Genomic DNA, 72,089 nt, shown 5'->3' with positions numbered 1-72,089 from the left:
ACAACTGGCGAGGGGCTGTCTTATTCGTAAGACTTGCTCCGTCCCCATGTTGGGCTCGGTGGTGGGCGGTTGGCGCTGCTGCCGAACTCAAGACTTCTATATGGCTTCTAGCAAACCACTTTCCCTTGATCGCCCTCTAAAAAGAGGGCGCACCGATGCAACGTTTCAATTCTTTCTGAAGAGCAATCAAGAACACTTCCCTAAGTACCAAGTAATCCACAGTGAAGGCAACAAGAGCGTGCGTAAATTCTCCCCCTTCTTGGTGGCGAAATGCCTCGCAAACACTATAGGATCTGGCTACAAAGCTACAAAGATGTCGAGTGGAGACCTGCTCCTTGAATTGAAGGATAAAACACAACACGATAAAATTAATGACTTGAAATGCATTGGCGATGTAGCAGTCACTGTGTCGGCACATCGAACCATGAACACGAGCCGTGGAGTAATCTCTGAAGACGACTTCTTAGACCTTAGTAACGAAGAGCTGCTTGAAGGTTTCCAGGACCAAAATGTGATCAAAGTAGAAAGAATCCTAATCCGTAGGAACAATGAACAACTTCCAACAAAGCACATAGTGTTAACCTTTGGTACCAGTGTGTTGCCTAGTACATTGGATGCAGGCTATATCGAAGTACGTGTTAGGCCGTACATCCCAAATCCTCGACGGTGCTTTAAGTGCCAGAGGTATGGGCATGGATCCCAGACATGCCGAGGAAGGCAGACTTGCGCAAAATGCAGCTCGAACGATCACCCATCAGACACTTGCGACTCATCTCCACATTGCGTGAACTGTGATGGAAGCCATCCAGCCTACTCTAGAACACACCCTAAATGGAAGAAAGAAAAAGAAATCATTGCATTAAAGGTCAAAGAAAATATAACATTTCACGAAGCAAGGAAACGTCTGTCATATTTAGATCACACAAGCTTTTCCGAGGTGGCGCGACGGGGGGCAGCGTCACAAATCCCTCGGGAGTCTACCGCGGTCACTGATAGTGGCCCGGTAATCACTCCGCCTGCCCCCCTGGTGGCTGCAGCAAGTGCTGCTACATCAACATCGAAGGTGGACCTGCCGACTCCGTTCCCACAGGTCCCAAAGCTAATCCGAACTCCACGGCCTGGGACGCGAGTTTCAGCGCCTAGTTCACGATCCTCCAGTGCTTCAGAGAAGGTTATGGAGGTCGATCAGAAATCCCCGGCGTCATCGACGCCGAAAGATCAGCGCTCTTAAGAGCGCGCTAAAAGAGATAAAATACCTGTAACTGCTCAACGAAAGGGACCGGTAACCTAAGCGGTTATCACCCTTGTATACATATCCATCTATCTTAACCACGTGCTCTTGAACACAGGCAACAAAAATCTTCCCCAATATGGCTACACAAATAATTCAGTGGAATGCCAGGGGCCTATTCCGCAATCTAGACGACGTCAAAGATCTACTAGAGGAATATCGGCCACGACTGTTCTGCGTTCAAGAAACACATTTAAAGTCTACACATAAGAACTTCTTAAAACAGTACATAATTTTCCGTAAAGATAGAAATAATGGCAATTCTTCCTCAGGTGGTGTAGCAATCATAGCCCAAAAGTCAGTAGCATGCCAGCATGTATCAATCCAAAGTTCATTTGAAGCAGTGGCTGTTCGGGCTATATTGTTCAACCAACTTATAACTATTTGCTCAATATATTTACCGCCTGATGAAAGGTTTGATATTGCAGAATTTGAAAAGCTGATTGACCAGCTTCCCGAACCCTATATAATAATCGGAGACTTCAATGCTCACAGCACATTCTGGGGTGACTCAAGATGTGATGCGAGAGGACGGGCAATAGAGAACTTTCTTCTGGAGCCTGCCTATTTAACAAGGCAGAGTCAACCTTTTACAGTTCCACACACAGCACGTATTCATGTATAGATTTAGCAATAGGGTCAGCGTCACTTCTTCCATACCTGGAATGGAGAGTTATCAGCAACCCATATGGGAGCGATCATTTCCCTACACTCCTAGAAATAACAAAGTGGCACGATGGACCAGCTTACCCCAAAAAGTGGAAAACTCATAGTGCAGACTGGTCAAAGTTCAGAAACATATGTAAACTGTGCGTGGAAGATGTGGACCACCTAGGTGTAGAGGAACTAGCCAGCGACATCACTGAACATATCCTCTGTTCTGCTAAAAACTGCATACCTCAGTCCTGCACAGATAAACTCAATCCAAAGCCGTGGTGGAACAAAGACTGCGAAACTGCGAAGAAACGCCAGAACAAAGCATGGAGTAGATTTTCACGCTATCCAACCACAGAAAACCTAATAGAATTTAAGCGCTGCAAAGCAAATGGACGCCGTATCCGCCGAATATCCAAAAGAGAAAGCTGAACACGCTACATATCCTCAATAAACTCATACACGGATGTTAGCAAAGTATATAACAGGGTACGTAAACTAAAAGGACAACGTCCAAATCCTTTTCCACTCGTCAATGGCTCTGGTGAGTCAATAGAAGATCAAGCAGACACTCTTGGTGAGCACTTTGAGAGAGTATCAAGTTGGGAAAACTATTCCGAAACTTTCTTAAAGCATAAAAGGATAGCTGAAAATATTCCTCTGCGTCCAAACAAGTCATCAGAAGTGTACAATAGACCGTTAACATTCCATGAACTCAAGCTTGCCCTAGGCTCTTGTAGTAGCTCGGCTCCAGGTTCTGACGCAATAACTTATGAAATAATCAACAATCTGCCTTATGAGACCCTAAACTGCCTGTTAGGCCTTTACAATAAGATATTTGCTACTGGTCATATACCTTCATCTTGGAAAGAAGCAATAGTCCTACCAATACTCAAACACGGCAAAGACCCTTCCTTAGTTAACAGTTACAGACCAATCGCACTCACTAGCTGCTTACTTAAAGTATTTGAAAAGATGATTAACCGACGCCTTGTCTTCTTTTTGGAATATAATGGTATATTGGACCCTCGCCAATCTGGCTTCAGAAGAGCGAGGTCTACTACCGATAATCTAGTTCTCCTTGAATCATATATACGTGATGCATTTGTACATAGCCAATACTGTCTATCTATATTCTTTGATCTTGAGAAGGCATATGATACTGCCTGGCGATACGGTATTCTGCGAGACCTGTCTTCCTATGGAATTTGTGGTAGTATGCTGAATATTTTGCAAAATTACTTATCTGAAAGAAAGTTCCGCGTTAGAATTGGCAATGTACTATCGCGAACTTTCATTCAAGAAAACGGTGTACCACAGGGAGGAGTGCTAAGTTGCACACTTTTTATAATCAAAATGAACTCTCTCCGCTCTGTTATACCATCAATGGTATCTTATTCTGTATATGTGGACGACATCCAAATCAGCTTTAAATCTTGCAACCTGTCCATATGTGAACGCCAGATACAGTTGAGTGTTAATCGGCTCGCGAAATGGGCAGACGAAAACGGGTTTCGATTCAATGCAGAAAAGACTTCCTGTGTGCTGTTTTCCAGACGTAGAGGTGTATGTCCTCACCCTTGCATTACGATGCATGGGAGAAGCCTGGTAAATAGAAAAGAAAAAAAAATTCTGGGTATAACATTCGATAGTAAGCGAACCTTCACGCAGCATATAAAACAGTTGAAGCTGAAATGTCTTAAAACCATGAACCTTTTAAAGATTTTATCTCATCAGTCGTGGGGAACAGATAGGTATTGCCTCCTATCTCTCTTTAAAAGCCTTGTGTTGTCACGCATAGACTACGGATCTATTGTTTACCAGTCTGCTTCAAAGACAACACTTAAGCAACGCGATCCTGTCTATCACTTAGGTATCCGCCTAGCACTTGGTGCCTTTCTGACGAGCCCTGTCCAAAGTCTATACGCAGAATCGGATCAGTGGCCGCTGGATTACCAACATACACATATGTGGGAGTCACCTATGCAATAAGAATCATGTCACTAAAACAACATCCATGCAAGGCACTCATAAGTGATCAGTCCACACATCAGTTGTACTTAAACAGGCCTTCACACGCCCCGCCGTTCCTGTTGGCAGTAAAATCTGTTGAGGAAAAACTCGGAGTACTTTTCACAGATCTACAGGAAAGCGACAATGCTGAACCTATCCCACCTTGGGAGCAATGTACAGTCACCTGTGACTTGTCCTTTAGAGAACTGAACAAAAAGAGTTGTCCAAGTGCCCTCATCCAGCAACATTTCTTGGCCCTTGAAGACAAGTATAGATCGATGGCATTTTTCACTGATGCCTCGAAGTCGGCAACTTCGGTATCATGTGCAGCCCATGGCCCAAACTTCTTCAACACTAAAACATTACATAACAATAGCAGCATTTTTACAGCCGAAGCGTGCGGTATCCTGATCACTGTTGAATACATCATCATCATCATCATCATCAGCCTGATTACGCCCACTGCAGGGCAAAGGCCTCTCCCATACTTCTCCAACTACCCCGGTCATGTACTAATTGTGGCCATGTTGACCCTCCAAACTTCCTAATCTCATCTGCCCACCTAACTTTCTGTCGCCCCCTGCTACGCTTCCCTTCCCTCGGAATCCAGTCCGTAACCCTTAATGACCATCGGTTATCTTCCCTCCTCATTACATGTCCTGCCCATGCCCATTTCTTTTTCTTGATTTCAATTAAGATGTCATTAACGCGCGTTTGTTCCCTCACCCAATCTGCTCTTTTCTTATCCCTTAACGTTACACCTATCATTTTTCTTTCCATAGCTCGTTGCGTCGTCCTCAATTTAAGTAGAACCCTTTTCGTAAGCCTCCAGGTTTCTGCCCCGTACGTGAGTACTGGTAAGACACAGCTGTTATACACTTTTCTCTTGAGGGATAATGGCAACCTGCTGTTCATGATCTGCGAATGCCTGCCAAACGCACCCCAGCCCATTCTTATTCTTCTGATTATTTCACTCTCATGATCTGGATCAGCAGTCACTACCTGTCCTAAGTAGATGTATTCTCTTACCACTTCCAGTGCCTCGCTACCTATCGTAAACTGCTGAATACATAGTGCAGCACAAAATACAAAAGTCCATAATATACACAGATTCCTTAAGTGTTGTCACAGCCCTGTCCTGTGGCAAAACAAGCCGAAACCCTGTATTAAACATGCTCCTTAAACACATTCACGTAGCATATAAACAAAACCTTGCTCTTGTTTGCTGGGTGCCGGGACACTCTGGGATCGCAGGCAATGAAATGGCAGACAAGAATGCTGGACAAGCGGCTTATCGGGATATTATTGATGTAAGCTGGGTACCTGGTGTAGATATGAAACCCGCGGTACGAAAGGCGCTTCATAACCATTGGCAAGCTGAGTGGGACAAGCAAGTGGAAAATAAGCTGCACCTGCTTAAACCGCGATTAACCAAACCTTTCCCACTGTAGCTTGATAGGCACACCGAAGTCACCCTAGCACGACTCAGAATAGGACACACTTATGGCACACACAAACACCTGTTGACTGCAACTGACCCACCGACGTGCACACGCTGCGGTGAGAACTTAACCGTCCTACATGTCCTCATTCAATGTCCCGAACTTCACCGAGAGTGAGTAGCTCATTTTAAGGAACTCTACACACACCATAAACCACCCCATCCCTCGATGTTCTTATCAGAAGATGCACTTTTTAACTTTAAAAGAGTGCTTAATTATCTTGCTCAAGCTAACTTTCTAGATATCTCATTCCATGCTAACCATCAGATTGTGCCTCACAGGTGAAGTACAATCTGATGCACAAAAGTGTGTCTGAGCTCTCTTGCACTTCTTGCGTGAGCAAGAATTGTACAGCAAGGGACTCAGTCAATCCGCAACAGTTTACAATGTGTGCCTATAACCAATGCATTTAAGACTTTATATTTCTCCTCATAATTTTAGAATTCAGTCACTAGTATTTATAGATTTGTCTTACGTGTAGGCCTCTATACAGCCTCTATTTTAAGTCACAGCACCAAACCCACAATTTTACTAAACAAAAACACATGTCCTGGCGCTCTTTGGCCTTAGATGCCCTTGCGCCAATAAACTCCAATCATCATCATCATGTAGACCTATCCGGTGATTCCATATTGCGTAAACGGCAGTACGTTTACGGTCAAGGTAAAACTCCAGAGAGGTATGTGCGCCATCGTGGGTAGGCTTCTTATTGACGTTCCTGTAATTAAATGACGAGCCGTCAGCTGCTCGGCAAGCACAGCAGCGATTCTCATAAATTACAAAAGCGAGAAGCAAGAACCGCTGACCACAGCGTATAAAGAGCTCCCATGTTAAGCAGGTAATGCCACTCCAATAGATTCTTTCGGAATGAAAATATTGTGCTTTGTGTAAAAAAGAAATTTTGACATAAGACGTTTCATTCAAATGAAACAAGGTTGGTCGGAGTCAGGTAATTTCCAAGCAAACATGTTTATGCATATGCGTATTGCTGCTACCTTATATAGTTCTATAGCGAGACATTTGCGAAATTATTGAAGTATCTTAAAATAAATATGGAAAATATCGTATCGGATAAAATAATTACGGTAGTATCTTCTATAGTATGATGATGCAATTGCAAAGTACCTTTGGGCAGCTCTGCGTATGGGAATATTACGAAATAAAGCGTCCAAAAAGGAGTGAGGAGCAGGCTTTCGTTGAAAAGAGACGTTCTCTTGTTTGGTAGAAAGGTGACTTCGCGCTCCGCTTGCGAGCTCCACACGCCGCGCACGACTGGAACATTTGGCTGAGATGTTCACAGCAGCTTATGCTACCCGCGGACTGTGTTCACCAAGCCGAAGGGGTAGTTCAGGACCGCTTTAATAAGAGTCCCAGAGCAAGGTGAGACAGAAACCTACCTGCCCACTACAAAGTGCTTGAAATGAAAGAAGTGATTCGCTATAAAACAGGTGCATGTGATTTTTTCTTTCTAGATAGGAACTGACTCGTCGCTTGAAGAATGGTCTTTTGATTCTTAATGCAACCTCGCTCGCCATTTCGCAGAGTCGTGGCACAACAAATCGTGAAAGCAAGTCTGTGCTGCCTCATCGTAGTGCTCCTCGTAACGTTCGTGGCTGCCCTGATATTCAGTAAGTCAGCCGATACTTCCTCTGCGAGCTGACGAGATGGTGCACTGCGTTGTAAAGAACGGTGCAAGCAACATGGCGAGAAATGCGGGACTAAGGCGTGCGAGACGCCCAGCGTAATCTGTCAGTGGTTTTCTGCTTGGCGCTGCATACCCGAATTGGCATCGCGGCTCAAAAAACTGTATCTCTCCGAGCAAAATAAATCAATTATGATTTGCTTGATAAGCAAAGCTAGGTACTTTGAAACATATTTCAGAAATATCAGCTATGTGGTCATAAAACACCAGGTTCTTAGGTAGATTGCTCACCTTGATAGCTCACCCTTTCTGCAAACTTAGGAATTGCACAGAAACCTTGATTTTTACGTATTACAAGATTGAGAAAATTTGCGGAATATCTTCTCAAGTAGGTCATTTTCAGATATCAATCAAATCCTAATTGATCTCTATGTTTTGTTGGAGAGAGAGTGGAATGATATTCTAACCTTAGTTTAAAGGGAAGTTAAAGCATAACCCCAATTGCTCAGGTAAGATAAACGACATTTAATATGAAGAAGGATCGACATTTGGGCAAGTTGGTACTGGTTGAACATCTTGAAGGGGCAGTGCAAGACGATGGTACACTATAATGGTACACTATGAGGCGGTTTTTAAGCCCCCTCATAGTGTACCATTACATTACAGGATTTTGCGTGTTTGCCTGCACGCCATCGATGGGAGAGCACGTGGCTATGGGTTGTAGTACAAAAGTGCGTGCCTTCGAATAAAGCTAGTTGCGAGTCAGCGCCGTCCTGTGCGTTCCTGCCTTCTGTCTTCGTCGTCTTGCGATGCCTCTTGATGAGATTTAATATTAAGTTAGAATGTCAAGCTGAAGAATGCTAAATTTTATTGTGTGACTCAGCATAACTACCATTGGCGGTACCTATACGCTGAAGTTTATCATTGGTTAGCATTCTTATGTAACTAGGTTAATTTACAAACGATTGTTTGATGCGGCGGAAGAAGAGCACTAGCAGCATGTGCAACGTTTATAGATGGTGTGTAGAAATGAAAACAGTAACAGGAAATGAAATCGTCAATACAACACAGCGTATACAGATAATGGATTTCTGAAAGATCATGAAACAGTGTGTACCATACCGCTTATGAATTCAGGAGGCCAGCCATATTACAAAACCAGTGGCAACATTATCCGGCAAGTTACGCACAGCAGCACATTTTTACGCTGGACACGAGCTTGAATGAAGAGATTTACTGCAATGAATTTTTAAAAACTCCATGTTAGCGCCTCTTGTAGCTTTAGTTGGAGAAAGATGCACTGTAACGTCTCATATGCAAAATACGTGTTTATTATACAACCTTCTCTGCGAGCAACGTTGCCGTAGCGTTAGAACAAAACTTAGATTTTTTTATCTCTTGTAGGTTTCACGAGGTCTGGAGTCCCAGGTGAGTGGCTGGACGAGCTTTTGTACTTGTCTGCGAATTACATCGAACGCGGTGCCACCTAAAAGCATAATTAAATGGATAAGCTACATTTCAACCACGCTGTCGTTGTAAAGGAGTTAGCATTTCATGTCCCCCATTTGTAGGAGGCTGTCTGTTTGCGAAATCGCGTGAGAAAGAAATTTGGCAGAACGCATCTCACGATGACTGTCGAAGATAATTAGCATTGATTAAATGCACAACGTATGGCCACCGTCGAAGCGAGTTATGCACAAGACCTGTACTGCAGCGGGGCTCATCTTTCGCGCTTCCCTGCGAACTATCGGCGCCATTTAGCACCACCGCCGCGAAGCCTGGGGCGGCTTCCGAAATGCATAGCGCACCGGTGAGCGCGCGAATGCCGAGAAACGCGTCGTGCAGCGAGCTGGACCCTCTCGCGCACTTCTGCCTGGACACGCCCTGCCTTTGAGAGGAAAAGCGCGGGGCCTAAGTGCCTACCAACGCCCAGAATTGCTCACTTATTTGTCGCAAAACCAGTGGCAGACACTCAGTGACAAATGGTTCATTGAAGAGCGGCGCATACCCAGTGCACTTGTGGCGCAGACTGCAAATTCGTCTACTTGCTGTCCTTGAGGAACCCTTGTGAGGTGGGTTCGATTCCGCTCAGCATCGGTTAAATTGAGGCATGTTGTTCTCCTTTGTATGCCAGCACATTCGCTGTGGCACGCACCTATTTACCCAAGTAGGCGTCAAACACCCTCATGGAAGAGCGGCACGCAACTATATTGGCACATACCCAGTCACCCAAGTTGGCATCAAAGAGGTTCATTGAAGACCAGCACAGACTGAATGACCCATACCCATTGCCCCAAGTCGGCATCAAAGATTTTCCTCGAACAGCAGTGCCTGCCCAGTCCCGCATCTACAGTGACCCGTGTCGGCGTGAAAGAGCTTCGTTGAAGACAGGCGCACATTCACACATAATGAGTGGCGCAAGTTGATGCGATGACTGGTTTTGAACCCTGTTACCTCAGCGCAGCAGCCCAATGCGCTAACAATTCGACCACGTACTTCCCAGTGACACAGGTAGGCGAGAAAACGCTTAGAAAGAAACAGAGAGATAGCCCCCGTAAAGTGCATGAAGTACCCTAAGAATACTAAGGGATTAAAAGGAAAGAGACTGCGATCATAGTTAAAGACAACCCGGCAAGGACGTCGCCATAGATAGCTCGTCTTATCGTACTGAATGCTAAATAATTGCGCAGCACACCTGTTGTGTTAGCTGTATAATGAAGACTTCTGCAGCTCCACGCGAGCGACATATCGACACGGACCGGCTGACCGAATGAACGAACAATGAAGAATGGGTGGACGTAGAAGGGCCGTAATACAAAGAACTGAACGAAAGAAAATAAATCGGCGAATTTATTGCAAGAGAAATAACTTGTTGTCCATGGGGAAAGAAAGGTTTGAGGACTGTCACATTACTACGTCACATTATAGAGACAGCACATACGATGCTCCAGAGTGCGAGATTGGCGAGGCCTTTCGTCCACTTTTGAAAAATATTCAGTATTTTTAAGGCGTGGGGTCAACTTATCGTCCTAGAAATTTGTGAACAATGAGCTAACACCGATCATATTTTCCCCATCTAATCTGTTGAATTATAGTACCACCAGACTTGCGCTAAATATCCATTTTCTTTTAGGAAGAGTCCGCACTAACTATAGCAAACAAGCCGTTAGATTCACTTCCATATCAATATGGAACAATCGTCCACTCATAATGAAGAACGCAAGATCTTTACGCCAATATAAAAGAAAGTTAAAAATACATTTATTATTCACAGACTAACGAGAATGCTTATTGTGTCCGTTTTACTGTTCGTTTTATTTTCGTTCTTGTAACAATGCCAATAATCTGCTTTTTACAAATTTATTAATTTATTACATTTCTTATTGTTGTTATTATTATTCTCTTTTTAAATTTTTATTGCTACCATAAGATATGCTAAACCTTGTTACTCTTGGCAATCAACTCTGTATTTCGTTCTGTTAAGGTTCTCCCTTATTTCTGGTGTGCTACATCATTGGGTGCTACTGTTGCTTTGAGTTAACTATCATAATTGTTCTTGTAAAGGAGGTTCCGATACAGTCTTTGATTATGAGGCCTCGTTCTGTATACTAAATACCTGTAATAACACCGAACTTTTAATAATAGATTCTAGCACTGAAAAAATATTCTGGTGTTCTTTTGCTCTGTCACACATTGCAGTAAGATGGCGAGAACTTGCGCACAACGATAAGTAAAACGTGTCTTTTATGAAAGCTCCCCCTCCAAGGCGGGCTCCATACATTCACGTGCGCCGGCCCTTTGTCCTGTGCGCAGGAGAAGCCGCTTAGGCCTGTCGAGGTACGCATTTCGGTAAACTCTACAGGGGCGGGCACGTGGTCATGGCTCAACATTTCTTTTTCTTTCTGTCAGCTTCGGTCAGTAAAAAACTGCTCGCTGGCCTTCCAAGTGTCTCCGGACAGCTGCGACACTCCAAGCTGTTCTGACTAGCACTACTATAGCCGCATCACTACTGCATAAAAAAAAAAAGTAAGCTCGAAAATTATTAACTGCTCTAAAAACCTTGTTTCACAGTATTTCAGCAGCTCACAGAAAAAAAAATCTAATCACATAAGAAAGTCGAGTTTCGCGCGAAAGTAGAAGCACCGATTCGAATAGCAAATTAGTGGACAGCTATAGCAAGTGATATTTGTTTTATCGGCCATATAAGCTAGTAAGAATAGGCATTCTAAATAAATTAGCAAGCATGGTGTCACGCGCGCACAGGCAAATATCAACACATCTCACTTGGTGACCGCGGAAACTCGCTGTCAGAACGCTGGAGTGAGGAAGCCAGGCAGCAGCAGCAAGCGAATTGGCATTCGTGCGGCGTCTCGCATCAGCGCAAACGAAAACAGCGCACGGGCGCGCTCTGTTCCCGTCGCAGACAGCTTTCAAGATACAGGGGCCTGGGAGGGCGCGCGCGCACGCGCGCGAAGGCTCCTTTGAACTCTCTCCCCTCCCCTCCCCTCCCCCCGGAGCCTTGCGCTCGAAGAAAGACGGCGCGCTTGCTCCCCGCTTTCCTCACTTGCGTGCGTGACATTGAGCCGCGGGCGCCGGCTCATTCGCGCACGCCCTCACATGCACATGCAGCATACGGCGACCGACGATTTTATCGCCCTTGGACTTTATACAGAACCTCACGACGACGGTGACGGCACAAATGCGCTTGGAGTGTCCATATAATTGGCTAAAAGCATTTTAAAGTCCAAATGCCGTGTCCCCGTATCTGCAGAAAAGCCGTGAACGGATCTAGTCAGCTGCTTCCAGCCACTTCCTGTTCTTTAACGAATTCCACAACCGACATATGGCACCTTCGTTTGTAAGCACGTTAAACCATGGTGCAGGGTGTCAATCTCACGTGATTTCAATCACACGGAACTTTTCGCTGAGGTGTACTTGGCTTCATGAATAGCGTCCACATATGTGAACAATGGTTGCGGACGGAAAGGTTTGCGCGAGAGCTAGGAGCTATCTTTCTTTGTTTAACGGCCGCCTTAGCCAAGACATGGCTTCCCACTTTTTAAGTTTAGTAAAACATAGTTCAAGCACAGAAAGATGCGCAATTTTACGATGTCGCAATTTATTGCTCAGGAGTACTCGACTTCAGAAAAGGTGTCCGCAAATGTGGACTGTGGTAGCCAGAAGCATATGGAAACGATGCCGAACAGTGTCGTGCCAGAGTGACGAAGCTAAAACGTTCCACACGTATCGGTAACAAGCAAAGCGCATTCAGCGGAAGGGAGATGTTCTGCAGGTGGCATTGGTGCGCGTTGAATGTCATGGGTGCCATTGGTCGCCCCGCGTGAAGTTGGACAACGTGAAAATAAAGAGAAGAGATAGTCATTTATTAATGCAGAAAAGCTGAGAGGTTGGCCTGGATCAAAATTCTGACTCGCTACTCAGCATTGGGGATGGGAGGCGGGAGTAAGAAAGAGAAGGTGCGAAGTGCTGATGAGAGTGAAGATGGCGGTGAGTGAACTTGAACAGCAAAATCTCTTCAAAGGTTCAAATCTGGGCAACTGTCGTAGAGAACTTTGATTAGAGCTTTTAGAATATTTCGCCGACAAGAATCTGGCCGACGTCCCAATAGAACCTTTTCAGAGAAAGGTTGATTGGTAAGCAAATGTAGCAATGATTGTCTTTGCATGACATAACATGGGCAAACGCAGAATATGTGTTATGTTCTCTCGAGTACCTCGTGCTCCTCGCAGTTCGGACTGTGCATGGTCAATAATGTGTAGGTATTGCCAAGTGAGCGCCACACCTAGTCGTAACCTCTGAAGCATGCTTGCATAACTTCTTTTGATTTTGGCGCCTCGGGTGGTAATTTCACTCGTATGCTTGGTTCGAGTTCGTGGAGGTGTCGATGACCATGAGAGATCTGTTACAAAGGCCAGAGTGTGCAAGTTGCCAAGTTGGCAAGTGTCAATATGGGCAAGTCCCAAAGGGGTAAATTTGCAAGGTGGGCGAGATGTAGACCGATATAGATGTCGATGACACTCGGCAGCATAGCTTCGGGCATATCACAGCTAGCTTGACCGCCGTAGAAAAACTCTGACAATTTCAGCTATGTGGTTTTGTGTAGCGTGCGGTTATCAGCGAACCTCGCATATGGGGCACGACGCCGTTATGTTTGTTACGCTCGACGTCGACGTACATAGCAATAATAGAGCTACATGAATTGGAATATAGTCATAATGCACAACACAAACAAGTACACCGACAAGCTAAAGTAGGGACCGCACGAGTGAAACGAGCAGCGTGCGTCGGTATGAGCGACGTGATGAACATGTTGGCAAGCGTTTAGTTCAAGCGCTCCATGAGACAATTTGTGTGGAGGTAGTCAGGCAGTCGAATTGTGATGACTAGTTTGGGTTAATAAGGTTGGAAGGAACCTGAGAGAGAAAGCCAGCGTTATTCAACACGGCCCCTGGTGCAGACCTCTGCGGAAGTACCATGTCTCACTGTGCACTTGTTGGACGAGCTTCACAATCGTCCATAGGAGCTCTTCTGGCGCCTCGTGTGTATAGAATGAGTGAGTCCTCGACATATATGGATGAACGTACTGCTAAAACACTTCGTGGAAGGACGCTTTGGCCGTGTAGGCAGAGCAAAAAGAGTGTATATGCGTGAAAGAGGGACATTTTAGGCGGAGAGGGCAATGGGATGACTCCGGGGATTTTGTGAGTTATTAACGGAGGTATCAGGTGTTGGAATCGCACCGCTGGCACGAGTTGTTGGAACCTCAGTGCTGACGCCTGTTATTGCAAATGGGTCGCAAGCCCCAAGGGTAGCGTTGGCCTGGCGGCCTGGGGCACTGGAAGCATCCGAAGGTCCCGGCAAAGCATGAGTCGACTGGTAACAGAACAACTGGTTTATTCTAACATCGCAAAAGAGCGCGCGGTCAGGTCGACCGAAGTGGGGAGACGGGAGAGCACGTAACTCAACGGATGAAATCGGAGCCTCTCTCTTGGCGTCCGGGGGCAGCTGCTCTTATACTTTCGCAGTTGAGGGCAAGAAGGAAGACCTCGTGACGAGACCACGTGACGGCGGGTACGGACAGACTGAGAGACACGTTGAGACGAGCGTAGTGACGCATCGCCAAGCTGGCGCCTGTCAGACCTCCTCGCTTCACACTTGGGGAGCTCCTCTCCCCGGCTGCCGCGCTTTGACAAGCGTGGGCACACACACACACACGCACACACGAAGACACGTGGCACTGAAACACGCCTGGACGCGCTTGGCGGGGAGACTGCGGGAGCTCCGAACGGGCCAAAATGTCCGCCGCTTTGAACGAAGCTCCGGCGTCCGTTGCATCCGCGCCGGCTATACCGCGCGTTGTAGGCGAAACGTAACAGACCGCCCCGCCGGGGGAAGGAGATCCCGATGGTCAGGGGACTGCATCCGCTGTCCGGAGGGATGTCGCTTGATGATGCTCATAACCGAAGTCGGTCGTCCTTCGGCGTTTCTTGAGCGCAGCGCACAGAGAAGGCCTCGTTCTCTCGTTCAGGTTCACACAGGACACTGCAAAGTGACTTCGGGAGAGTTGACATTTTTGTTCTCGTTCCCGGCAAGCGTTAGAACTACGCCGAAAGTCAACCGCTCAGTCAGCAAGCACGGCACAACCCTCACTAAGCCCTGCCAGGCTCTTTCCCCTTTTATACTACTGCCTAGTTCCTTACAGTAGTTTAGCAGCACTCAGAACGCGTCCACAAATCGGAAAATTGCACTAGAAAGCACATCATCACTTTGAAACACTACACAAAAGCAATATGTTAAAAATCCTGCCTCAGGAAGAAAAACATCAGTAACAAACAATTTTGAGGCTGATTCCCACGTTAGGGGCTTCGACTTAAGCCATCGGCGTTACCGTTGAGACTCCCCTTTTTGTAACGCACCTCAAAGGAATATTGTTGCAAAGCGAGGCTCCAGCGCAGGAGGCGGCCATTTTTGGGAGAGATGGTCTGCAGCCATTGAAGAGGGCAGTGATCCGTCTCAATGATAAACCTCGAGCCGGCTAGGTAGCATGACAATTTCTGAACGGCCCACACGATACACGCACACTCTTTCTCGGTGGCGCTGTACGCCTGCTCACGACTGGTCAGCTTACGACTAGCATACAGGACGGGGTGTTCTACTTCTCCATTTTCCCGTTGGCACAGTACAACGCCCATGCCTCGCTCACTAGCATCACACTGAACAACGAACCCTTTTGTGTAGTCGGGCGATCGTAGCACAGGCTGGCTTGTTAGGGCGCTCTTTAGGGCGCTAAAAGCTCTTTCCTTCGTCTCGTCCCCGACGACTGTTTGCGGCTCTGTCTTTCTTAGAGCATCCGTCAGGGGAGCCGCGATATCAGAGTACCTGGGGATGTACCTCTGATAGTAGCGGGCGACACCCAAGAACGACCGAATATCGGTCTTCGTGCGCGGTTGCGGGAAGTCTCGCACAGCGGCCACCTTTATTTCAGAGGGGCGGCGACGACCCCGACCAATCACGTGACCGAGGTAGACAACCTCGGCCTGTGCTAACTGGCACTTGGGAGCCTTGACTGTCAAGCCCGCATCGCGCAGGCGGGTTAGCACTGCCCGCAAGTGGGCCATATGCTCAGGCCAGGATGCGGAGAATATCGCTACGTCGTCTAGATACGGTAAAGCGAATTCTTGCTGTCCCCGCAACACTTTATCCATGAGGCTTGAAAAGCAGTATGGCGCGTTCTTCAAACCAAAGCTCAACACTTTAGGACGGAATCTTCCCATTGGTGAAATGAACGCCGCATACCTACTAGCCTCTTCTGTAAGTGGAACCTGCCAATAACCCCTGACAAGATCTAGGGTGGAAATAAACTGAGCGCTACTCACTCTCTCAAGGCGCTCCTCGATGTTAGGGATCGGATAAATTTGATCCTTAGTGATGGAATTAAGCCTGCGGTAGTCGACGCAAGGACGAGGTTCCTTGCCCGGTACCTCAACTAAAATCAAAGGGGAGGTATAATCACTCTCACCCGCCTCAATAACACCGAGCTGTAGCATTTTCTTTACCTCAGCCTCCATGATATCGCTCTGGCGGGGTGACACCCGGTACGCTTTGGATCGTACTGGCTCTGGGGAGGTAAGTTCTATGTCGTGAGTAAGGACAGAAGTCCTACCAGGCCTCTCAGAGAACAGACCTTGAAACTCTTGTAAGAGCTGGTGTAGTTCGGTTTTCTGCTCAGGCGACAGCGATGCTTTACTGATTAAGTCACTAATGACTTGATCGGTGTCTTTCCTGTTCGTCACTGAGCCTAGTCCCGGAAGCTCGACCGGAAGCTCTTCGGGAGCGTTTACCATCATACACACTACTGCTTCCCGTTGCTTATAGGGTTTGAGCAGATTACAGTGGTAAACTTGCTGTGCTTTCCGTTTTCCTGGCAGACTCACCACGTAGTTAACGTCCGACAGTTTTTGAACAATCCGTGCTGGGCCCTCCCACTGCACGTCGAGTTTGTTCTTTAGCGATGTGCGCAATATCATGACCTCATCGCCCACCTCAAAACGACGGGCCCTGGCTGTCCGATCATAATAAACCTTGGCCCTCTGCTGGGCCTTTGCCATTGCTTCACCTGACAACTCCTGTGCCCTTCTTAAGCGTTCGAGGAGCTTAAGCACGTACTCCACCACGACTGGGTCGTCGCCCCTGCCTTCCCACGATTCTCGAAGCATGCGAAGCGGAGATCGCAGCGAGCGACCGTACACCAGCTCCGCTGGCGAAAACCCCGTAGCCGCATGCGGCGCGGTCCTTAATGCAAACATCACCCCAGGCAGACACAGCTCCCAGTCAGTTTGATGTTCAAAACACAATGCTCTCAACACGCGCTTCATGACGGAGTGGAGCTTCTCAACGGAATTCGACTGGGGGTGGTGCACTGAGCTGTGTAACAGCTTTACCCCGCACCTTTCGAGAAAGGCTGTCGTCAAAGCGCTCGTAAACACCGTGCCCTGATCTGACTGGATTTCCGCAGGAAAACGAACTCGCGCAAATATGGACAGTAGTGCATTGACTATCTCAACTGAGCTTAGTTCTTTAAGCGGCACTGCTTCAGGGAACTTTGTCGCTGGGCAGATCACAGTCAAAATGTGTCTGTACCCCGTGGCTGTTACCGGCAGAGGTCCCACTGTATCAATAACGAGCCGTCTGAAAGGCTCCGTAATGATAGGTACCAACTTCAACGGCGCCCTCGATTTGTCCCCTGGTTTGCCCACCCGCTGACAGGTGTCACATGTCTTCACAAAGTGGTCTGCGTCCCGAAAACACCCTGGCCAATAGTACTCTTGCAAGAGACGGTCCTTAGTTTTCTTAACTCCTAGGTGTCCGGACCACGAACCCCCATGCGACAAGCGCAACAGATCCTGACGATAGCATTGAGGCACGATCAGCTGATCGAACTCCACTCCTCTGCGGTCTAGATACTTTCGGTACAGGACCCCACCTCTTTCCACAAAGCGAGCATTTTTCTTGGCGATACCTTCCTTGACAATGCAGCGTATGTTTTCTAGGCTGCCATCCTTCTTTTGCTCGGCTATCAAAGCCGCCCGGCTGACTTTTAGGAACCTATTAAGTCCGTCTGACGTAGGCGCGATGAGCAAATCTGCAGATAGCTCTTCTAACTTTCCCGCATCGGGAATTTCCTCTCCAGTATCTGGTGCCTTTAACGCTACAGGCTCAATTTTATTCAGTTCGGACGTGCTCTGAATATCAGCTTGCTGCACCTCTGACCCTTTCTCATTGTTCGACAACGTCGGCCCAGCAACTACCGCCTTTGCAGCGAGCTCCCGAACCTTCGATCTGGTTAAGGCCTGAACGCTAGCCTCACCAAACAAAAGCCCCTTCTCGCGCAGGAGGTGATCGGACCTGTTCGAAAATAGGTACGGGTACTGGGGGGGGGGCAGCATAGATGACACTGCCGCCTCCATCTCAAGTGCTCCGAAAGGTCCTTCAATAAGCACTTTTGCTACGGGCAGACACACGCTATGAGCTTCCACGGCTTGCTTGATCCATGCACACTCGCCCGTGAACATATCGGGTTCTACGTAAGAGGGGTGAACTACATCTATCGTAGCTGCGGAATCGCGAAGCACTCGGCACTCTTTCCCGTTCACGAGGAGGTCTCGCATGTAAGGCTCGAGAAGCTTCATGTTCTCGTCAGTGCTGCATAATGACAAAAACACGACTTTTGTTTTTGTTTCTGGACACTGCGCCGAAAAGTGACCCGGCTTCTGGCACGTATAACAAACGCGCGCTTGCCTCGTCTCGAACCGCTTTCTGCGTTCGCCTTCGGTTGCCGCCGTCTCCTTACGTTCGGTCGGACTGCTTTCACTCGCATCCGCACTACGTGTGTCCCCCTTTGCTCTCATGGGCGTGAACTTTGGCCTCTCAAACTTGGAGCCAAATTCACCCTTTTGACCGTCCTTAGCTCCGCGAGCCCGACGCGTCACAAACTCCTCGGCTAGCTCAGCGGCTCGAGCCACCGTACTAACGTCTGGCCTATCCAAGACCCAGTACCGCACGTTCTCAGGTAACCGACTATAAAACTGTTCTAGCCCGAAACACTGCAGAACTTTCTCGTGGTCACCAAACGCTTTCTCTTCTTTGAGCCACTCCTCCATATTTGACATAAGCCTGTACGCAAACTCTGTATATGACTCACTTCTGCCTTTCTCGTTTTCCCGAAACTTCCGACGGAAAGCCTCCGCTGACAGCCTGTACTTTTTTAGCAGACTCGATTTCACTTTGTCGAAATCCTCTGCCTCCTCTCTATTCAAGCGAGCGACTACGTCGGCCGCCTTGCCGGGTAAGAAAGTGAGCAAGCGCTGTGGCCACGTTTCCCGAGAGAACCCCTGCTTCTCGCACGTTCGCTCAAAGTTAACCAGGAACAAACCAATGTCCTCTCCAAGCTTAAACGGCCGCATCAGGTCAGTCATTTTGAACAATACTCGTTCTCCTGCACCGTGTGCCTGACTTCCATTACGAGCGCGTTCCATCTCAATCTCGAGACGCTTCATTTCCAAAGCGTGTTGACGGTCGCGCTCTTCTTTTTTCTCTTGTTGCTCCCGTTCTATCTGTTCTTTACGTTCACGCTCTTCTTTTTCTTTCTGTTCTTTAAGTTCACGCTCCTGTCTCTCTTTCTGTTCTTTAAGTTCGCGCTCCTGTCTTTTTGCCGTCTCCCTCTCCTCAATGGTCTCAAGGCATTCCGACAGCTCGTCATCCTCAGCTTCTAACTCAAGAATAGCCCTTAGCAGTTCTGGTTTTCTGAGTTTGCCTGAGACATCCAGACCCAACTCTCTTGCAAGCTCCAGCAATTTCGGTTTGCGCAACGACTTCAAATCCATGCCTGCTCTGAATGCTGCTTTCTCTACTGCCTACTATTGTCTTGCCGCAAACTAACCCGGCAGCAACGACAACCACAATTACCAGCTCTGTTTCTGACACTAACAAAAGCCTGGCAAAACTCAGAAGAAGAAAGTCCCGCACTCACCAAACCTCGCAGCCAAGAATTCAGCGCAGTCGTTCCGCTGCAGGCAACCAGTCATCACACAGGGCTCGTTGCACTGCTCCCGGATGGTCGTTGTGCTGCTCAGCATACAGTCAACCGCATCTCTTCGCTGCTGGCCTCCGTTGTCGCGATCTCACCGCTGGCAACCAGCTGTAAGAATCGCACCGCTGGCACGAGTTGTTGGAACCTCAGTGCTGACGCCCGTTATTGCAAATGGGTCGCAAGCCCCAAGGGTAGCGTTGGCCTGGCGGCCTGGGGCACTGGAAGCATCCGAAGGTCCCGGCAAAGCATGAGTCGACTGGTAACAGAACAACTGGTTTATTCTAACATCGCAAAAGAGCGCGCGGTCAGGTCGACCGAAGTGGGGAGACGGGAAAGCACGTAACTCAACGGATGAAATCGGAGCCTCTCGGCGTCCGGGGGCAGCTGCTCTTATACTTTCGCAGTTGAGGGCAAGAAGGAAGACCTCGTGACGAGACCACGTGACGGCGGGTACGGACAGACTGAGAGACACGTTGAGACGAGTGTAGTGACGCATCGCCAAGCTGGCGCCTGTCAGACCTCCTCGCTTCACACTTGGGGAGCTCCTCTCCCCGGCTGCCGCGCTTTGACAAGCGTGGGCACACACACACACACGCACACACGAAGACACGTGGCACTGAAACACGCCTGGACGCGCTTGGCGGGGAGACTGCGGGAGCTCCGAACGGGCCAAAATGTCCGCCGCTTTGAACGAAGCTCCGGCGTCCGTTGCATCCGCGCCGGCTATACCGCGCGTTGTAGGCGAAACGTAACACAGGGAGCGAGTGCCCGTGCGGTGGATGGTACAGGCGCCCTTTCCATTCATTTTTTTAAGTGCAGGGACTCGTATATGGTGAGGGGCATTTGTGCAGCATGTGACTTGCTTTGCGCATGCGCTTACTGTGCACCTGGCTGCAGCAGGTGGATCCCGGTTGAGTAGGAGCACGGGAGTTGTCACGTGTGACACCATCACACGAGATGTCTGTGCCCTAGTGTCCGTAGGGTGTCGAAGGTGATGGTTCGCGTCGGTGTAGCGCCGGACGGACTCGTGTATGTACCAGGGAACTTTCATCGGTTGGAACTCGTTTTAAGCATCCCGATTATTGGCGCGAATCCCTATTTTAGTGCAGTGGAAGCGTGGTGGCCTCTGTGTGGACCAGTGTCATATCTGATTCAATAATGTTTGCAACGTGGACATGGTGGTTGGTCATTTGCCACTATGTGCATGGCCCCTGCACTGCGACTGACAGTGTGGCTAGCACTGTGCGGCACTCCAATAACATGCTTCCTTAGGCTTTTGGTTATTGTAGACTCGCCGCCATTCATTGCGATGACGTGCGTGCATCGAGTTTCCTATTAGGAGGACTGTAATGTCAGTCTTTCTACGGGGGCGTTGGGTGTTGTGGTACGAGCCATGCGCGTACGCCCGGAGCCTAAGTATCGGCGGTGACGGCGAGCGGCGTTAAAATAAAGTTTCTTTTCCGGTCTTGTATCACATGATGTACGCACTGGGCTTCAAAAGGCTTGAGATTCACGAAAAATTTCTCACTGCGCGTTTGTAACGAAGTATTATGATGTTAATTTACTAACCAACTGTTATATGCCTAGATATTACTGAAATCACGGAGCAAAATCCTGAAGTCAAAGGGCTTAGCAATTAGCATAAACAGCCGAATAATCTGCAGATGGAAGAAATCTTTGAATGCGCATTGACGTACGGAGCATTGATACAAATGAACATAACAAGGCCGAGAACCCTAATTGCGGGCACACCGAATGTAAAATGGTACAGAGAAAAACTTTGTAGACTATGACAAACTTCCGAAAGCATTCAGGTAAGAAGTTCAATTAACGCACGACACATATTGTTCTAAAAGACATGTTTTTTGCCGCAATAGAACACACACAAAAGGAAGACACATAAAGACAACACGGCCGTGTGTGTTCAATTGCGGCAAAAAAACGTCTTTTAGCAAGCACCAACTAGGCCAATAACCAGTTCTGTTGCAACATGTTCTAATTGACACCCTCTACCGACCCTCCAGATGACGACGAAACCCTCGGCCCTCCAAACGAGATCCACACGCGAAGGCACACTGTTGCTCTCCCGCCTACGACCAAGTTCACACTGTCTTCATCGCCAGTGAAGACGAGTACGTAGCGTTTTGCAACACGGATCACATGCGTCGACCGCGGTTGGGTGACGATGTGGACGCTGGCATGCCCAATTTCGCGTTGTTCAGAGCTTTAGCAGATCCAAAAAGTATGGAGCGAAAATCTTTTTCTGAACCTAACCATCGCCTTGAGTGCAAAGGCGGTTTATTACAGTCTAGCATTTCAATAGCAGGGGCTTCTTATATTTTAGGTCTAGCTTGGCGGCATACAATCAATAACCGCTTGTGGCTGCAGCCTATACGATAACTATTTGCGGTGCATATCATAGTGACCGCAAATAAAGACGGTGACAGTGGAAGAGAACACAAAAACAACACGGGCGGTGCTTTGCTAGAAGCTGGTAGTGCGATTGGAAAGGAATCACGTAAGAAAAGCGAAAAAAAAAAATAGAAACGCCGAAATTTAAGCGTTCTTTATGGTCTAAATGGAAACCATTTCTAGGCGAACATTTGCAACTGTCACTGTATCTCTCTCTCTCTCTCTCTGTGTGTGTGTGTGTGTGTGTGTGTGTGTCTAGCCGTCTACGTCTTGGTGCTCTCATGGTCGTTTCCTTTAGTTGGTATGTACCAAAATAGACATAGTACGACAAGAATGTATGAGGGACACAAATGATAAGCCATGACATGAATTCCATGACACGCGTGTCATGTAGGTCATGAAACAGCCGCCTAGGTCTTGGTGCTTTCATGATCGTTTCGTTAACTTCGTAGGCTCCCCGCACACTGCTTCGCATAACATCGATTGTCACAGGGCATGGGATCTGCCGCCTTTTTTTTCCTGTTGAAAATGGAAATCATTCGCTCTTTAGCTGTCCATTACCAGGTAACAGAACTGATAGCCGGGCTAGCTAGTCTTGATTCGTCTTTGAATTGACTTGGCCAGCGCAAGAAACAAGGACAACGGATGAGCATACACGGGCAGCGCTGATTCTTAACTGACTATTTATTGCACACGACATAAAGGCGAACGGCAATACGCATGCGCAACAGAAACCAGATAACAAAAATACGAAACTCAAGGTGACGCAGACCATTTGCCAATTGTGCGTGTATTTTATAAAATTCGATCTTATCGCTTCAGGAGATAGATGGCTGGCTAATGCACTTCGTGCTGTTTTTTCTAATGTGATAGGTCTCCAGGATTATTCTTTTGTTCAAGTCGCTGTGTCTGTCTAAGATCGCAATGTGAATAAACAATGACTCGCACTGATGCTTCGTGCAATGTGCTGCTCGGTTTGAATATATCGGTCTTTATTTTCACATTTTCTCTGGTGTTTTCGCATTCTCACATTATCATACCTTCCAGTCTGTCCAGAGCTTCTTGCTTACTAAGGGAAGTGATTACTGAATTTATTTATTTCTGATTACACTGTATGGTCATGTCTGTGGCTTATGTTTACTGTTTTCAGTAAATTTATTGTATTCGTTTTAAATTAAATTCTTGGGTCTAAACATGCCAAAACCACGATCTGATTAAAGGCACGCCGTAGTGCAGGACTCCGGATGAATTTTGACCACTAGGGGGTCTTCAACCTGCTCTCAACGCATGAGACACGGGCGTTTTTGCATATCGTTCCCCATCGAAATGTAGCCGTCGCGACCTTGGGCTTACCTGCGCAGTGTCATAACCGCTAAAGCACCAGGACGGGTTTTAAGTGTCATGTCAGTTTGCTTACTAGCGATACTGTTGTAATCACTGATGCGACATATTGTACCTACAATAGTGTTATATTGTTACATTGTAACCAAAGTACCAGTATAATCAACGCAATGAGTTACTATTAATTTGCTTTCTCTTTTTAATAAGGACTACATGTGTCGTTGCTTTAGTGGCAGATAGTCGCCTCGTGCCTACATGCTCCCCGCAGGGGCGTCTGCGTCAGCAGGCGTTTGGTGTGTGGCGACACCACGGACCCGAGCACACGAGGGTTGGACCCTCCCGCGTGTAACCGTGCGCGGCTTAGCCGTGTCTGGGGAAAGGGGGATCCTGGGGGTTGAGCCGATGCCGGGTGTTCGGACCTTTAAGGCCCCCTGGCGGAGGCAACACACCTCTTTGGCCTCTGCTTCACATAGACGGCACCCCCGGACTGACCCACCCGGGGGAAATCGGTAGTTGCCTTTTCCTTTCTCTCTCTTCCTCTAGTCTTCGTCTTTCTCTCACTTTTCATCTTTCCTGTCTTCTACTAGCTTCCGCTTACTTCCAATTTTTCCAGGCAGCAAGGGTTAACCTTGTGTGAATAGCCAGCCTAGGTTATATCATATTTGGTTATAGTGGTAATGTACAGCTGGCGTTTGCAGGCCGTGTTTCACAGGTCCTGCAACGTCCCCTTGTAGGACTCCACGGTGGGTGGCTGGCGTTACTGCCGAAATTACAATCTCTTATGGCTTCTTCTTTCCCCCCCTTACCTGATCGCTCCCTCAAGAGGGGGCGCACCGATGATGTCTTCGAATTTTTTGCCCGTCAAAAAGAAACTTTTCCCCGTTTCCATGTAGTGCACTCCGAAACACCAGACAAACCCGTGCGAACGATCTCACCATTCCTCGTGTCCAAGTCTCTTACCCAAGTTTTTGGTACAGGTTATAAAGCATCCAGGATGGCAAGCGGCGATCTCCTCTTGGAACTCCGCAACCAGAAACAGTATGAAAAGCTACCCAATCTAGTTTCATTTGGTGACGCCAAAGTAACCGTAACTCCTCATCGTACAATGAATACCACCCGTGGCGTAGTGTCTGATGATGATCTCTTGGAGCTGACTGAGGCTGAGCTCTTGGAGGGCTTCAGCGAGCAGAACGTCATCAACGTTAGGCGAATTAAGATGAGGCGTGATAATAAGGAAATTCAGACCAAACACCTGATACTTACTTTTGGCACAAGTGTTCTGCCCGAGTCCATCGAGGCCGGCTATATCAAGCTCCGTGTTCGCCCATATGTTCCAAATCCCCTGCGTTGCTTCAAATGCCAGCGTTTCGGTCACAGTTCACAGAGCTGTCGAGGCCGCCAAACCTGCGCGAAATGCAGTGCTCATGAGCACACCTCTGAAACTTGTGAAAACTCTCTCCATTGTGTAAACTGTGAAGGGGAGCACGCTGCATACTCGCGGTCGTGCCCATCGTGGAAGAAAGAAAAGGAAATAGTTACAATTAAAGTAAAAGAAAACATAAGTTTCAAAGAGGCACGCAGGCGGGTATCGTACCTGCCCAACAAAACCTTTGCCGATGTGGCGCGTCAGGGGGCAGCGTCACAACAGCCTCCGGCGGCTGTCCGACCCACATGCAGTGAGTCGGCAGTTACGCCATCTGCCCCCGCGGCGGTTGCAGCTAGCGCTGCTCCGTCGACCCAGAATGAGAGACCACCGACGCCGAAGGCGGCCGCCGCCGAGGCTGTCCCAACCTCCCCGGCCCCTTCCAGCGCTGGCAACAGCCGGCGCAGCCAGATCCCTCAGGGAGCCCCATCGACCTCCGGGCTGGTGGGCGCAGGGGTCTTGCCCTCCAAGGCGGGACTCTCTCGGGAAACATCTCGCTCGCAAGAGCACGTGTCCGGCGCCTCACAAGAGGCAATGGACACTACACCCATCCTCAAGGCGCACCAAGCGCCTAAGGAGCGGCGAGGCTCCCTCGAACGCTTCAAAAAGGGCAGAACTCCCGTTACAGGGCCTCGAAAGAGCTCTGTAACCTAAGACATCACCACCGTTTCCGTAAACACAGCACCAAATTTTTCTTTAATATGGATACACAAATCATTCAATGGAATGTCAGAGGTCTTCTTAGGAATCTCGATGATCTACAAGAACTCATCTACCAACACAATCCAAAAGTGCTGTGTTTACAGGAAACACACTTAAAATCCAAACACACAAACTTTCTCCGACAGTGCATAACTTTTCGTAAAGATCGCGATGATGCTGTCGCATCATCGGGCGGTGTCGCCATTGTTATCCATAAGAGCATTGCGTGTCAACTTTTCCCGCTACAAACGCCTCTCGAAGCAGTGGCGGTTCGAGCTGTCCTCCTAAACAAACTCATCACCATTAGCTCTCTTTACATACCCCCACATCACAAATTAACGAAACAAGAATTTCAATCCTATATAGATCAATTGCCAGAACCTTATGTTGTTCTCGGCGATTTCAATGCGCACAGCTCCCTGTGGGGCGACTCTCGTACAGACGCGCGAGGTCGTCTCGTTGAACAGTTCCTTTTCTCTTCTGGTGCTTGTCTTCTGAATAAGAAGGAAGCGACATACTATTCTCTCGCAAACAAAACATTTTCTTCAATAGATCTTAGCCTAGTCTCCCCGTCACTACTGTCTGAACTTGAATGGGAAGTAAACGACAATCCTTACGGAAGCGACCACTTCCCTATACTACTAAGAACATATAAAGAACACGAATGTCTACCACAGGCTCCCAGGTGGAAAATCGATACAGCCGACTGGGAGAAATTCCGAACTCTCACCAGGATCTCATGGGATGACATGTCCTCTTTAGAAATTGATGCTGCCGTTCAGTATTTTACAGCCTTCATTATAGATGCCGCGTCTAAATGCATATCTGAAGTAAGTGGTTTCGCATGCAAACGGCGCGTCCCGTGGTGGAACGACGAGTGTAGGACCGCCCGTAAGAAACAAAACAAAGCGTGGGGGTTGCTACGCGCCTCTCCCACTGCGGAGAATCTTATTAACTTTAAAAAAGCAAAATCTGAAGGAAGGAGAACGCGCCGACAGGCCAGAAGAGAGAGCTGGCAGAAGCTTTTATCGGGTATCAACTCTTATACTGAGGAGGGGAAAGTCTGGAGCAGGGTTAACAGGATAAAAGGACGACAAACTTATTCACTTCCTCTAGTAAATACACAGGGCGGTACACTGAAAGATCAGGCCGACTCACTTGGGGAGCACTTTGAGAGTGTATCAAGCTCAAAACATTATTCGCAATCCTTCCTAAAATATAAACAAATAGAAGAATGCAAGCCACTCGTCAATAAATGCCGACAGAATGAACCGTACAATTGCCCTTTTAGTGCTGCTGAGTTGAAAGCTGCCTTGAGCGCATGCAAGAGCTCTGCACCGGGATCCGATAGAATCATGTATGAAATGCTCAAAAACTTACACAATGACACGCAAGTAACACTACTTACACTTTTCAACACTGTCTGGGACGCAGGGTACCTTCCAACGGCATGGAAAGAAGCCATTGTGGTCCCTGTTTTGAAAGAAGGGAAAGACCCTTCTTCAGTGGCAAGTTACCGCCCGATAGCCCTCACAAGCTGCATGTGTAAGGTATTTGAAAAAATGATAAATCGGCGACTCATCCATTTTCTTGAACAAAACAAAATGCTTGATCCCTTTCAGTGTGGCTTCCGAGAAGGGCGCTGCACAACCGACCATCTTGTTCGTATTGAAGGACATATTCGTGACGCGCTTGTACACAAACAGTTCTTCGTATCGATATTCCTCGATATGGAGAAGGCGTACGATACGACCTGGCGCTACGGAATCTTGAGAGATTTGTCAGAAATGGGCATTCATGGTAATATGCTAAACGTAATAAAAAGCTACTTGTCCAGTCGTACCTTCCGGGTGAAAGTCGGCAATGTGCTGTCACGTCCTTTTACACAAGAAACTGGTGTACCCCAGGGAGGCGTGCTCAGTTGCACACTTTTTATTGTTAAAATGACAACGCTTCGTGCGTCCTTACCACCAGCCATCTTGTATTCCGTCTATGTGGACGACATTCAAATAGGCTTCAAATCCTGTAACCTCGCAGTATGCGAGAGACAGGTACAGCATGGCTTGAACAAGGTGTCAGGGTGGGCAGAGAAAAATGGTTTTAAAATCAATCCTCAAAAAAGTTCTTGTGTGCTGTTTACAAGGAAGAGAGGCCTAGTTCCGGATCCTTGCTTACAAATGTGTGGACAACAGATTCCTGTAAACAAAGAGCACAAATTTCTAGGTATTATACTCGACAATAGACTCACTTTCGTCCCACACATTAAACAACTCAAAGAAAAGTGTCTGAAAACAATGAACCTAATGAAACTTCTATCCCAGACTACGTGGGGTAGTGACAGGAAGTGCCTAATGAATCTGTATAAGAGCCTCATCCGGTCACGATTAGATTATGGTGCCGTGGTATATAACTCTGCCGCCCCAAGCGCGCTAAAGATGCTAGACCCGGTTCACCATCTAGGCATCCGTTTAGCCACGGGCGCTTTCAGAACAAGCCCAATTGAAAGCTTATATGCCGAATCGAATGAATGGTCTCTCCACCTACAGAGATCATACAACAGCTTTACATATTTCCTTAAAGTACGCTCTAATCCTGAACATCCATGTTTTGATACCGTTACCGATATGACGTGCGCTACACTTTTCAGCAACCGTCCCTCCATAAGACAGCCTTTTTCGCTGCGTGTGAAGGAGCTTAGCAATGAAATGCATGTCCCACTCCTCGAGCATCGCCTAATGCACACAATCAAGCTCTTACCTCCCTGGGAGTGGCAGGTGATACAATGTGACATATCCTTTATAAAAGTTACAAAGCACGCTCCTGAGGCTGAAATCAGAATGCATTTCCTAGAACTACAGCACAAGCACTCCTGTGCAGATTTCTACACAGACGCTTCGAAGTCAAATGCCGGGGTATCCTATGCAGCAGTCGGCCCATCCTTCTCGCAATCCGACGTACTGCATCCCGAAACAAGCATCTTTACGGCCGAGGCCTACGCATTACTCTCTGCCGTGAAACATATAAGAAGATCAAAACTTTCAAAAGCAGCGATCTATACAGACTCCCTAAGCGTCGTGAAGGCCTTGATGTCAGTCTATACACACAAAAATCCTGTACTTAGTGAACTCTACACCGTCTTGTGTAAAGCGTACATATCTAACCAGCGTATCATTATATGCTGGGTGCCTGGCCACAGGAGCATTGAGGGTAACGTTCTGGCGGACGAGATGGCCACGTCAATCGCATCGCAAACTGTTAACCCTACCGCTGCGGTGCCTGTCACAGATCTGAGGCCTTTCTTGCGAAGGAGATTGCGGGACCACTGGCAACGCATGTGGGACGCGGAAACGAATAATAAGCTCCACCTGATAAAACCACAGTTAGGATTCTGGCCCTCTACTACAAAATCGCGCCGAACAGATGTCCTATTCTGTCGGCTCAGAATAGGACACACGTTTGGCACCCATAATTTTCTACTAACCGGAAGTGAGCCTCCAACCTGTGGTAGATGCGGGGAGAGGCTGACCGTGCTCCACGTCCTTCTGGAGTGTCGCGAAGCCGAATTTGAAAGAACGAAACATTTTTCCTTAGCTTACAGACAGCACATCCCTCTCCATCCAGTAATGTTCCTCGGCCCAGAACCGCTTTTTAACACAGACACAGTCCTAGGTTTTCTGAGAGATGTGGTCCTACATGTTATTAGCCCCATGCATTCCTAGCGCTTCCTCTATTTAGAGGATGCCGCTGGGACAGTTGTACGGTATAGCACATGCCTCCAGACCCTTGTGTTTCAAGGGCTCTAAGGAGGCAGTAGTGCTCTAGCATTTATTATAATCTGATATATTTTACCTATTGTATCATTCTTTTTAAATGCATCGAAATGCTCATAGTACAGGTCATATGTCATCGCCATAATTTTGTTACACAGATTTTACGCAATGTAGAGCGTATATTTTAAGGCCCCTTTACAGCCACGTCACACCAATTTCATAGTAATCATAGTTACACTGCACACCCACTACCACAGACATGGCGCTCTTTGGCCATTCCTGGCCCTTGCGCCATAAAACCCCATACATCATCATCGTGCCTACATGTTATACTCGTTCGGTCACTGTGGTCGCGATAAAAATTTGTGTAATCGGACTGAGGATGAAACCAATACGACCATAGCCTTTCTGGGCTTGTTGGTACATGACGACACGGTAATAGCGCGAAAACTAGAAGAGACATTTATGTTCCTTGCGTCAATCTTCGTCTCACGTTTGCGTTTTATTCCGACATAGTGTGGCCTAGCTATCTACGTATGTAATACCATCTTCGGAGGCTCGTTTGGCCGGCAGACTATGCAACGTGCGAACCCGTTAGGGCACCTCGCCAGTCGCAGATATTTGTGATGGTCGATCGTGTCCCTTTTGACTGCATCGAACGGTCGCTTTACGCTGAAAACCCGCCAACGGACACGCTGTGAGCTTCTGGCGCACGGAGCGTATGTCAGCCGCATGATGGCTTTAAGACGCGTGCACGCAAGTTACATGCGTGTCAGTATGTGCAGGCATTTCCGCCCTAGTGATCTTTTCTACGTGCTTACGTGCCGCGCGTCTTAGCTGAGTCACGCGCCGTGGAAGAAAGCCGTGCCGAATGTACACGCTGCCCAGACCTTCGAAAGAATGCGTGCCTGCAAAAACTATTGCCTTTCATCTCTTGCCACGAGCAGCAACCAGGCCGGGGCTGGTGTTCTGCACAGTGAGCGAGACGTTACTCGTCGAGCAGCCCATCACCGAGGGTATCTGCGACTACGCGGTATTCGCTGACCTGCAGGTGACCGAAGAAGGCTTCGAGCCAACCAACGGTCGCCATGCCTGGGAGGTCTTCAAACGAGTGAGCACCATCGCTGGGTGGCTTCACAGGTTTCCTTACACGAGCTGTTTCCGCAAATTATAAATTTAGGTAGTCTTATATTAAATTACAGTTATTCCTCCCGTTAACTTGTGGCAGCGCCCTGCACCAGAAATAGCGCAATAATTACCCAATACGTTTTCTAAAGTTTAGGTAATCCTCTAACCAAGCTTTATTATTGACAGCTCAGACACTGCAATTGCTGAATTGAAACTGATCAGTGCTCCGGACTTGTACACGCAGTACGAATCCCGACAATACGACCAGTTTTGTTGTCATGGCCCTAATAATCTTCCGCCTGTTTTACCACCACTGCAGGCTCCAAGCGATCTCTAATAGCGATATAGTCGAAAGGCTTTATGATAAAGTGGTTCGGCCCTCCGAAATCATTCGTTATACAAGTAAGTTCGTTACAAAGGCGTTCGTTGTAGACGAGCTCGACTGTGTTCAAACTGAATAGACATTTGGAAACACTGGGCATGGTTGCAAAGTACCTGTAGGTCCTGCAAAGCACCGCTGTTTCTTTTTATTTCACACTCTTGGATATCCGTCCGGACGGCATTCTCAAGAAGCGTGCCGCCTTGAAAGCGAAACCTTTGCTGAGCCTCCTTTCGCGGCGACGTGCGCTTAGCACCTGAGCTAAAAGTACCCTAAGCAGTTGCTCATACTCCCTAGAATTTTCGGCTGATACCTCTAAAATTACCTTGCATTACATTAGAACCACCAAGATTCGTTGCGTACGTAAGAAAACGCGTCTCATATTAGAAATAGAAGCTCCGGTACTAGTTCGGTTAGTTGAAGCTGTTAAAGCTTCATGTACATAGAGTATTGTGGTGGTTCCGCTCCCGTTGGAATTTCGGTTTCAGTATAAGAACTGAAACTTTGTGACTCAGGTCACACGTGAATACCCCTTGAAAACGGAGGACAAAAGTGATGGGCAAGTTGAGGGTAAGAACTCAATTTATTTCGTGCGCTGTTTTCTGCTATACGCTGCAGCGACTGTCACGTTTTCGCTCTATAGGGCGTTGCGCCTGTTATCTCTTACTTGCGTTCGCTGCACTACATAATTCTTGCGCTACTTTTAAGCTTTAGACGTTGTTCGGTTTGGGCTCTCTGGTCGCAGAGACGGGCGTCACACACAGGGCCGTGCCTTAGCCGCCGGTGCGTCTTGTAAAGAGGTAGGTGGACTACGATACCGGAACGTCACATTGAAGCAATGTGGCCCACGTCGTCGTCCGTACATTTGGCAAGAGTTTCTTCCTTGTCGACGATTACGAGGTCGGGAGGTACTAGGAACGAAACAGGCTGTTTCTTGACACAGAAAAAATTTGGCGAATTTATTGACAGGGAAGGCAAAAAGACACTTGGAGTACCATATGATCTACGCTTTACATGGTAGCACGCGTGTACATTGTTATCAGAGCACACCACATTGCTTCTGAGCACGCTAAACCATTCCGGAGGCTCACGGAGAACACTAAATTCTGGAAGAGCACATCACTCGCCCAGAGGATCTCTCTTAAAGATCCTCCCCTTTCGCTAGGTCGCTTGCTAGGGAAACAGGTAATGTGATCAGCGCCGAATTCCATGGCCTGTCACCGACGCAAGACACCGTCTTCGCGGAGGTGAAAAACCACACAGCGCACTCGTGCCGAATTCTAAGCTTATTCTAAGCTTCTAAGCTTCTAATTCTAAGCTTCTAAGCTTATCCTGGAAAGTAGGAAGTAAGCACACCGGACACATCGTTTCATTGGCGACCGGGGTTTGTTTCATTGGGGACACAAGCTCCCCAGAAGGTAAACCACTCCTTGTGCTGGCATCTTTCATTGAAATCCTGGGAAGCCTCCCGTAGTCTTGTTCTCATTACGAACTCCGCCAATTTGCCTTCACTGAATGACGCACAAGTCTAGAAACACGATTGTCACAATGATTAGGCACTTTCCCGTAAGAATTCTGACGTCGTTAACAATTCCATGACCCCTGCGTTTGGTTTTCGCCAATTCCGCCAAACATAACAACGTCCATAAATTGATGATTTCCTTGTCTACAGACGCTTCTGCTTCAAAACTTGGTAGCTCTGCTGAAATTGGGAGTGGATGTAGGCATTAAATGGCAACCAGCAGATTGCTTGGAGATGATACTAGCCACAATCTTAAAATGGATGTAGTGCACGTTCGCAACAGCACACTCCATCACAACACACCGCATCACGCCATACTGTGCAATGGTCCAACCAGCAAGGCAGATTGGTTGGAGATGATACTAGCCACAATCTTAAAATGGGTGTAGTGCAGGTTCACAGCGGCACACCCCATTACAGCACACCGCACCACGCCATACTGTCCACTGGTCGAATCAGCAAAGCAGATTTATTGGAGATGATACTAGCCACAATCGTAAAAGGGGTGTAGTGCACGTTCGCAACCGCACACCCCATCACACCACAGTGCGCCACTGCATACTGTGCATTAGTCCAACCAGAAAAGAATTATTGGTTGGAGATGGTACTAGCCACACTCTTAAAATGGTGTAGTGCACGTTCGCAACGGCAGACCCCCTCGCACCCCACCGCACCTCCACATACTATGCACTTGTCCAACCAGCAAAGCAGATTGGTTGGAGATGATACCAGCGACAATCTTAAAATGGATGTGGTGCACGTTCACAGCGGCACACCCCATTACAACATACCGCACCACGCCATACTGTCCACTGGTCGAACCAGTAAAGCAGACAGGTTGGAGATGATACCAGCCACAATCGTAAAATGGGTGTAGTGCACGTTCGCAATGGCACACCCAATCACACCACACCGCACCACGCCATGCTGTCCACTGGTCGAACCAGCAAAACAGATTGATTGGAGATGATACTAGCCACAATCTTAAGATGTGTGTAGTGCAGGTTCGCAACGGCACACCCCACCATACCACAGCGCGCCACGCCATACTGTGCATTAGCCCAACCAGAAAAGAATTATTGGTTGGAAATGGTACTAGCCACACTTTTAAAATGGTGTAGTGCACGTTCGCAACGGCAGACCCCCTCACACCACACCGCACCTCGCCATACTGTGCACTTGTCCAACCAGCAAAGCAGATTGGTTGGAGATGATACCAGCGACAATCTTAAAATGGGTGTAGTGCATGTCCGCAACGGCACACCCCACACACCACTCAGCACCATGCCATACTGTGCACTGGTCCAACCAGGAAAGCAGATAGGTTGGAGATAATACTAGCCACAACTTTAAAATGAGTGTTGTAGGTTTGCAACGGCACACCCTACCACACCAGACCGCGCCACGCAATAATGTGCATGGTCCAACAAGCAAAGCAGATTGGTTGGAAATGATAGTCACAATCTTGAAATGGGCGTAGTGCACGTTCACCACGGCACACCGTACCACACCGCACCACGCCATACTGTGCACTGGTCCAACCAGCAAAGCAGATTGATCGGAGATGATACTAGCCACAATCTTAAAATGGGTGATGTGCACGTTCGCATCGGCACACCCCCTCACACCACACCGCACCACGCCATACTGTGCATTAGTCCAAACAGCAAAGAATTATAGGTCGGAGATTGTACTAGGTTGGGATGGAATAATGGCCGTAACGACTGAAAATAGCTTACCCACAGAGAAAGAAATTCAACAAGAGCGGGCACTCGGCGAAAATGGGCAACAGGAAACACGTAACGCCTAGTGCTAATCCCATCCCTTAGCTGACGCGAGGAATGGAAACAAAGAATGGGAAATGAACTTACAGACAACGCCTTATTGATTTGTATTATCTCCCGCTGAAACGAAAAAGTATTGCGTATAAATGAACTTATACTTTGCGACTTGTTGCTAGATAACGCAAGAACAATAAGCTAACGACACGCCAGATGCATGCCTCATGTACCGACACGCCACCGAAGCCAGCGAGGCCGGTTACGCATGTGAAGTTCGCCTGTTCGGCGACCCGTCTGTTTTGGATATAGCGTGTTTGTTGGGCTCCCGGCGTATTCCTGCGTTACTTCTACACTGAGACACTGCACCACTGTACTATTGGACTAGGCCAGGTGATAAATTTTGTTTGCGAGTCTGCGACGCATTTCAAGCAATTTTTGCTTTTACGGCATGGAACCGAAACTTGTTACGCAGTTAGCGAAAAACAGCTCGGCCATCCTGGCGTAATTAATTTGTTGTAATGACTCGTACTGCGAGATGTTTGCAACGCTTTCTCTGAGCCCAAACATTATTAAAACTTCTTTCGGTAGTTTTTGGGCACGCTCGCCGCACCCGGTTTTGTGACGCAGTTACCGAAAAGCATCTCGGCCGTGTGACGCATTTTCGCGTGTACTGAATCTTACCGGGACAAGTTCTGGCGCTTTTTCTGACCCCGAACATTATTGTAACTATAATTTCGTTATTTTTTGGGGTGCTTTGCATGCGCAGTGGCCGCGCCCGGCGTTGTGATGCAGTTAGTTCCGCGTGTACTGAATCTTACTGGGACAAGTTTCGGCGCTTTTTCTGACCCCGCAAGATATGCCTTATTTCGGTACTCACGCTTGTCGAAGACGCGACGAGCGATTTCCAAGAGGGATAACACTGGAGTGTCTTGCTTGCTCCAGCAGTACCCGCGAAAGAGAAAGTGTAAACTCGAAAATTTTGTCTTCTGAACGACTGAAAATAGGCTTTGCACCCGCGCATATCCCTCGAGTGCGAGTAGAAGGCATTCTGCGAGCGTCTAGCATGGTCTGGCTGAGATCCTGCGTTGTGGCCAGCTCTGTGTGTGTACCGTGTTGTCGCGTGGCTGAGGCGAAGTTGTTCTTGAAACGCGCAGTCGCTCGTGCATTTGTGCTCATAAAGTGCAGGAAATGGTGCCCGGCAATGGGCGAATGCTTGGAAATCAGATGTTTTATTTATAACTTATACTACGGCTTGGAATGAGTCGGGTATTTTCCACGCATTGTATGTAAAAACCGAATTGCTTTTGTTTGTAATGTTGCCTATTCAAAACTTTCGGATGTTTCTCCTCTACACGCAGTATTCCTATAAAGTCTAAATGCCAAAATGACACGTGCTCGTAATTTGCTTTTTTCAGCTGATGGCATCCTGCGGAGCTTCGTACGGCAACTACTGCCGCTCACGTGGTCCCACAACGTTGGATAAATGCACAAAAAGCCGGGAACGAGCATTTATATAGAGCGAAATAAATATTCCTAATTTACGAGGCGTTTTGCGTCCACTTTATGAAATCGTACGTGTCACATTGTCGATGGAGGCTTGTAAAGATTGTTCGCAATCATTGTAATTTAATAAACGATTCCGCGCTAAGAACGCGCGCTATTCAGCGGGAGAAGCAAGGTAAAAAAAGGCGCCGAGTAGCTCAGCCAGCTTTGCGCGTGCCAGTCAGCGTTCCAAACGCGCGCGCCGGAAGAAGTTAGTCCCATCCGCTTGGTGCGCTTTTGTTATTTCGGCCGCTCAGTTCTATTGGAGCGTCCGCTCTTGTTGAATGTCTTTCTCTATGGCTTACCTTTAGGAAGTCTTTCCTATGTTAGGTGATACACTAGGTCGTGTGGTTCACACGAAAAGATTTCACACGGAGGCGGTGTGGTGTACGTCTTGCTTCTCGAATGCGAGGCGCGTTCCTCCTGTTACACATGCAAAGAATAGACGCCGCGAACACGCACAGCGAGCGACACGGCGTCGAAGCACAAACGGAAACGACGCGACCGCGGCGATTCACTTCTTCACGTAGTTTCTCACTATAACAACTTAGAGGCAAATCTGGCGCCATTGTCTATGGGAGTTTCCTTAGGGGCGGTGTGCCGTCATGGGAATGAGGGTACATGTGTCTGCGAGGCTTGAGTTGGCTGGTGTTGTAAGAGGCTTCGTCTAAAACGTGGATATGGCTACACAAATAACGCGTTCTTAAAGTAATATCTTCATAAAATGTTTCCATTCACGCATATTACATCTTCCAGTGAAGTTTATTCACCTACAATGCATAACGAAGCGAAGAAAAGCAAGAACATACGACGAACTGTTCCAAAGTGAGCACGAATCTTGTCGTCAGTCGTCCAACTTTAGCGGCCCGCTGATACTTTTTACGTTTCATATAATTGTGCATGCGATAACAAGTTCTCGTATTTAAATAAATCATATTTTTGTGTACTAATACAGCAGAAACAGCTTTTTACGTGCTGTTTTAGTAGAAAATGAATCATTGTGACAGACGGGACGGTGCTTGCCAGGCATGTATGCATGGTGTCCTGGCACTCCAAGAACGATGTCAATCCGAAGTCACAATATACCGGCATTCCCGTGCATACCACAGCGCAGCAGCGCCAGATTTCCCTCTAGGTAATATGGTGAGAAACTCTATGCTTATTCACATCCAGACGGCCTCCTCCTCCGGCACTCGCTTTCCTCGCGGCGACAAACATAATTTCGCAGATTTCACATGCGGTGCACCTATGCTTGCACTGAAAAAAAAAAAAAAAAGATTATGGAGGTGTACACAAATATGCTAGATTCAAAAAACATTTACGTATACATGATTTAATCAAGCAGGCTTGGCGACTATTTGTCACCGCGCCATTACAAAAAAGATGCCAATAAATTGTTATCATCATTAATATCATCGATGGGTTCTATGGGAGTGTCCCTCTCGTCAGATTTGTTTCTCTAAGCGACAGCCTTCTTCCGCTCGCACGCAGGGCGTATCCAAGGCGACCTATACGGTGGGTGGTGTCAGCTTCTCCTCAGTGAGCGCAGACAGCGCCTCTGGCGGTGAAAACACATTACGGCGTCTGGTGGCAATGAACGCGGAGCTGAGCGCACTCGCCGACCTGCGCATGTGGGCCATGGGCACGCTCAACTTCCGCGACAAGCAGTGGGCCAAGGAGCCTCTTCGCGCGCCCTTCCAGGTTGGTGGCGAAAGGGCTTCTGACGTATTTGGCACCGCGTGCATTCTAGCTTATATCGTCTGTTCGCTCTGTAGAATGCCATGTAGATTGCAACATGATCGCAGGAACTCGTGCACACAATTTAACGTTATTTTTTTACTCGCGCAATAAATCAAATCAGTGCCAGAACAGCTTTTCCTTTCTTTTTCATTTTCCCCCTTGCAGCATTTCAATTTTGATGAGTTAGCTCGATATGTATGAGCAATAGCGTGATGAAATATAACCCTCAGTTCCACGGTGGCAGAATCACTGAGTGGGCAAACTCTGCGATTCTGGGCATTTTAAGGCGCATGGGCGCGGTAGCACGCGCCCATGCACCTTACGCATGCACACATGGTCTAGGACAGATCGTACGCGTTGAAACGTGGCCCGAGCACAGGTATCTAATATTGTTTACGCACGCTAGGAAATAGCGTTGTCCAACGTGGCGGCACCCATGGCTCCCGCTTCAGCGTGAATTTTCGTGATGGCTACGTTCTCACTCGCGTTGATCACCAGTAACTATTGAAATAAGGTTTCGCTTTCTCTTCTAAGCTCACCGGAAACGTGAGTTATGAGTGAATACCGCAACCGATTTGGAGATCGTTCTGCGATTCCTGCGCCCGTATGTCTAATGCCCCAACAACTGGCACTCGTCGGCAAGCTTCGGCGCGCGCCGACACGCGAACGCTTCGCTTCGCGTTGGTCGGAGGAAGAGCGCACGCAACCACTGGAGCGAAGCTCCGACGCGTTCCGAAGCTCGCTCCTCGGCTCCGGCGCACTGTTGTTGGACTACTTTGACTTCATCCGTCAAAGCCCGGCCTAAAACAGCCTGCTGTAAACTAAGCTTGAAACAATAAGTTAGTGATCTGTATGCGCTTTTAGGTATAAAAAACACGTTTGAATAATGAATATACGCCTACCGAACAGTTTGTTTTTATTTTTGAAGTAAAAATAGTGCACAATATATTGACATCAGCGCTCGCGAGTCGTCTGCCTGCAAGATCGCTTTGCAAACACCTGCACGACGATGCCATATCATCAAAAACTGTTGTACCATAACATTTTTTGGTAGCTCATTGCACAGCCAACTATGTAAGAATCAGGCGTGCAAAGTATCACTGAAAAATATGTGTCGGAAATATTGTCACGTAGTAGTGACGGTAAATAAATAGTGCAGACTCAATCGCAACGATAGCGGCGAGCAATGTCGGCAATCATCGAAAATCTCGCCTGCGGGTCAAGCGCGTCGGTTTGCATACATCAGTCGTCGAAAGTTACAGCCTATTCGCTGGTGCCCGCGCGCCTTCCAGAAACTACTATGCAATTCGTTTCGCGTATGCAACCAGATTAACAGGGTTCGTCGACAACAGACAGAACCATCGATAACATCCGCGAAACTTCCGATACGTTCAGGCGCATCCTGCACCGAGCGATAACGTTTAACGTTTTTAGCTGGTGAAATACGGTAACCAGATACAGATAAAGCATCCGGGTCAATATAATTATGCTTGTTGGTGCATGAAAGGAACGTGAAAAAGTGGGTTCTCAAAAAATCAGCAAAAAAGAATTGAAACACCTATAGCACTCACAAAAAGAAAAGATCTAGAATAGCTAAAATTCATGTAATTCGTAGCTTGTCTCCCCCGATTCTTGATTCTGTTAAATCTAGCCCATGGATCACCCTTTATTCTGGGTTGTTTTGATGCATCAACACCGCATCCGGAGGCCTTCACATTGAGTGTACTGCTGCAAAACATTTTCACAGTGTAAGGGCCATGTTCTATTGTAACTGGTTTCCACATGTCAAGTTTGTCTTTCTTTACATTAATGAAGTGACATACCGTCAGATAATACAAGCTTGAGAATTGGAGGGTTTTAATAGGGGTCTTTCCTTGCCCTTTGCCAAGTTGTACTATTGAAGCGCTTATTCGAATGTATGGGAGCAGCTCATTTGCATAGTATAAGAAATATATAAACAGGTTATTTTCACAATTTATACACTTCGTCACCAGAAAAAAAAATAGTTTTATTGTTTTCAGCCAGCTATGATGTTTTGATTGAGAAAGATATATTCAGTTTGTTCTGCGAGGCACGCAATAATTGCTGTGGCATGTTTTATTGCACAACACTGGATACAGTAGCTAACCATTATTATTACTCAGACGAAATTAATAGCACAATGCATATGATCAGGAACATAGCATATTATTATTGCGCGTTTTTAATTCATGCCCTTTTTTAGTTTGCACAAAAGCTACTGCACTGAAATAGTATACAAGTACATACTTAAAAAGCACGATTTTATACTATGATATATTAATCATTCAAATGTTTATCGTAGTGCCCAGGAACAGCTAGAGAGCCTTTTTACTGGTGCACTTAACGAGCGCTATGCGAGATAAAATGTACAGAAAACATGAATGTGGTAGACAAATAAATGCAAGATAGAGAAACAAATAGGGAAAAAAGGAAACGCGGAAAGTAAACGGGAGTTAATCCTACGTGATTATCTACAGATACACAAAACACAGGAAACGAACTCTGAAGTATGTTTTGGAGTCGATAGTTATACAGCACAATCTTGCGACAAGGCCAGGCAATGAATGTGGAATGCTACCTGGTATACTGTTGCGGCACGAACAAGTGCATCAGGAAGCTTTAGGGAATGCATAATGTCATGGACCACCTTATACAGGAAGAAAAGGTGTGATTAAGTCTTGAATCTAGAGGTGGGAGTTGAAGTACATTTGAGAAGGCTCAACTGTGGTCGCCAGAATGGCAAAAGTGGTGCTTTAAGATAGATATCAATTTATTCTGGATGCGTTCAATGAGGTCAGAATTAGATTTGCTCGTTGAAGCCCCTCCTACAGAGGCATACTCTAGTAGTTGGCGGCACACAGCAGAATTTCAGAAACACAATAGGCGAGTGAAAATCATGCAATATACAGCATGCAATTCCAACAGCGTGAAAGGCATGTTGTGTAATTATCTATGTGAGGAGAAGCTTAGCATTTTGTTGAAGTACACACCAAGATCTTTCATTTCATGACCATAAGGCGTGGAGCATCACATAGGGTGTATCAAAATTTCACATAGTGTGTTTTCTGCATATAACTTAATGCCATAGTATTGGCAGCGTTTAGGAATACTTATTGTTTCTGCACCAGTTTGAGAGCGAAAAAATGTCTTTTTGGAAGTCGATGCAGCGGTGAACACTGTTCACAGTCTCAAATACTTTTAAGTTGTCGGTACACAAAGTCATGCTGTTAATTTATTGAAATGCTCTTAGCACAAAGCAAGGAATCCAATATCGATTCAAACACTTTTGACGCACTGCAGAGGATAGATATAGGTCGGCAGTTAGTAACTGCACATCTAGCACCCGATTTGTGCATGGGCAATGTCCATGCTACCTTCCGAGTGCTACAAAAGGTACTAAACTTTAGGGAACTATTGAAGATGTTTGTGAGAACAGGCAACAAGTATGCTTCCATACGTCTTAACCCTTTCAGATGCTATTTTATCCCGTTGATTGAAAAGTTGCTTACACCCAATCTCTTGCATGTTCAGAATCGTAGAAAGTGTACCGCTGCAGAAAATAAGAATTTTCATTTGTTTAGCGAATTTTGTCAAGTTTACAAAATTTCAACTCCATGCGAAAACTCGCTACAGGAACACAAAGTATGAGAACATGCACTATTTCGTGTTTTGAAAAGCTTGAAAAGCACTTATCCAGCCACTTGAAAATTATGCCTTGTGCATGATATTGTAAAGAACAATGAAAGAAGTGAACCCGCTACATACAACATACTGACACAGAGTAAAAACACCCAGCCGTCTACCTTCCCACTCATTTTGCTAAAACATTCTGCACGTTATTCAAACTTGAAGCACAGTTCCAATAATAAATGTTCCAAGATGTATGAAACACATTTTAAATACCATTACTTTCATCAGTGCTTTTGCTATTGATGCACTCTCCTGCTGTGCACAATTGTGTAGACAGCGTCTCAAAGGGTTAAGCTCTGCAGAAGAAGTGCCATCAACACCACAAGAAAGGGAAGGTTTAAGGCACTTCATACACTTGAAAACAAGGTTTTCATTGACTGATAGCGTACACACTGTGCCAGACTGAGAAGGAAGGTTACTTGAAGCATATTTCACACCATATAGAAAACAGAAATGTTCTGCAAAGGCATCAGCAGTGTTCGAGACAACACCACCATTTTCATGAAGACGTACAACTTTGGCACTCTTTTCAGAAGAGTGAGAGCGCACAAGGCTCCAGAAATAGCTTGAATTATGTGTCACGCTGGCTTCAACACAATCAATGTGGTCGTAGTGATGATTCTAATAATAATAATAATAGTACTAATAACAATAATAATCTTAGTGGTAACTTGGCACTCTAGACTAAAAAAAAAGGCTGATGCCTGTATGTTAGAGCGTCTAATAACCAGCCATCTAGAGCAGGAATTTGCAGGATGCAGACGACACCTCCTTCCCCTCCACGTGCGCGCGCGCACACACAAACACACACAAACACACAAACACACACACAGACACACACACACACACACGCACGCACGCACGCGCACACACGCGCACGCGCATGCGCACACACACTACGACCATGAGTGCGACCACACACTACGACCACTACGACCATCACTACGACCATGTCGCGCGCACGCGCACGCACGCACGCACGCGCACGCGCGCGCGCGCGCACACACACACGCGCACACACACACACTCACACTCTTGCTCAACCACACAGCACGGTACACACACACACATTCAACGGGTGCACAACACACTTGCTCAACCACACAGCACGGTACACACGCACACATTCAACGGGTGCACAACACACAGGAGTGCCAATTCAGTCTGGTTCCAAGGAAGGAGCATCCAAATGGCCAAGGGGGGTTAAGAGAAAGCTCTGTACACCAGATATAATCATTTAGTCGTGGTGTCGGGCCATAGAGGCACAATGAGAGCTCGGGCAGTGCTAACGACTTGTTCAGACTGAAGAAAGGTTAGTGCTGTCCGGAGAGTCGTCAAGCACCCTGCAGTATAGACTATTGCAATGTTGCGCTGGTATTGCAGGGTGTGCTACTGGAGGGGCTTGAGGCAATCCTCGTAGGCTGGCATGAGCTTGCGACAACCGAAAAGACGAGAGTAGAAGGTGGGTGTTGTCCGGCGCTGAACAAGCTTAAGTTTGTTAGCGTCGCGAGTTTGATGCGGGAACTATACTGATGAGCAGTACTCAAGTCGTGACAGAATGATGGAAGCGTAGAGTGCTCGCAAAACCTTACGTCATCAGGGAAGGGAGACACGGGACACAAACCCAAGAATGGGCCGATGCTTAGATACAGTGCTGGCGACATATGCGGAAAAGTTGAGAGAACAGCTAAATGTTACACCCAGAATGGGAAGGGCCCGAACAGTCTTTATAGAGGTGCCTCCATGGAAGTAGGTTGGACGAGCAGCAGTTTTGTTGTGGCTGATACGCATGGCAGCACTTGTCGCAGTGCTACTACAAAGTTTGTTATTGTAGGCCCAGTCGTTCACCTTTACGGAATGTATTTATTGCAAGCACATATGCTGTGCATCGGCATATTGTTCTTGTGAAAGTGTTAACTTGTTAATCAAACACATTCTGCGCAGATGCATTAGTAACTTAGTTTTGAGTAGATTCTTGTCCTGACTACAATTTATAGTATCGCAGCAAGAAACATTTTAGTAGAAGCTGAAGGGATTCCAGCAGTTTAAGCATATCGACTGCACTCACACAATGCACTCACACCAGCTACACTTTCCATAAACAAAAAGTGAGATAAAAAATCAATTACACTTTCACTGACTCAGTACTTGCTGCTTCTGAAGCCGGCATCGAAGCAATCATGGTATACGCTGCTACATGCATAGGTCTTGCATGATGCAGGTCCCGCTATGCACTGCACACGGGGCACACGTTGCAAACAGATTTCTTTTCGCAGTGCTCAAGTATAAGGACACACTGAATCAAGCATGACTGCGTTGTCACGTATCGTGACAGAATATTTCGATGAGACAAGGTTCCCCGTTTTCCAGCAACTACGAGTGGCACTGAAGAACGCGCAGAAAGCGGTGACGTTCCTTGGCGTTTGGCTACGGACGTCGCAAGAGGCAATGAACTTCGTCGGCGCCATCGGGAACGGCAGGTGACTCTTCAAGATTCGTCGATATTTTCGCTTGTCGTAGCGGATGAAAGCTGAAAATTAATTTAAAAACTGTCGCAACTTCGCCCCGAAACACGAAGCTTTGATACCGATATCAAAGTATTAAACAACCACACGGAGTAAAGTTCGTAGACTTATCGGTTACATAAATTGTAGTAAACATTCGGTTACTAATTAAATTAACGAGCATGGTGTCACACAACAGATTTCACTCGATGATCGCGAACACTCGCTGTCACAACTTTGGCGTGATGAGGAGCGCAAACTGAGGGTAGGCCTACGGAGCGAGGCCTAGCGGCTGGGGCGTGGAGCGCCGTAGAGAGAACGACTTGCGTGTTCGAGTCCCAAATGACGACTCCGTGCTTTATTCAGCCAGCAGAGAGGAGGAGGGCACACTGCGCGGTACACTGCCAAGAAACTGGACCAAATGTCATAGAACATTCAGTGCGTTGTGGCGCTAGTGATCAGAAAATTTTGAAAGCGAAACTGAGGATACAGCACGAAAGCTACGTGCTGTCTCTCACTCGAACGTTTCGTTGAACTTGAGATTTCGCTACCTCTGGCACAAGGCGCACGGGACGGCAGCGCGCATGAAGAGACCGGCCTAACTCGGCTCGCTCAATCTGTTTTACACCCACCGAAGGTTACGTCCAAGGTTACCTCTGAAGGTTGCGTGTGCGCTCAAGCACGTGGACGGCCATGCGCAGCCAGGGCCAAAGGAGAAGACGTGGAGGAGCGCATTCGTTTGCGCCCCTCTGAGGACTCTTCATCGCCTTACTGCGCTATTCCGCGCGCTGAACTCTCCGGCGTCCATGCGCGCATTTATTTACGTCAGTCTCAACATTGGATGCACGGGAGGACTCTGTGCATCAAGCCGCCACCCTTCCCTCTTTACTCTCGAGCGTTTTATTTCCTTCGCACCCACAGTGTACGCCGCGCGGGGCAGGAACTTATCGCACTTTTGGAGTGCATACAGAAGCTCATGGCAATGCCGATATACGGCACATCGCGCCAACGCTGATGCTGACGGTGAAAATTCGCCTTGAGCGTCCATTCAATGGATATCGCAATACAAAGTAAAGAAGAAGAGAAAGGTCACGTGCGCAGCAGCTGTGTTTTCAAGCGTTGCTGCGCAATTTCATTTCCCGCTTTGTGTATTTATTGATTTGATAAATTGTTGGGAACAGGAACGAAGTACGGAAGCCAAGTTGCGCTGCATAGTTCTGACTAAACACATCGGAAGGAAACACCATCAACACGCCGCGGCGGCTTAGTGGCTATGGTGGTCGTGGGACCAAATCCCGGCCGTGGCGGCCGCATTTTGATGGAGCACTCCAGCGATGGACACTACAGGCGCATTTCTACCGTTGCCGTCGCCATGATCTTCCGTATAAAGCCCAAATGCGATGACGTCGTCGCCGCGCGCCGTATCCAGCACGTACTAGTAAAAGCGTGCAAGGGTGACTCGACGATAGCTGCTCACGCTTGATGGCGGTTCACCCTACCACGCCAACGATGACGTTCTACTCCGGCGGCTGCTACGTAGGGCGCGCCGGCACGGATCCTATATTGAAAGCGACCTGCGATGGGAGAGTCTAGGTGTGGCGAGGGCTCTTGGCTTAGTCTGGGCTGCGTTCTCGCCGCTTAGTTCCCGTTGAAGCCAGAGGCCGCACGAAAGTCAATTTTCTCGCTGCTGCTGCCGCGCTTGCTCACTCCAGCGTTTTGACGGCGAGTTTGCATGAGATGTGTTCATGTTCGCTTGTGTGCTCATGACACCATGCTTGTTAATTTAGTTAGTAAGCGAATGTCTATCAGCTTATACGGCTCATAAAACTGCCATCCTTAATCCGTATCGTTTTCTTGGCACTGTATGAAAGAAACTAAACGACATCAGCTACGCTATACTGCCACTCTGACGAGAATTAATCATTTCTTTAAGGGCGAGTATCATATTTGTGCTGCGTGCTAGCGCAATAAAACAAATGAGCTGCATTTTTACCCCATTTTGTCATCTCGATCGTGGTGTTCGCTAACTTACCAAGATTGACACGTGTACAACAAAGGCACTCTCTGTTTTGCACACTGCTCGCAGTCGCAGGGAAAGCTCCAGCTCCTCTGTGTTTACGTAAGACCAACACGAAGGATGTGTAAGCGGCATTTAGTTAACGCTGCCAACGGACGCACTCAGCAACATAAATAAGCAGGTGGTCATTACAGTAAGCACGAGATGGAAGCTTTACCTTTCATATCCTGTGAGCTGCGAGTTACAGGTGCTTTATTATTTTTACCTTCGCAGTCAAAAGAACACAAAATAATTTGCGTATTTATGTACGACACCATTGAAGGAGGCACCAGCTCAGTTAGGAACGGCTTAGCATGCTTCTCGTGTGGCTGGGTATGACCATCGCACAATTCTAGCACTTGCAGCACCCTCACATTGCTCGAAAGCATGACAAAAAATGAAGAGAGGCATTGAAGAGTGTACAGCTGGGTTTCTATACTTCATATGCTGCTTTCTAATTTCCCGGTCACGAGTACTCGAATGCGGCTCATTCATGTGCCTGAAAAACAAAGGACGCATCAACCGTCACGTTCGGTGCAGTCTTGTTTATTTGTGGATAACGGGACGATCACTGTGCAAGTTACGAAGTCGACACGCGCACCCGAATGATGTCTGCTTACCTTTATTTTGTAGCCAAAACGCAGCTGCGGGTATGGGTTAACATGCGTGGACTTTCCGTCCTGAAAACGAACCAAGGAGACTGAAAATAAAGGAACTGAAAACTTGCAAACGGTAATTTCATACTTCTCTCCCAGGCTCGCAGCGCGGGAAGGCAAAAAGCACATGATCGCATAGATCAGGACAACAATAGGAAAGCCAGCCTTTTCTTTTAAACCCGCTATCCCATAGTGTCGTTTGTCAGGCACCGCAGGAACCTTGCGTACACAGTTGAATGCACCCCACATAAACACAAACTTCTTGTGTCTCCGAGAACGTATATCGCTGGGCTGTTGCATTAACAGCTCCCTCATTCGCTGGTTGCTGGTGCAGTCAACGACGGCACAGTGCCGCTCGTACGAGTGACCGCGGCATATACCGCTCGGCAGATGCGGTAAGAACCCGTCTAAAGCAAACACCTCAGCAGATGCTGCAATAATACGTATAAGACATTGCTGGCTGTCCCGTAATTGAAAGTAGATGTAAGCATGAAATGGCAACCGGTAATCAGATTGGTTGGAGATGATACTAGCCACAACCTTAAAATAGGTGTAAAGCATGTACGCAACGGCACACCCTGCCACGCCAGACCGCAGAACCCCATACTGTGCACCGGTACATATGTGCACTGCCGAGCTAGAAGAAGAAAACCGGTTGAAGGCGGCACGATAGAGCGCGCTGTCCAGCTAGAAGAAAACCGCCCGAACGTGGCGCCACGCAGCGTGGCGCCATCTCTCGAGGTGACGCAACACCACCATTGCGATACTCACGGACAGCTGGCGTTCAAATACAACCCTGTCTCAGCGCAAAAAAAATATATGACAACGAAGTGTATGGTCGCCTGTTTCTGCCTTTTCAAAGTCGCCCTACTGGTAATGATAAATAAAACTTCAGCGTACTGAAACTTACAGCTTGAGTGACATTGTGAATCAACATTAGGAAAAACTTGGAACAAATATTTCATAAGGTATTTGGGCAGTAACTTGCGTATGTAATGCGCTGCTGTAGAATTGGTTGGGGGCGAGAGATCGTTTTTTCTTAAGTTTTCATTGAGTGCCCGGATAACGGCTCTGGTTTTTGGCTCAAGAATACTTGAAGGTCACTGACAACGAGAGCTGAAAGTATTTCATGCTTAAAACACTGCAATATGCGAACACACACCGCAAATACCGCTAGCAACAGCCACCTGGTGTCGAGAGTAGCGGCGCGGCTGACACTCGCGCTACGAGGCTATAAAACATCTGGTATAAGCCCACCAAGCCGGGACAACACAGCAACACAATTACGAAGAGCTCCATGAAGTCATTCCAGTTTTTTAGTTTCGCCCTGTATAGTGGAGCTAGAGTTGCGGAGGGTCAACTCAGAAGTTGTAATGAACCGGGAACACTCAACATTCAAAACACGCAGTACAGAATGGGATCCCCATTCCGAGATGGAGTTAAAATAGAATGAGCGCACAGTCCCTAACGAAAAATGGTGATTGAAAGCAAGACTAAAGAAACCCGAAATATTTGAGAGGCTGAACTAGACTGGCGAATGTATAACATTTATCAAGTTTTACTCAAACTACTCTTTCAGAATTTCCATATAGGCGACTACCTCTGCCACGGTAACTATAAGCAATCCATTATTCTGTACATTCTACACTTCCGATAATCCGGCAGTCTTTCTTCGCTACAATGTTGAAGTGCATTTAAAGACAGGTACATTCAGTTACAAGTGATTTTGTAGCCTTTTAAGGAGTGGCTACTTTAATTAGCGCCTTAGTTTTGGTGAATTCCTTAACATTTAGCAAAGCAGTTAAGTTGCAATTATTTGATTTAGCATGAGATGCCGGCCAAAGACGGGCACGTCGCCATCGGTGACAGCCTGCGAAACTGCACGGTTATTGGGAAATCGCACCATATTTTTTTTTCGAACACTGTGGAGCATCCAGATGGCGCGGCAACAGGCGGTCATATATGTGCGCTGGAAAGCTATGTCCATTAATATGCAAGTAAATGTGAAACAACAAAAATGCAGACTTCAGCGATTACTTCGGATCTGAACTTAGTTGCCACGATAGGAGCATTGTCCTGGAATACCGCGCTGTTTATTTTGCTTGTTTGCTTTTTCATCAAGTAGCTGCGCTCACACACTCCATTGGAGACGTTGCAAGATTTCTGAATATATCGCTGCACTCTAATTATTAGTTATTCAAAGGTTACACACAACAACGCCCATTATGGATCAGAGGCCACATAGCGTATTCGTGGTCTTGTGGCGAAAAAGAATAGTACCTAACGTTACTTCTTACGTTGTTAGGATTTAAAATTTTTTGTGTGGCTAGGTATACGGAAGCGCGAGTAGTAGATAATTACAGCGAAAGCATTTAATTTGCTGGAATAGAAGGAATCGAGTGGATGAGCTCAGTGACTCAAGGAGTGGTCTCACTCTCACCAGAGAAGTGAAATTATGCGGATCTACATTCTGCAGAATGAAGTGAGAATGATTAGAGGGCTCCAACTCGCCACTCTGGAATATAGCAGTGCACTTTAATATAAACAAATTGTTGAAACTTCATCGCTCAGGGAAGCGATTTTGTAGCAATCGGTATTTTTATGCCAATGCCTTTTTGCGTTACGTCAACGCTTCTGTATATGGCTGGTGTGTATGCACGATATTTTCCGAATAGTCCAATCAAAAGCTCCCTTTGTGTGGCAGGTGTTTCATTCGTGTTGCCTGCCCGTCTTTCAGGGGCTGTATAGCAAACCTAATTTGCAGAACATTTCATAAAGGCAAACTTCCATGCTACGTAAAGCAAATTTGTTTTATAACCTTAATATGCAATATCAGCCGTAGCATAATGAAAAGCAAACGCAAGTGCTCCTCTTTTTCAAGCTGTAGCAGCATATTTGTCGAATTTGCATTCAATTCATGCCGTTCAGCACAGACAAAATGCCAGTCTCTGTTGAACCCGAACAGCTGACTGGTCGCATCTCGGAGCGTGTACGCTAGTCCGTAATGCAGCGCAACGAATTGCGACCCACAGCGGTGCACTTTCGTCTGAGAAGAACGTCAGCCGCTTCTTGCGGGAGCGCTGAGATACAAGAATTGGGTGAGTAAATATCGCTCGTGTAGAGCTAGTATTGTTGTGTCACTTTCGCTGCATCTATTGTATGACGTGTGATCCTTCTTTTTTAGGAAGAGCCAACAAAAATTATTCGTAACACCGGAGGAGAAAGCTTGGAAAATTGTGCATCGAGAACTGTCAAGGCTCTGAGCACCTTTCAGTGGGGCACCGCCACGACAGAACAATCGCTTCGCCAAAGGGATCGCAGTGATGGTAACCCTTCCTCGGTCAGGCGCCCCTGCACTGCTGGTCCCGCTCCGAGAAAGAAGCTCCTACAAAGGCAAATGTCAGCAGCTGCTTTAACAAAATCGAAGCGAGCATTTTATGTGGGCGCTAAGTTTAGACAAAATGTTTGACCCTAACTTTCTTACTGTGTTGCGGCCCAGCTGAAACTGCCAAGTATTTATGAAGGCTTCAAATGTCGGTGTAAGACCCACGTGTGCCAAAGGAACAGGCCGATATTCTGCTGCAGTTTACCGAGCAGCACCCATACCTGGCGAGAGCTTCTACAGCCTTCTCGGCACGTAGAAGTGCTTCCGGAGGTCGCAGCCGCAGCAGGTCCCAGCGCTTCCCTTACGGACACGCCAGCAACAAGCGTTTTCATGATGTGGAACCCTGCTGTTGCTGGGTCGTGTGGCCCTGCACGTGAGGTAGTTAACTAGCTGTTGTAATAGCATTCTTTGTAATTGCTCTATGATCTTATCATGAAGTATTCCACTTTACATCTGTTCTCACCTTCATGTCGGGAATAAGTTAATGCATTTACTAATGGAGCGGAAACGTAAGCCTAGAAATGACATGATGTAGGTGCCAGTATCGTATAGCATTTTCTCCTCTAATTAGGCAGCTGTTTTGCGTATTATTATTGTAGCTCTGTAGCTATGACGAAGTTAAAAGTGGCCTGTTAAGATAACCAAGCTCGGATAACAGTGAAGGAGCACTATTTGATTTTGTCTTGCATGACGACCCACGAGGTGGTCAGGTGCCCCTGCAGCAGCCGCAGCCCCACCAAGTACTTCCAGCTTCACAGGCAGCAGCAGGAGCGGGAAGACACCGTCTGTAGGGCGACTGCCGAGTATGTTCGTCTGGGGCAGTCGTCTTAGGCGAGGGCTCAAGAGGAGGCTAGTTTCTGGCCGCAGCTGCTTCAACGAAGCCCGCAAGTATGTGTAAGCGCAGCGATAGGTTTTTTTGCGCAAGAAATTGAAGCACCTATGGCCTCTGTTTTAAATGTAACACTCAGTAAACATGCATTAAGTTTACATGCATTGCTGTGATCATTTCTTGCACACATTTCCATGATAACTGGCAATATCTGGCCACTTATGTGGCTGAAAGAAAGAAGTCGCATCAAGTTCAAGGAAGCCGGTATAGCAATGTAAGGCACCTTAATGAAAGAGAACGAGACAGTTTGATTGCTCATAAATATATTTTCTATGTCACTATATAGTGACAATAGCATTATTGCAGCCACACCAAACGCTGCAAGTACGGACTTCTACAACAAAAGAAGGCCTTACTATTGAGCTTCTACGAGTATAGGAATTTTATATTCTTTTTGCAAACAGCACCATGAGGCACAAATGACAAGCCTGTGGCAGCAGACGTAAGAAGTGCGTAGCTTGCAGGACATCAGCAGCAAGCATCAGCAGCAGCAGTAAATCATTTTTATCACTGAATTTTACTTCGCTTTCTATCTGACATTTCACCACCAAATATTCTGCTTTACCTCTAAATATAACGTCCATATAACCTTTAACCACACAATTAACGTTTACATTTTTCTACAAATCATCAACTGCAACTGAGTATGGAAAATATTTCTTCAGCGATTTCACAGCGTGAAACCTACAATGCAGTCATTTGGTATCTTTTAGACCACCACAGCTTGCTGAGACTACAACAAGCATGTATGCACCTATCGATGCTCACGCTAATGTTTACGTCGCAACTGCCACCACACACTCCTCAAGTAACGCATGTGCTCTGCACGAGTTGAGCCAAGTATTCCAATGGCACTGTCTCGGAGAGCCCGCCTTTTCAAATAACATATTATGGGTCCCCTGTTTTGGGGGCCCAGAATAAGGTCGTCGTTATTGTCAAGATCAGTGATACTGCTGGTGTTACTGTCGCCATCACTTTCATCACCTTTTCATCATCACTTTCATCACTTCGGAAAGCCGAAGGTTCTGCAACACATCCCGCGACAATGTTGGCCGCACTATACGGCTCGTAGAGGAAGGTGCGGTACTGCTGCAGATAGCGTAAACGGCTCTTCAAAAGTCAAATACACCTCTCCGCCATGAAACGCATGGCGGCATGTACTGTGTTGTACATCCCGTCGGCTGATAGCATTGGAGGATGGCCGGGAACCGGGGTCAGGAGCAGCAGCTCCAAAAGGTAGCCACTGTCACCTGCATGAAACCGGAAATAGTGCATCGCGTACTCCTCTGATGAGAGGCAAGTTGGCAACTGAGGAAAGTTACAGCATCATTCAACAAAGGCAGAGTTAAGGCGTTGAACACCCTGGAGATTACTGTGGTGAGGAGTCCCAAGTTAAAGCATGAGTAGGGAATGTCCACCATGAAAGAAACTATTCACCAAATTACAAACGCGCTACCCAGTGCGCGCCAGAAGCTGGAGAAAACACTTATTGGTGCTACCAATGACACAGTAGTAACACCAAAGTGTGTTCATTTCTTCTGATTTGGAAAGGCACTGGGCACAGTAGTAGCACTAATACGTGTTGCTTTCTTCTGCTCCAGGCAGGCACACACTAATGTGCTTGTAGTTTAGGTCAAGTTTGTGTTGGAGCGGACATGGCGTTCTATTCATTCACTAGTGAAGCATGACTGCTACAAGCATGTTTTTTTTACCAAGGAGTTCTGAAGCACCCCACTTGGAACCGCCGGCGCAGCCATGTCTTCCGCCATGCGAACGAGTCGTGGTCCGACCCCGGTCGCATAGGATACACGGCCAGGATCCTCATGTCCGCGTCGCAGATCTGAAGGAAATCCGAACTTAGACAGCCCGCGTTGATAAGTGCAGCTGTCAAAATAATCATCTGCGCTAGGAAAGATGATGTATGCTTACGGACATGCAGTTTAGGGCGTAGTAGCTCTCGCGACACATGAACGCAGCCTTGCGCTCACCCTTGGGTACGATAACGGCACTCAGGTTGCCGTCCACGCATTCGACGACGCTGCGAATAGCGCCGCGCCGAAGAAAACACTCATTCACGGCTGCTTTTTCTTCGGACGTCTTCGGAAAACGGAGCCAGTTTTTGTAGACCCCTTACTTTACGACCGCCTCTGCCACGATTCGCGCTCACTCGCTCACGGTCGACTAGGACGCCCGGATGGTATCCTAGTTCCCTACGGACGCTTGGAAGCTCCCGGTGGCGAATAAGCGCAGCGCACACAACACATTCCGCTCCACCGACAGTCCCGTCGCTTGCTCCGCTATACCCGCATCGTATCCTCGTTCCCTACGGACGATCGGACGATTGGAAGCTCCCGGTGGCGAATAAGCACAGCGCACACAACACATTCCGCTCCACCGACAGTCCCGTCGCTTGCTCCGCTATACCCGGATCGTATCCTAGTTCCCTACGCACGCTTGGAAGCTCCTGGTGGCGAATAAGCGCAGCGCACACAACACATTCCGCTCCACCGACAGTCCCGTCGCTTGCTCCGCTATACCCGGATCGTATCCTAGTTCCCTACGCACGCTTGGAAGCTCCTGGTGGCGAATAAGCGCAGCGCACACAGCCCATTCCGCTCCACCGACAGTCCCGTCGCTTGCTCCGCTATACCCGCATCGTATCCTCGTTCCCTACGGACGATCGGACGATTGGAAGCTCCCGGTGGCGAATAAGCACAGCGCACACAACACATTCCGCTCCACCGACAGTCCCGTCGCTTGCTCCGCTATACCCGGATCGTATCCTAGTTCCCTACGCACGCTTGGAAGCTCCTGGTGGCGAATAAGCGCAGCGCACACAACACATTCCGCTCCACCGACAGTCCCGTCGCTTGCTCCGCTATACCCGGATCGTATCCTAGTTCCCTACGCACGCTTGGAAGCTCCTGGTGGCGAATAAGCGCAGCGCACACAACACATTCCGCTCCACCGACAGTCCCGTCGCTTGCTCCGCTATACCCGGATCGTATCCTAGTTCCCTACGCACGCTTGGAAGCTCCTGGTGGCGAATAAGCGCAGCGCACACAACACATTCCGCTCCACCGACAGTCCCGTCGCTTGCTCCGCTATACCCGGATCGTATCCTAGTTCCCTACGCACGCTTGGAAGCTCCTGGTGGCGAATAAGCGCAGCGCACACAGCACATTCCGCTCCACCGACAGTCCCGTCACTTGCTCCGCTATACCCGGATCGTATCCTAGTTCCCTACGCACGCTTGGAAGCTCCTGGTGGCGAATAAGCGCAGCGCACACAACACATTCCGCTCCACCGACAGTCCCGTCGCTTGCTCCGCTATACCCTGATCGTATCCTCGTTCCCTACGGACGCTTGGAAGCTCCCGGTAGCGAATAAGCGCAGCGCGCATAACTCCTTCCGCTCCACCGACATTCCCGTCGCTTGCTCCGCTATTCCCGGATCGTATCCTCGTTCCCTACGGATGATTGGAAGCTCCCGGTGGCGAATAAGCGCAGCGCAGGTAACACATTCCGCCCGGACCGTATCCTCGTGTCCTATGGACGCTTGGAAGCTGCCGGTGGCGAATTAGCGCAGCCCACATAAAACCTTCCGCTCCACTGACCGTCCCCTAACTTGCTCCACTACACCCGGATCGTATCCTCGTTCCTTAGGGACGCTTGGAAGGTCCCGGTGGCGAATAAGCGCAGCGCACACAACACATTCCGCTCCACCGACAGTTCAGTTGCTCGCTCCGCTTTTAGATCTGCCGCCGGTTCGTCGCACAACAACCGCACCGTTTCCTTGGAGATGCGAAAATGCCGCCAAAAATGGTCATCGGGCATGTCAAACGCGTCATCAGGCCCTCCGTGGCCACGTCGGCGATGACGAAGAGCCACCGCCATAGCGATGAGAGCGGCATACATTTTTTATACCTTTGGAAACGACCCTGCCTCTGGCCGTGCTAAACCTTTACGCCTTGTGCTCTGCATAATGAGTCTGTCAACGTCACTTGGACGTTTGGGGGTTTTGCTGGTTCCTGAAGTCACGTGACTGACAGACAAAAGGAGCGTGGCCTGGTTATTTTTTACCATAGGGAGCGGGGTGACGGCGGGAAAAGGCATAAAAAAAGTAATAAGATTCCTACAAAATCGCACCCCTGCTCACGCTCCTGCTTGTGGCCCTGTGTATAAAAACACAATGCAGTTACGAGTTGACTTCTGCAAATCAAGAATCAATCGGTCAGTATTGAGCGTTCACATGGTTTGAAGCTGAAACACTATTTTCTGCCCATTGAATATACTTGAACTAGTGCCCAATGTTTGCCTGTACTCAGAGACACTCATAGCTGTCGGAAATGTGCGGCCACGCTTTCGCAGCTACATCGACTTGGTGATCCTGCAGACGCACGTGGTGCCCTACGAGGGCATGACGGACCCTTGCGTTGCCTACACCATCAGCCATAGGAACGCAGACGGCATCGTCCCCAATTATGTGAGTACGTTGCGCCGTGCTTTCTATTCAACGTGTTATAAGCTTAAAATTACGATAGTGACGACTGTACACACATTGCACTAAGATCACCCACCAAAATATAGTATTTGCTTGCTGGGCAATCATGCAAAATATTTTGTGCTGTGGACGTCGGGTAGTCCGAGCCTTACGCCTTTGCATTAGCCAGCATCACTATCGGCGTCAGTGCTTATGAAGGGATGTAGAAAATAGTTCCGTGTGGTATGTCTCGTTGTGAATGACATATATTCGTCCCATCAATACAATAGCCTTTTCTTTAAGAGCGCACTAACACAAATATGAACAAAAATAAAACTAATTTGCAGCTTAGTCCAAATGCCAAAGCATTGAGAGCGATAGCAACGTATAGAGTTGTGCTTCAACTGCGCTGACGGTGTTGACTACATGCGGACGCGATATATGCGAGGATCGCCAAAACATTTGGAACGGCACCGTTAACTGAGCTTTACCACGCCGTATGGAGCACCTAACTGAAAATTCCTGGGGGAAGTGTGACATCAGTTGTCACACGAGTTAGAAGCATCACGCTCAAGCCAGCATGGGGAGAATTTGTTAAACGTTGTCATTCCGGCTTCAAACGTCTTTCTGACTTTACAATTCGAACACTTTGAACAAAATATTGCGTCAGAGATACAACAATTCGCTATGGTTACGCACGTCTGCAAAGACCAATTATCTAGCTGCGTCTCAGGCAACTATAAGTGTTTGGAAATTTACAATGGCGAAAGCTTATAAATAACGTCACAAATACTTTCGAAGCGACCAAGATCATAGAGAAATCAATATACTACCAATCATGTTTATGATACCTAACCGAGTTCATCATCATAATTCTTATTGTAATTTTTGTAGGAAACTATATGGAAAAAGTTGGAAGGGCGATTCAACATATAGTTGAAGTCATTGAAAGTGGTGGGAATAGAATACATGAACAGCCCAATTCGCTGGAAGAACCACCCTCAAGGGACCTCTGACCGACGTAAACAGGGGGCCCTTAAACGTAAAACTATTCCAATATGTCTTTATTCTAATCTGCTGACGTCAAATTTTCGTAACAGCCGACGCAAGTATCGGGCGGTCACCCGCAGGGTTGTCTGAACAGACCAATCAAGTGCTCTCCTCGTTCATAGGAGGTCACTTTTGTTTGCTTGAAAAACAAACATTGCCTACTCTGAGCGGCTTGTCTTATGTAATTGGCTGACAAGAAGCGAGGAGCGCGCTCAAGTGGAGAGGGATTCGATGGGGCCGAGCTACTGCGCTGAAAATCGAGAATCCGATGAAAAGGGTGATACCGGTGTCTGCGATTGGTCCGCTTTCCCTTGCTTAGCTTGCGTTGGCTGGTTGAAAATCGCGGCGGCATGCAACGGAAGCTTAAGAATGGCTCTAACAGATCCTCAGCAAAGAAGAGTTGGCAGAACGTGGTCGTAAACGTGCTGAAAGTGCTCGACAATGTTACATGGCCACGCAAAAAGTTTTATTATACGCAAATAAACTCCAGCTGCAAATAAACAAGCTCTCCGGCAGCTAGTAGCCAGTGCCTGAGAGATGGGTTGGAGCCATCTTTTATTCCTTTCAGAACGGGGCAGCCTGGGGCTATTCAGAGAAAAATTCAGTTTTGTTCGATATATTAATGCATCTTTAACGAGTACACGTCGACGCAGTGAGTTTTCGTGGTTTTGTGACGTCGCGTGACAGGCAGATGTAGTGGGTGTACGTAGGCCGAAAAGTTTTGACGAATAGCAGAGGGCTAATGGTGAAAAGGCGCCGAATGAGAAATAACTATTTTTCTTTGTTCAGTCGAATCATACATAATCAGTGTGTACACGTTATGCCAGATGGGGAGTTATCGCGGTTTTCGTGACTTCGCGTGGCAGACAGGGTGAGGGTGGCCCAAAAAAGTTTTTGACCGATCTCGTAGGGCTGATTGCAGAATTGGAATAGAAAATTTCGGAAAAGCTTTACGTTATAGCGCCCCTGGATGTTGAATCACCTTCCAACATTTTGTAATCAGTTATCGTCATCATCATCATCATCATCAGACCTGACCATTGCTATCTTCGTCATCATCATCATTGTGATCATTACCAGTTTTGTTTTGACTGTTGTTACAACAGTGAGACTTGTTTTGACTTCGCTATCTTCAGCATTGGCCAACGAAATAGGCTAGAAACAAACGTTAGATACCTACATACCCGACACGTAAAAGTGGAGGTAGCTTGTGAAAGAATAGTGGACATGGGCAGGCAATGCGGCGGGATTGAAATAAGGGGGGGCCTGCAGTGACGCTTCGCATGCGTTGGCGCAGGACGTGGCGGACAAGGTTCTGGATCGTCTGCGCGGAGGCCCACTGCGCGTTCTGTACTCGTCGACGCTGGCCGCAGTGGCATACGTAGGCGCCAAGAATGGCGCTGACGTGAGTCTGCGGCAACGCTTCTGCAGTCTCTCGTTTGTTGCCGATGTGGACGTCACGTGCGAAGAGACCGCGGGCCCACTGCAGGTTACGTACGTGCCTTCGGACATGGCCGAGTTCATCACGTTCCGCCACCAGGACGCCGGCTACTTCGTCACGTTCGAGGGCAACCAGTCACTCAGCAATAAGGCGAGTAGCTCAACTCCACTGTATATGACCTTAGTACAATTCAGCAAGTGAGGTACTTCTCACTGTGCAGCATCTACACTTCTGTTTCAGAATAATGGAAGCTAGGTCGTGCAAGGGCTAGGTTGAACTGACGCGCTCAGAGCGCAGGACACAAGTGTTCGCGGATGGCCGGCTCCAGATGCTGCGTATTAAAGAGCGTTCGTGGAGGGCGGTTTAGCTAAGAAGGCGCCGCTGCTGTTTGCTATAAAATTTGGTGTCACGCCATTTTGGATGTAAAGTTGTCTCGAAGGTGCATCACATCGGTGCCCGTAATTGCGCACTGGGCAAATAGACTCCAATTATTTGACTTTTTTTCAGTTTGGTTATTCGCTATTCATGTATGCAGAAGATATGAGAATACCTCAGCAATATTATTGTAGTGAGGTTTATTGAACTATTCCAAGCAGTTTTCTTCATGCAAGCAGGGCACTAAAGGCAGGACATGGCACGCCATGCCCGATCGGCAGTGTTTATGAGGGCCATGCAATTCCCATTTTTGGCGTTTTTTTTCTTAAAGTCCCGAGTTGTGTCCATGCCATTCAAACTCATCTGCTACATTGAAACTGGTGCGGTCGCAACTCTCGAACTGCATCCTCCCAATATTCCTCATCACAGCAGTGATGGTACGGGAACCCGCTGCGGTTGCCCCGGGGCTATATTGACACGTGCGCTTCATCTTCAGGTGACCGCTTTTCCAAGCCTAACAAATGTTATCGCACAGAGCAGGACGCGCCTGCATGTATCGGAAGTTTCTCCAATGGGATCGATGGTTCTGTCCGCTATCGTCCCAGAATCTTGTGTAATCTGATTTCAGGTATGCGCGACGCGAATGGTCTAGAATAAAAACAGGAACAGCGCAACACCGGACGAGCGAGTAAAGAGCACAGGACAGAGCGCTGACTAGCAACCAAATGCTTTATTTGCAGAAGCAGCATAAAATAGATCATTGAATGTGACGAAGAACATAAAAAGAAGGATAAGCGTCAGCCAAGAAGATAATCCAGTTCTTTTGTTGAGAGCTTGAGGGACGCAGAATTGACCCACGCGTCGCCACTTTTCATGTCCAAAATGCTTCAAAGATTTCCCGCGCACGCTTTTCAGTATATCTGCCAATTATTTCGCACTTCTTAAAGATCGGGGTGCAACCACAGTTGTTACAGTGGGCAGCCAGATGACTGTACGGGATTCCTTTCGGTGAAGCGGTATGCTCACCCAGGCGATCATTAATGCACCTCCCCGTTTGCCCGATATATCAACGTTTATCAAGCAACGTTATCTAGCAACGTTTATCAAGCGGGATTTTATAGACGACCTGCGTTGCACAGTCAATAAAGCCGTGGACATGATCCTTATAGCAGCTTTTGCGCGCGACAGTATCGTCCCTGTTAAATATTTTTCACAACCCGCTCAGTTTATTAGGGGCATTGCACACCACTCTCACTCCTGCCTTGGCCGCAGTTTTCATAATGTTATGGGAAACACGGTGTACATAAGGAATGACAGCAAGCCTAGATCTCAAAGGCGGTGACTGCATAGTTTGTTTTCTGGCGTTCTTTAACTCTATGGCAAGGCCACCAGGAACACTGCACAACACGCTGGTCGGGTAGCCTGCTGATGTTAGTCTGTTGACTTGCGCTGAAAAGCTCTGTTCAAGAGGGTGCTCACACGAGCGCTTCAGAGCAGCTCGCAAACATGCCTTAGCGATGCCTCGTTTTACGAGTTTGGAGTGTGCAGACAAAAACGAGAGAAGCCCTTTCTTTGAGCGAGGCGAGTAGCTCCAGCACACGTGATGAGGTTCAAAAACAATTTCAAAACCTTAAACGGTCATTAGCGGGCTATTTCGTTGTTAATGTAAAATCCTTCATTATCTCACTGAAGGCGTCAATAATTGTCTTGGACGTTAACTTTGTGTCACAAGGGTCAACTAGATAAAATACTAAGCATTCGTCAACAAAGCGAAATATTCTTACAGTCGTCAGCTGTAGGTGAGTCAGTACTCCCCTGTCGTAGCGTGCCAACAAAATGACACTAAGTATGGGTGCCAAACATGAACCTATGCACACTCCCTGCTTATGAATTAAAAGCTCATTGTCACGGCAAATGAATATGGATTTTAGGTAGTAGGTGAGCATTTCCATGAAGCTGCCGACATTCATTCCACAAGCATTTTGAAACTTACCTACGCCGTGCTTATCGATGCAACCACCAACTTCCTCTAAAACCAGGTGACTTGGTAGTTAATAGTACAAGTCCTTGACATCAACGGAAAGGCGCGGCAGTCCGTGGGCACTCACTTTGCAAGAAAGTAGACATTTCATGTGACTTCCAGATGAGGAAAGCGTCGTCCACTTCCAGGTTTCCCGGGGATTTTTGCAGGAAAGCACCTAGGAATCGCTACCAGGTTCCCTGCTCCGACACAATCACACGAAAAGGGGTTTCGACCTTACGCGTTTTTGCCGAGAAGAACACAAAGTTACACCCTTTGAAGTCCAAACAGAGGATGCAACCTTGGTCAGACCCGACAATTTGCGCAGTTTGGCTGCTTCGGCCTTCACCTTTGCTGGCTTGACTTCACTTCCGTCCTTGAAGTGGGTCCTCAGGGCTTGCTCAGCCTTGAGATGGTAGGTCACTGCAGGGGGGACTACGAAGCCACCTTCCTATTCCGAAAGGAGCAGTTTCAGGCCCTCGTCCCGGAGTGAGGAAACAACAGAGGCTGCCTTTTCGCGTTCCCTGCCTCGATTGGGTCGCCCTCGAGGAAAACAATCGACACAGTCCTTGATAACACGATCCACTTCCTCATCCCTAACCCTAAAAGCTGCGTTTCTAACCAAGCAAAGCGTTTCAAACATGTCTATTTTCGGGTGTGGGCTGTACTTCGGCCCGAATTTGAGGTACTGCTGTACGTCTTCAGGGAGGCAGGCGTCGTCCAAAAGTACGACGTCTTGTCCGCATGCGTTGGAGGTTTCTTGGGTAGCCGGATCAGCTGCTGACGCCTTAGAAATTCAAGTACCGGAGAAGCGAGGCGCAGATCTTTGTGAAAAACCTCCTTCGCCGTCTCGCTACAGCTGTGCTGTGCATGGAAAACTTGCAGGCAATCAGCAAAAAAGCATATCTGGTGCCAGGTCTCTGATATGATGATCCGACAAATCCTCTGAGCATGTCGATCAGAAGGCGCAAACCCTTCAAAAAGGGCAGCAAGACCGGGTAGTGGCCTACGGTTCTTGAGGTAGCACGTATAGATGCGAGCCCTGCAGGATGCGTGGGCAAGGAGGGGCACGTACGATGCGGTTGAGAGTAAAGCACACAAATTAGAGCCCTATGTGGTCTTTACTCGCTCGTCTTGTGCTGTGCTGTTCCTGTTTTTATTCTGAAGATGAACCAACCAGCCCCATTGAACACACTGCTAATAGTGTAGAACTTTCTGGAAGATACGCGGGAACCAGCAATTACTCTGGAACATTCAATAACTGATGTATAAAAGCCAACGTCCTTGACCCGCTGATAAGATTTTCGCCGATCGCCGACTGTGTGCGCCGCTACCGTTCTTTAAGTGTAACTTGCTCTTGAGGGCACAGGTTCGCCAAATAAAACGCTAGTTTTGGCGTTCACAGTTTTTCTGCCTTCTTCATCGTCACTATTACGTGACATCTGGTGGAGGTGCCAGTGCGTTCATGTACCGAACCCCTCTGCAAAGCCGTGATCGAAGTGCGAACCCCGAAGACCGCAGCAGCGTTGCCCCGGAACATCGAACAAGCCGCAGACTACAAAACTTGCCCCTGGAGCACGGTATTCTACCCGAGCCGACCAGCAAGATCGACACCAAGTCAACAACAATGGCAGCATCAGCGTCTTCCATCGTGCTTTAACAACCGAGGGAGCCACCTACCTTCCGTGGAGCTTCGGCCGTATATCCAGAAACGTGGCTTGAGGCTTTCGAAAGGATTCCGGCCTTCAACAACTGGACCTCTAAGGATGAGCTGTGCTATGTATACTTCTCCTTGGAAGATGCCGCGAAGACATGGTTCGAGAATCGGCAGTCCACCTTTACAACGTGGGACGTGTTCCACAGTAACTTCCCGAGGACCTTCCCAAGCGTTGGCCGGAAAGAAAAGGCTGAAGTTCTATTGGAAGCCCGAGTGCTGCTACCAAACGAGAACGTTGTCATCTTTAAAGAAGAAAGGAGCTGTCTATTACGCCAGGCCGACCCGGCAATGTCCGAGTAGGAGAAAGGTCGCCCACTCAAGCGTGGCGTGAAGCAAGAACTTTTCGCCAGAATGATACGAAACCCACCGAAAACCGCCGAAGAGTTTTCGCGAATCCACCAGCATCGACAAAGCTCTGAAAACGCGGAACCGCAAATTCAACCGCCACACAATCCCGCAAACTACTCGAAATTCAATCGTTGGGCACTGATGACCTACGCAATACCATCAAAGTGGTCGCGCGAGAACTTCAGAGGATGATCCGAGATCCCAGCCTCAGGTTGCCTCGATCGATGACGTCGTGTGAAAAGAAATCCAGCGGTCATTGGAACTTCCCGAAGGGCAACCGTGATTGCCACGGGCCTAGCCTGAAGTGACGACCTACGCCGCCGTCGCCCACCCTCAAATTCACCCTCCACGCCCGAGGCAGGGTGCAGTAACGACACAATTCCACCGTCCGTCGCCACCGCCGCCAGCTCACCCACCCGTCATTCGGTGAAACTACCCAAAGACAGACTTCTGGCGCGCTCCTGACTACCACCCGCTCTCTACCACTGCGGAAAAACGGGTCACGTCTACTGACGATCGGACTGCGAGGGTTCGCCGTCATCGGGAATTCGAGAAACGCCAGTTGCAAAGCATCGCATAATAACCGAAGTCTTTCCTAGACCACTCTGCCAAAGGCCATACCCAGTTTCGACGTGATAACGTGAAACTATAAGGCAACAATTCGACGAAATTCTGCGCTACGACATGATCCAGCCTTCAAAAAGCCCGTGGGCATCGTCTGTAGTCTTGGTGAAGAAAAAGGACGGAACCTTACGTTTGCGTCGATTATCGTCGATTCAACAAAATTACGAAAAAGGACGTATACGAAAAAGAAATCATTACAAGAAAAAACGACGTATAGCAACGCTAAACACTTCTTGTCGATGGATCTCAAGTCTGGCTACTAGCAAATAGAAGTCGACAAGAGAGATCGCAGAAAGACCGCCTTCATCACGCTAGACGACCTCGATGTGTTCAAGGTCATGCCATTTGGACTGTGCTCGGTGCCTGCAACGTTTCAGCGCGTGATGGACACGGTGTTAGCAGAGCTGAAGTGGCAGACCTGCCTCGTCTACTTGGATGACGTCATCGTTTTTTCTGCAAGTTTCGATGAGCACTTGAGGCGCCTTGAAACAATACTTATGACAATAAAGTTTTCCAGACTCACTTTAAAGCCCGAAAAGTGTCACTTTGCTTACGAAGAGCTGCTGTTCCTGGGACAGTCGTCAGGAAGTCTGCAGTACGCCCTTTCCCACAGCAGACAGCTGCGATCGCGAAGCTCGAGCATCGCGTCAACAAAAGGCATGTGCGCGCATGTACGCCTGCTACAAGCGCTTTGTCAAGGATTCTTCACACATCGCTGCGCCGCTTACACATCTAATTAAATGTGATGTCGAGCTCAAGTGGGAAACGCTGCAGGCCGACGCATTTCAAGAACTCAAGAGCCGCATGCAGTCGCCGCCTGTACTCGCGTACTTCGACGAGGACGCCGCTACTAAAATCTACAATGATGCCAATAACCTAGGCCTCGGTGCCGTCCTAGTCCAGAGAAAAGACGGACTTGAACAGGTGATAGCTTACGCTAGCCGGTCGCTGTCAAAAGCAGAAGGCAATTATTCTAAGTGTGAAAAGAATGCCTCGCCATCATTTGGGCTACAGCGAAATTCCGCCCTTGCCTATAAGGCCGGCCATTCAAAGTCGTCAGCGACCATCACGCCCTGTGTTGGCTAGTGACCTGATAGGACCCTTCAGGGCACCCGGCACGGTGGAGCTCCATACTGTGAGAATATGACATCACTGTAATTTACAAGTCCGGACGAAAACACTCTGATGCCTGTCTCGCACTCCCGTGGACCTGCCACCCAAAGATGACCCAGACGACGACGCCTCATTAGCAACAATAAGAACAGACCACTTTGCCGAGCAGCAGCGAGCGGACCCCTAGCTAAGAAGGCTTACTGAATACTTGGAAGGCAAGACGAAATTTATTCCGAGTAAATTTAGGCGCGGATTGCTTTCGTTCTTTTTGCGAAATGACGTCCTGGTGAAGTACTTTTCGCCAGCCCGTGCAAGCTACCTCATAGTTGTGCCTGCAGCACTCCGGTCAGAAGTCCTGCATGCCCTGCGCTACGTAGAGAGAGCCGGGCACTTCGGGTTTTACCGTACACTTGGCGAGAATACAAGAGAAGTATTACTGCCTGCGCCTGACCGCCGACGTTGCCCGTTACGTCAATACTTGCCGTGACTGCCAACGACGCAAAACATTGCCAACGTAGCCATCGGGACTACTACAGCAGATCGAGCCACCTTGCTGACCGTTTCAGCAGAGCGGAATGAATTTGTTGGGACCTTTTCGAATGTCAACATCTGGAAACAATTGGATGGCCGTGGCGACGGACTACCTCATAGGCTTTGCTGAAACAAAACCTTTGCCAAAAGGTAGTGCAGTAAAACTTGTTAAATTCTTCATTGAGGGCATCTCGAGGACGGAAAGAGGGATGGCGTTTACAGCAGAGCTCACCCAAGCCATTCTGCATATAGCCAGACAAAGCACAGGAGGACAACTACCTACCACCCGAATGGTCTTACGGACCGCCTGAATAAGATCCTCGCCGACATGCTGGCTATGTACGCCGACATCGAACACAAGACCTGGGATGCCGTCCTGCCGTACTTAACCTTCGCTTACAATACGGCGGTGCAAGAAACAACACAAATCCCGCCGTTCAAGCTGATTTACGGCAGGAATTCGACGACGAATCTCAACGCCATGCTGACGCATGCCACTGACGAAGGAAATATCGACGTCGCCACCTATTTCCAGCGCGCCGAAGAAGCCCGACAGCTCGCTCGCCTGCACATCAAGAACTAGCAGAGGACCGACAGCTGACACTATACAATCTTGGACGATGCTACATGGAATACCAGCTCGGCGACCGTGTTTGGGTTTGGACCCCGATACACCGAAGAGGAGTCAGTGAGAAACAATTACGCTGCCATTTCGAACCCTACAAGTTCATCCGGCGCATTGGCGCACTCGACTATGAGGTCGTGCCAGATGGCAATTTGCTGTCACAGCGGCGCCGCTCACGACCTGAACTAGTCCCTGTTGTGCGGCTTAAGCCGTTCATCCAGCGCTAAGGAACTTCGGGACTGTGTTACTTTGGACCATGCTTCTTTGTTGCTATGTTACTTTTGTTTATGAAGTGTCCTTTTTGTTTTTCGATCTCCTATATGTCGCATCGGGACGATGCTTTTGGAGAAGGGTGGGACATGGACACGTGTACTTATTTATCTTTTGCAGGTGAGCACTTTTCACCGCCTAACAAATGTTATCGCACAGCGCAGGACGCGCCTGCATGCATCGGAAGTTTGTCGAGTGTTATCGATGGTTCTGTCCGCTGTATTTTGTCACTGAACCTTGTGTAATCTGATTTCATGTACGCGCGACGCGAATGGTGTAGAGACTCCTGGAAGACACGCGGGTACTAACGATTACTCAGGAACATTTGATGACTGATGTATAAAAGCCGACACGCTTGATCCGCTGATCAGATTTTTGAATATCGCCTACTCTGTTCGCCGCTATCGTTGTACTTTGAGTGTAACTTGCTTTGGAGGACAAAGGTTCGCCCAATAAAACACTCGTTTCGTCATTCACAGCTTATCTGCCTTATTCAGCGTCACTACCACGGGACAATATAGCGTGGCTTTGCTTAGCTGGCTCGATCCCGGCCGCGGCGCTTGTGTACCATGCATCTAGTGCAGGCTAAAAACTCCAGGCGGTTAAAATGAATCCGGAGCCAGCTACTTCGGCGTGTCTCATTATCAGATCGTATTCTAGGCGCGTAAAGCTCCAGAATTCGATTAAAGTTTCATGACCAGGAATAAACAGTTTTGACGGAAACATCTTTTGTATCCTGTTTCTCTGTAATACACCACCATCAGGATACATTTCTTGCTTCCAGTTTTAGGATTTAATAAAAGTCAGAGAATGCAGTCTTCCACTCATGGCCTTTCCAGGCAAGCACTTATTCTTCGGGATCGCTATTCAGGGTTTGGATAGGTATCTTCTGAAAAAAATTATTGTTGTGTCGGCGGTGTCGTTTTTGTGGAGAGAAATCCATTTCCAGGACAGGACAATTATTTATGAGGCTTAGGTAATTTCGTGTAGTGGGACGTGGTTTACTGCAAGCCGCCAATGATGGGTTGCATCTAAGCTCGCGGAGCGAAAATGGTTATTGAGGCATGCGACAGCTTCCGGCAACTGCGGATAAAGAGCGTCAATTCTATCCTACCAGGTACATCTTGAGATCAAGCCATATCGTCGTATGGAGAAAGAAACGCGTTTCTATACCTTTCTGTTACGCTCACCAATGAGGTGATTCTTCCAGGCTGATTTCTTGCATCCATTTTTCTGTGCTGATAGAAATTCTGTTACTGATTCGCCGCTGCGTAACATTTCCTCTACACTCAAGGGCATGGGTATACATCGCTACGAGACACGTCGTCTGTCCAGGAAAACCACTTACGGCGCACTGATAGGATCTCGACCGCGTGAGGTGGTTCTTCAACGCAAGAATGTGAAGACGGCGACAAAGGCAGGCATAGTGATATTGACAAAAAAAAAAAAACTCGCAAAGCCGGGATGGCTTTGCGAAAGATGATGTCCAGCGAAGGTGTGGATTACTACCACTACAACTGCTGAGGGGGCCAGCATTGCATAGCCCCTATGCAATGCTTTGTGGATTTGGAGTAATGGTAGTAGTGCTATATTCTAATAATGGTAATTTTTACAGCACGTCACCGTTCATGGCGGTGCTGCAACAACATAGAGATCAGTTGCTGGGCTGATTCTTTTATATAGGAAAGGTTAGAGACGTCACACTCCTTGTCGCAAGCCTGCGTCGACGCGGCAGTTTGCGCAGCAGTAATCTTTGCCGAGAAACTTCTGCGGGGAGCTATACGTGCTTCGCATTATCGTCAATTATGTGGTTCAGATGCTTGTTTTGAGCTTGTTCTTTATTGAAACGTATGTTTTCAGTAGGTTGTATGCGTGATTCCAAAGAATATATGTACTGTTCGCTTGACATTGCTGAGTGCTTGTAGCCTCAGCTTTACGGGAGTATGAGCCATTGACGATGATAGTTTTCCACATGCTGTTCTGTATGTTGTACGCGTGATTCGAAAGAGCGTAAGCACTGTTCGCTTGATTTCGCTGAGTGTTGTAGCCTCTGCTTTACGGGGCTATGAGCCATTGCATTTTTCGAGCCATTGATTATGATAGCTTTCTATCGACGTACGCGATAAAATCCCGGAATCCTAGCCACATACAGCTTTGCTGTAAAATAGAGAGAATGTATTCACTTCATTGGTACATGGTTGTGACTCTAACCGAGTCTAGAGCAGTTCTGGCTAACACAGGGGGCAGGACGGCCTTAAATAGCCACTCGCGTACAGCCGATTTCATCGGCGAAGGCCCCACTGAAAGGGTCATTTACTTCTAGTGGTCTAGTAGAAGTCTGCATGTGGATGCGGCCAGGGAGGTGTCAGTGCCTGCGTGTTCAGCGGAATCTCGTGTTCCCTTGTCAGGTGATGAAGTCGACGCCCTCCCCCCCTTCGTGTCCGTTCAAGGCGTGGTAGGGGACATGGGGGTGACGCTTTCTCGTGGATGAGAGAAATTACCTCGACATGGGAAAACGAGCTGGAATGTTGCTCAGGCTTCAGAGGTATAATTCTAAGCTGATCAGCGCTGCCCTGAGATTTAGAAGTGGGACAGCCATCGTTTTCTTCACTGTGGCTGCCACTGAGCTGGCATGGCGTGTTGAAATCTGCACAGGCGTAGCTGATGAGAAAGCGGCCTCTCAAGAAACACACTTTTAAGAGGGTGCAGCCAACAATAACGTCAAAGGTTCCGCTGCATAAGGTGAAAGTCAAGAAGGATAGTTTCGAGTTTCTTTTTAATCACAAAATATTGACATTTTTTCACCTAAAATGTCTGGGTTCAGTTTCTAAGGAGTAGTCGACAAGTCTATACTTACTCAGTCTTCTTTTTTGTAAAGTGTTCAAGAAAAACCGTTTTTCTCTTTCAGATATCATCGTACAGGAACAAGCTTGACGGCTGGGCATTTTTCGACGTACAACGTGACGTCTACTGGCCGTGTAGACGCGGAATGCCCTACGAACGCCTCAAGCAGGGCGCTTCACTCTTGAGGCTGTGAAAGGCTTCGCAATTGCACTTCACAATGTTGCAATCTTATCAATAGCGCTTACGCATTACACCTAATAAATTCATGAACGATGCTTCCAGAGTTACAAAACTCGGGCTCAGTGCACCGCACCACCGGGCACCACCGGGCACCACCGGGCACCACTCGGGCACCGCATCAGGAGAGGAGAAGTGAACGCACCGTCACCGAGTATTACATCGAGTGCGGCTGCTGAGAAAGCAGCTATCTAAAAGGACAGCAAATGAGTGAAGGCAGTATGTCGCCACCTCGTTAGTTGATCTATAGGTTCTGCAACGCACCACTTTCACAGCATTGTGCATCAACTGCGTAGAATTTCACAGTATAAAATTCACGCACAAGCAATGGTTGCTGTAACCAACGGTAGGTTTAGAAAGGCGTTGAGTGTGGTCAAGGTGGCTTGGCTACTCGTGTGGCGCTGATGTGTCCGCAACTGAACGACAGTATCGCAGTGGTCTATTACTGCAGTGGATCTATCGCAGTGGATATTACTGCAATATGCGAGTGACAGTGCGCCTATGATTCACAAGTTTGAGCTGGTCCGGGCCCACCGTTTTATAGTGAAGTTATTCCTGGAGTCTCTGCAGCTTGCCGTTTCTCGATGTGCAGGTATATAGGTACAGGCATGAACGAGCGATGCAAAACCATATCGATAGTACTACTGATACTATTGATAACTGACTGCCTTTATCCAACGATAACAAAACTATCGACTGTGCAAAGCTACGTGACCTACTACATGTAATTACTGCTACAATACCGTGATGTTGTTTTCCTGCATCTCCCGATAAAAGCGCTGTGCACACGGCGGTAACTGTCGCAGCGCTCTATGTTCAAACACCATACGCGTCACAGAGCAGTCGTATGACAATCCATACCATGGCAGTGGAGTATGTATGCCTTTATTCATCAACAGCATGTTAGCATCCTCTACAGGAAGAAGGCCTCTCCAAACGATGGAGTTATACTTGAATAATTTGAGTTTTATTTTATTTGCACTTTACGAGTTCGGTCTATTTCAGGAAAATCAGGGTCTATGAATATTCTAAATGTGAAATACGAATCGAATAGTCACCCGTGTTCGGTAAAAGATTCACGACGAGTGTTGCAGCTTCCTGCGGAGGTTCACAGTGCGAGCGGCGGCAATGAAATTTCCTCATTTATGTATTCTTCGCTAACTTTCAACACCCGAGTCTTGTCCTCGACACATGCTCCTCTGCAGGGGCATCTGTGTGAGCAAGCGTTTGGTGTATTGCGACACCACGTATCCGAGCACAAGAGGGTTGGACCTTCCTGCGTGTCGTCGCGCACGGCTTAGCCTTGTCTGGGGAAAGGAGGATCCTGGGAATTGAGCCGATGCCGGGCCCTCGGACCTTTAAGGCCCTTCGGCAGTGGCAACACACCTCTTTGGCCTTTGCTTCACACAGACGGCGCCTCAAGACTGACCCACGAGGAGGGAATTGGCAGTCGACTTTTCGTCTCCTCTCCTTCAATCTTTGTCTTCCGGTTCACTTTCAATCTTTCCTGTCTACTACTCACCTCCTTTTATTTCAAATTTTCTGGCCGGCAAGGTTTAGTCTTGCGTGGGTAGCCAACCTTGAGTACAGCATATTTGGTTATAGCAGTAATGTACAGCTGGTGCTTGCGGGACCTGTTTTACACTTTCTGCGGCGTCCCCTTTTTGGGCTCCATGGCGGGTGTCTGCCGTTACTGCCGAAAACTCCAGATATCTGTCTGGCCAGTACTTTCGCACCACTGCCTGATAGCCCCAAAAAATACGGCATACTGCAGATGTGTTTCATTCTTTGGACGTCAAAGAAATAATTTCCCACGAGTGTATGTCAATCCGCCGCATGAAGCAGAAAAATAAGTACAAACCATCTCACATTTTTTTTTATTCTATATCTCTAACTGAGGTTCTTAGACCAGGTTATAAGGCATTGAGGATAGCAAGTGGTGATCACCTCTTGGAGCTGCATCATCTAAAACAACATGAAAATCCGCAATCTAGCATCCCTTGGGGACGTTCAAGTAACAGTAATCCCGCGCCGTACTTTGAACACGGCCTGCGACGTTGTCTCAGACGATAATCTCTTGAAGCTGACTGAGGCTGGACTCTTTCAGGGTTTTAATTCAAGTTGAAGTTTATTGCTTCATTCATTAGTGGTACATATATGCAGTAGAAGTTATACAGAAAGTGGTCCCATAGTTAGAAACTGCAAACTAGTGAGCAGAATGTCATAAACGTTAAACGAATAAAGAAGAGTTGCGGCGGTAAAGAAATACAGACTAAGCACCTGCTGCTCACTTTCTGCCGAAGGGTTCTGCCCGAGTCCATTGAAGCCGTGTACATCAACCTTCGTGTCAGGGCATAGGTGCCAACTCTGCACAGATGTTTTAAAAGCCAGCGACTCGGCCACGGCTCACAGAACTATTGAGGACGCCAAACTTGTGCGAAATGCAGTGCTCATGAACAGCTTTGCCGATGTGACACGACAGCAGGCAGCGAGAGACCGGCTTCCGGCGGCTGTCTGGCTTAAACGCATGGATGAATGGATGGATGGAGCGTCCCCTTTGGAATGGGGTGGTGGGTTGCGCCACCAAGCTCTTGCTATAATACTCCCTAATGTCTTACCTAGGTTAAAGAATTAAAAGAACACCATGAACTACCACACCCAAATTTTCTGATCCCCTAGTGTGAACTGTGCTTTTGTACGTCTCCGTCTTTTGTTGTTTCCCCACTTTTCTTACACTAATCCACCAATCGCCTCTTACTAATGCCTACTGCGGACATGTTTACTTTACCACTGCTCCCGCTGAACCCAAGGGCTTCAAGGAGATCGGTGGTGCCTAAATAGACCGCTGGGTAGACGTCTTCACATTCTAATAAAATATGCTCCATAGTTTCCGTAGCTTTAATGCAGCAAGCACATGCTTCTTCTTCCTTCTTATATATCGCTTTATAGGTGCGTGATCTAAGTCATCCCGATCTCGCTTCGAAAAGTAATGAGCTTCCCTTTGAGTTATCATAAATTGTTTCTTTCCTGATTTGTTTTTTTCCTCTTAAGTTGCAGGTTTCTTTTCCATTACCGCCACCCATGAGATTATTTCAGCCTCTCTGACTTTCCTCTTGACATTCTTTGTTGCTGTGTTGCCCACACTACAGGCCGCATACTTGCTGGTTCTTTTCCTCCACTGTGAATCAATGTTTTTCCTGTACAGATATCTGAACACTCTCCCAGCCCAAATCACTTTCTTCCATATTCCGCCAGGGCCGTTGCCGAGGATCTCGAAAGATCTTCCTCGGGCGATGGACCCCTGGCAGCCTAGCCCCGGGCACCAACATCAACAACCGTTGGACAAATAAAGTTTATTCCTATCCTATCCTCAGCCGTTCTTCATACTCAATTTTACTGCGAGCTTCCCACTTCAAAACTACTCCAGCCCATATCACCCTGCACTGCTTCATTTGTAGTCTTCCCGTGAGCGCCCAATGCCAGGCGACCCACGGACCTTTGGCTCCCGTCGAGTCCTGATTGTACCTCTGATTTAAAGCAAACAACCGTATTTCTAAAAGTAAGTCCTGGAGAGGGGATCGCCAGGGGGCGCCGAGAAGTGCGGACGCGCAAACATCGGCTCCCGTTTCCTCAAATGTTTTCGGTGGTACAGTCCGCGAAAACGCTTGAACACTGTGCATCATTCGACGCAGTTTGTTGCGGGGATCAAGCCGATACCGGATTTATATCGGTAGGAGCTTTTCGGGAACTTTTATACGA

The 72,089-nt window shown here is 47.8% G+C and overlaps 1 protein-coding gene and 1 long non-coding RNA gene across 2 annotated transcripts; both read left to right on the top strand.

The window, feature by feature from the left end:
- Positions 1-7,006: 7,006 nt before the first annotated feature.
- LOC129387105 (uncharacterized) lies at positions 7,007-21,839 on the top strand. Its single transcript, XR_008614409.2, has 3 exons — positions 7,007-7,088; positions 8,507-8,530; positions 21,737-21,839. It is a non-coding gene; the product is annotated as an uncharacterized lncRNA (long non-coding RNA).
- An 8,392-nt stretch (positions 21,840-30,231) lies between these two features.
- LOC129387144 (uncharacterized) lies at positions 30,232-68,366 on the top strand. The gene is made up of 6 exons (XM_055075846.1): positions 30,232-30,471; positions 37,204-37,413; positions 43,534-43,643; positions 55,024-55,138; positions 57,483-57,776; positions 68,158-68,366. Exons 1-6 carry the CDS (start codon positions 30,232-30,234, stop codon positions 68,284-68,286), a joined length of 1,098 nt encoding a protein of 365 aa, XP_054931821.1. The 3' UTR covers positions 68,287-68,366.
- The last annotated feature ends 3,723 nt before the right edge of the window (positions 68,367-72,089 follow it).

Source organism: Dermacentor andersoni, chromosome 2 (assembly GCF_023375885.2).
Source record: "Dermacentor andersoni chromosome 2, qqDerAnde1_hic_scaffold, whole genome shotgun sequence".
Classification (NCBI taxonomy): Eukaryota; Metazoa; Arthropoda; class Arachnida; order Ixodida; family Ixodidae; genus Dermacentor; species Dermacentor andersoni.
This window is presented reverse-complemented; position numbering and strand designations above follow the sequence as displayed.

Bases quoted from the DNA above. Each gene is read 5' to 3' on its own strand.
- LOC129387144 (XM_055075846.1), top strand. From the start codon at position 30,232: ATGTACACGCTGCCCAGACCTTCGAAAGAATGCGTGCCTGCAAAAACT. The intron at 55,139-57,482 runs GTGAGTACGTTG...GCGTTGGCGCAG, and splicing joins ACGGCATCGTCCCCAATTAT to GACGTGGCGGACAAGGTTCT. The intron at 57,777-68,157 runs GCGAGTAGCTCA...TTTCTCTTTCAG, and splicing joins ACCAGTCACTCAGCAATAAG to ATATCATCGTACAGGAACAA.